Source organism: Procambarus clarkii, chromosome 73, assembly GCF_040958095.1.
Source record: "Procambarus clarkii isolate CNS0578487 chromosome 73, FALCON_Pclarkii_2.0, whole genome shotgun sequence".
Lineage (NCBI taxonomy): Eukaryota > Metazoa > Arthropoda > Malacostraca > Decapoda > Cambaridae > Procambarus > Procambarus clarkii.
This window is the reverse complement of record NC_091222.1, coordinates 22,876,452-22,944,372: the sequence shown is the minus strand read 5'-3', so window position 1 is coordinate 22,944,372 and position 67,921 is coordinate 22,876,452. Positions and strand designations below refer to the sequence as shown.

Genomic DNA, 67,921 nt, shown 5'->3' with positions numbered 1-67,921 from the left:
GGTTGTTTCAGTAGTTTCTGTTGTTATTGTTGTTGGAAGTTTTGCTGTTGTTGTGGGGGTTGTTGGTGTAATTCCTGTTTTTGTGGTTGTGGTTGGTGTAGTTCCTTTCGTTGTGGTAGCTGGAGTAGTTTCTGTTGTTGTGGTGGTTGATGGTGCAGTTCCTGTTGTTGTGGTTGTTGGTACAGTTCCTATTATTGCTGTGGTTGTTGGTGTAGTTCCTGTTGTTGTGATGGTTGTTCGTGTAGTTGCTGTTCTAGTAGCTGGAGTAGTTTCTGTTGTAGTAGTGGTTGTTGGTACAGTTGCTGTTGTGGTTATTGTTGGTGTAGTTCGTGTTGTTGAGATCGCTGGTGTAGTTCCTGTTGTGGTGGTGGTTGGTGGAGTAGTTCCTGTTCTAGTAGTTGTTGGTGTAGTTCCTGTTGTTGTGGTCGCTGATGTATTTGTCGTGTAAGTTGTTGGTGTGGTTCTTGTTGCTGTAGTGGTTGTTGATGTAGTTCCTGTTATGGTGGTGGTTGTTGGTGTAGTTCTGGCTGTTGTGGTGGTTGTTGGTGTTGTTGCTGTTGTTGAGGTAGTTGTTTGTGAAATTCCTGTTGTTGTGGTTGTTGTTGGTGTAGTTCCTGTCGTTGTGGGAGCTGGAGTAGTTTCTGTTGTTGTGGTGGTTGATGATGCAGTTCCTGTTGTTGTGGTTGTTGGTACAGTTCCTATTATTGCTGTGGTTGTTGGTGTAGTTCCTGTTGTTGTGGTGGTTGTTGGTGTAGTGTCTGTTCTAGTAGCTGGAGTAGTTTCTGTTGTAGTAGTGGTTGTTGGTACAGTTCCTGTTGTTGTGGTGATTGTTGGTGTAGTTCGTGTTGATGAGTTCGCTGGTGTAGTTCCTGTTGTGGTAGTGGTTGGTGTAGTTCCTTTTGTAGTATTTGTTGGTGTAGTTCCTGTAATGGTGGTAGTTGTTTGTGTATATTCTGTTGTTGTAGTGGTTGTGGATGTAGTTCCTTTGGTTGTCGTTGTGGTTGTTGGTGTAGTTCCTGTTGTTGTGGTGGTTGATGGTGAAGTTCCTGATGTTGCGGTTGATGTTGGTGCCGTTCCTTTTGTTGTTGTTGTAGTTGTAGTTCCTGTTGTTGTGGTAGTTGTTGGTGTAGTTCCTGTGTTTGTGGTGGTTGTTGGTGTAGTTTCTGTTGTTGTAGTGGTTGTTGGTATAGTTCCTTCTGTTGTCGTAGTGGTTCTTTGTGTAGTTCCTTTTGTTGTGGTGGTTGTTGGTGAAGTTCTTGTTGTTGTGGTTATTGGTGCAGTTCCAGTTGTTGTAGTGGTTGATGGTGCAGTTTCTGTTGTTGTGGTTGTTGTTGGTGTAGTTCCTGTTGATGTGGTTGTTATTGGTGCAGTTCCTGTTGTTGTTGTGGTTGTTGGTGTAGTTTCTGTTGTTGTTATTGGTGCAGTTCCTGTTGTTGTGGTGGTTGTTGGTGTAATTCCTATCGTTGTTGTGGTAATTCCTATCGTTGTTGTTGTAGTTCCTGTTGCTGTGGTGGTTGTTTCAGTAGTTTCTGTTGTTGGTATTGTTGTTGGAAGTTTTGCTGTTGTTGTGGGGGTTGTTGGTGTAATTCCTGTTTTTGTGGTTGTGGTTGGTGTAGTTCCTTTCGTTGTGGTAGCTGGAGTAGTTTCTGTTGTTGTGGTGGTTGATGGTGCAGTTCCTGTTGTTGTGGTTGTTGGTACAGTTCCTATTATTGCTGTGGTTGTTGGTGTAGTTCCTGTTGTTGTGATGGTTGTTGGTGTAGTTGCTGTTCTAGTAGCTGGAGTAGTTTCTGTTGTAGTAGTGGTTGTTGGTACAGTTGCTGTTGTGGTTATTGTTGGTGTAGTTCGTGTTGTTGAGGTCGCTGGTGTAGTTCCTGTTGTGGTGGTGGTTGGTGGAGTAGTTCCTGTTGTAGTAGTTGTTGGTGTAGTTCCTGTTGTTGTGGTCGCTGATGTATTTGTCGTGTAAGTTGTTGGTGTGGTTCTTGTTGCTGTAGTGGTTGTTGATGTAGTTCCTGTTATGGTGGTGGTTGTTGGTGTAGTTCTGGCTGTTGTGGTGGTTGTTGGTGTTGTTGCTGTTGTTGAGGTAGTTGTTTGTGAAATTCCTGTTGTTGTGGTTGTTGTTGGTGTAGTTCCTGTCGTTGTGGGAGCTGGAGTAGTTTCTGTTGTTGTGGTGGTTGATGATGCAGTTCCTGTTGTTGTGGTTGTTGGTACAGTTCCTATTATTGCTGTGGTTGTTGGTGTAGTTCCTGTTGTTGTGGTGGTTGTTGGTGTAGTGTCTGTTCTAGTAGCTGGAGTAGTTTCTGTTGTAGTAGTGGTTGTTGGTACAGTTCCTGTTGTTGTGGTGATTGTTGGTGTAGTTCGTGTTGATGAGTTCGCTGGTGTAGTTCCTGTTGTGGTAGTGGTTGGTGTAGTTCCTTTTGTAGTATTTGTTGGTGTAGTTCCTGTAATGGTGGTAGTTGTTTGTGTATATTCTGTTGTTGTAGTGGTTGTGGATGTAGTTCCTTTGGTTGTCGTTGTGGTTGTTGGTGTAGTTCCTGTTGTTGTGGTGGTTGATGGTGAAGTTCCTGATGTTGCGGTTGATGTTGGTGCCGTTCCTTTTGTTGTTGTTGTAGTTGTAGTTCCTGTTGTTGTGGTAGTTGTTGGTGTAGTTCCTGTGTTTGTGGTGGTTGTTGGTGTAGTTTCTGTTGTTGTAGTGGTTGTTGGTATAGTTCCTTCTGTTGTCGTAGTGGTTCTTTGTGTAGTTCCTTTTGTTGTGGTGGTTGTTGGTGAAGTTCTTGTTGTTGTGGTTATTGGTGCAGTTCCAGTTGTTGTAGTGGTTGATGGTGCAGTTTCTGTTGTTGTGGTTGTTGTTGGTGTAGTTCCTGTTGATGTGGTTGTTATTGGTGCAGTTCCTGTTGTTGTTGTGGTTGTTGGTGTAGTTTCTGTTGTTGTTATTGGTGCAGTTCCTGTTGTTGTGGTGGTTGTTGGTGTAATTCCTATCGTTGTTGTGGTAATTCCTATCGTTGTTGTTGTAGTTCCTGTTGCTGTGGTGGTTGTTTCAGTAGTTTCTGTTGTTGTTATTGTTGTTGGAAGTTTTGCTGTTGTTGTGGGGGTTGTTGGTGTAATTCCTGTTTTTGTGGTTGTGGTTGGTGTAGTTCCTTTCGTTGTGGTAGCTGGAGTAGTTTCTGTTGTTGTGGTGGTTGATGGTGTAGTTCCTGTTGTTGTGGTTGTTGGTACAGTTCCTATTATTGCTGTGGTTGTTGGTGTAGTTCCTGTTGTTGTGATGGTTGTTGGTGTAGTTGCTGTTCTAGTAGCTGGAGTAGTTTCTGTTGTAGTAGTGGTTGTTGGTACAGTTGCTGTTGTGGTTATTGTTGGTGTAGTTCGTGTTGTTGAGGTCGCTGGTGTAGTTCCTGTTGTGGTGGTGGTTGGTGGAGTAGTTCCTGTTGTAGTAGTTGTTGGTGTAGTTCCTGTTGTTGTGGTCGCTGATGTATTTGTCGTGTAAGTTGTTGGTGTGGTTCTTGTTGCTGTAGTGGTTGTTGATGTAGTTCCTGTTATGGTGGTGGTTGTTGGTGTAGTTCTGGCTGTTGTGGTGGTTGTTGGTGTTGTTGCTGTTGTTGAGGTAGTTGTTTGTGAAATTCCTGTTGTTGTGGTTGTTGTTGGTGTAGTTCCTGTCGTTGTGGGAGCTGGAGTAGTTTATGTTGTTGTGGTGGTTGATGATGCAGTTCCTGTTGTTGTGGTTGTTGGTACAGTTCCTATTATTGCTGTGGTTGTTGGTGTAGTTCCTGTTGTTGTGGTGGTTGTTGGTGTAGTGTCTGTTCTAGTAGCTGGAGTAGTTTCTGTTGAAGTAGTTGTTGTTGGTACAGTTCCTGTTGTTGTGGTGATTGTTGGTGTAGTTCGTGTTGATGAGTTCGCTGGTGTAGTTCCTGTTGTGGTAGTGGTTGGTGTAGTTCCTTTTGTAGTAGTTGTTGGTGTAGTTCCTGTAATGGTGGTAGTTGTTTGTGTATATTCTGTTGTTGTAGTGATTGTGGGTGTAGTTCCTTTGGTTGTCGTTGTGGTTGTTGGTGTAGTTCCTGTTGTTGTGGTGGTTGGTGGTGAAGTTCCTGATGTTGCGGTTGATGTTGGTGCCGTTCCTTTTGTTGTTGTTGTAGTTTTAGTTCCTGTTGTTGTGGTAGTTGTTGGTGTAGTTCCTGTGTTTGTGGTGGTTGTTGGTGTAGTTTCTGTTGTTGTAGTGGTTGTTGGTATAGTTCCTTCTGTTGTCGTAGTGGTTGTCTGTGTAGTTCCTTTTGTTGTGGTGGTTGTTGGTGAAGTTCTTGTTGTTGTGGTTATTGGTGCAGTTCCAGTTGTTGTAGTGGTTGATGGTGCAGTTTCTGTTGTTGTGGTTGTTGTTGTTGGTGTAGATCCTGTTGATGTGGTTGTTATTGGTGCAGTTCCTGTTGTTGTTGTGGTTGTTGGTGTAGTTTCTGTTGTTGGTATTGGTGCAGTTCCTGTTGTTGTGGTGGTTGTTGGTGTAATTCCTATCGTTGTTGTGGTAATTCCTATCGTTGTTGTTGTAGTTCCTGTTGCTGTGGTGGTTGTTTCAGTAGTTTCTGTTGCTGTTATTGTTGTTGGAAGTTTTGCTGTTGTTGTGGGGGTTGTTGGTGTAATTCCTGTTTTTGTGGTTGTGGTTGGTGTAGTTCCTTTCATTGTGGTAGCTGGAGTAGTTTCTGTTGTTGTGGTGGTTGATGGTGCAGTTCCTGTTGTTGTGGTTGTTGGTACAGTTCCTATTATTGCTGTGGTTGTTGGTGTAGTTCCTGTTGTTGTGATGGTTGTTCGTGTAGTTGCTGTTCTAGTAGCTGGAGTAGTTTCTGTTGTAGTAGTGGTTGTTGGTACAGTTGCTGTTGTGGTTATTGTTGGTGTAGTTCGTGTTGTTGAGGTCGCTGGTGTAGTTCCTGTTGTGGTGGTTGTTGGTGGAGTAGTTCCTGTTGTAGTAGTTGTTGGTGTAGTTCCTGTTGTTGTGGTCGCTGATGTATTTGTCGTGTAAGTTGTTGGTGTGGTTCTTGTTGCTGTAGTGGTTGTTGATGTAGTTCATGTTATGGTGGTGGTTGTTGGTGTAGTTCTGGCTGTTGTGGTGGTTGTTGGTGTTGTTGCTGTTGTTGAGGTAGTTGTTTGTGAAATTCCTGTTGTTGTGGTTGTTGTTGGTGTAGTTCCTGTCGTTGTGGGAGCTGGAGTAGTTTCTGTTGTTGTGGTGGTTGATGATGCAGTTCCTGTTGTTGTGGTTGTTGGTACAGTTCCTATTATTGCTGTGGTTGTTGGTGTAGTTCCTGTTGTTGTGGTGGTTATTGGTGTAGTGTCTGTTCTAGTAGCTGGAGTAGTTTCTGTTGTAGTAGTGGTTGTTGGTACAGTTCCTGTTGTTGTGGTGATTGTTGGTGTAGTTCGTGTTGATGAGTTCGCTGGTGTAGTTCCTGTTGTGGTAGTGGTTGGTGTAGTTCCTTTTGTAGTAGTTGTTGGTGTAGTTCCTGTAATGGTGGTAGTTGTTTGTGTATATTCTGTTGCTGTAGTGGTTGTGGGTGTAGTTCCTTTGGTTGTTGTTGTGGTTGTTGGTGTAGTTCCTGTTGTTGTGGTAGTTGGTGGTGAAGTTCCTGATGTTGCGGTTGATGTTGGTGCCGTTCCTTTTGTTGTTGTTGTAGTTGTTGTTCCTGTTGTTGTGGTAGTTGTTGGTGTAGTTCCTGTGTTTGTGGTGGTTGTTGGTGTAGTTTCTGTTTTTGTAGTGGTTGTTGGTATAGTTCCTTCTGTTGTCGTAGTGGTTGTTTGTGTAGTTCCTTTTGTTGTGGTGGTTGTTGGTGAAGTTCTTGTTGTTGTGGTTATTGGTGCAGTTCCAGTTGTTGTAGTGGTTGATGGTGCAGTTTCTGTTGTTGTGGTTGTTGTTGGTGTAGTTCCTGTTGATGTGGTTGTTATTGGTGCAGTTCCTGTTGTTGTTGTGGTTGTTGGTGTAGTTTCTGTTGTTGTTATTGGTGCAGTTCCTGTTGTTGTGGTGGTTGTTGGTGTAATTCCTATCGTTGTTGTGGTAATTCCTATCGTTGTTGTTGTAGTTCCTGTTGCTGTGGTGGTTGTTTCAGTAGTTTCTGTTGTTATTGTTGTTGGAAGTTTTGCTGTTGTTGTGGGGGTTGTTGGTGTAATTCCTGTTTTTGTGGTTGTGGTTGGTGTAGTTCCTTTCGTTGTGGTAGCTGGAGTAGTTTCTGTTGTTGTGGTGGTTGATGGTGCAGTTCCTGTTGTTGTGGTTGTTGGTACAGTTCCTATTATTGCTGTGGTTGTTGGTGTAGTTCCTGTTGTTGTGATGGTTGTTCGTGTAGTTGCTGTTCTAGTAGCTGGAGTAGTTTCTGTTGTAGTAGTGGTTGTTGGTACAGTTACTGTTGTGGTTATTGTTGGTGTAGTTCGGGTTGTTGAGGTCGCAGGTGTAGTTCCTGTTGTGGTGGTGGTTGGTGGAGTAGTTCCTGTTGTAGTTGTTGTTGGTGTAGTTCCTGTTGTTGTGGTCGCTGATGTATTTGTCGTGTAAGTTGTTGGTGTGGTTCTTGTTGCTGTAGTGGTTGTTGATGTAGTTCCTGTTATGGTGGTGGTTGTTGGTGTAGTTCTGGCTGTTGTGGTGGTTGTTGGTGTTGTTGCTGTTGTTGAGGTAGTTGTTTGTGAAATTCCTGTTTTTGTGGTTGTTGTTGGTGTAGTTCCTGTCGTTGTGGGAGCTGGAGTAGTTTCTGTTGTTGTGGTGGTTGATGATGCAGTTCCTGTTGTTGTGGTTATTGGTACAGTTCCTATTATTGTTGTGGTTGTTGGTGTAGTTCCTGTTGTTGTGGTGGTTGTTGGTGTAGTGCCTGTTCTAGTAGCTGGAGTAGTTTCTGTTGTAGTAGTGGTTGTTGGTACAGTTCCTGTTGTTGTGGTGATTGTTGGTGTAGTTCGTGTTGATGAGTTCGCTGGTGTAGTTCCTGTTGTGGTAGTGGTTGGTGTAGTTCCTTTTGTAGTAGTTGTTGGTGTAGTTCCTGTAATGGTGGTAGTTGTTTGTGTATATTCTGTTGTTGTAGTGGTTGTGGGTGTAGTTCCTTTGGTTGTCGTTGTGGTTGTTGGTGTAGTTCCTGTTTTTGTGGTGGTTGGTGGTGAAGTTCCTGATGTTGCGGTTGATGTTGGTGCCGTTCCTTTTGTTGTTGTTGTAGTTGTGGCAGTTGTTGGTGTAGTTCCTGTGTTTGTGGTGGTTGTTGGTGTAGTTTCTGTTGTTGTAGTGGTTGTTGGTATAGTTCCTTCTGTTGTCGTAGTGGTTGTTTGTGTAGTTCCTTTTGTTGTGGTGGTTGTTGGTGAAGTTCTTGTTGTTGTGGTTATTGGTGCAGTTCCAGTTGTTGTAGTGGTTGATGGTGCAGTTTCTGTTGTTGTGGTTGTTGTTGGTGTAGTTCCTGTTGATGTGGTTGTTATTGGTGCAGTTCCTGTTGTTGTTGTGGTTGTTGGTGTAGTTTCTGTTGTTGTTATTGGTGCAGTTCCTGTTGTTGTGGTGGTTGTTGGTGTAATTCCTATCGTTGTTGTGGTAATTCCTATCGTTGTTGTTGTAGTTCCTGTTGCTGTGGTGGTTGTTTCAGTAGTTTCTGTTGTTATTGTTGTTGGAAGTTTTGCTGTTGTTGTGGGGGTTGTTGGTGTAATTCCTGTTTTTGTGGTTGTGGTTGGTGTAGTTCCTTTCGTTGTGGTAGCTGGAGTAGTTTCTGTTGTTGTGGTGGTTGATGGTGCAGTTCCTGTTGTTGTGGTTGTTGGTACAGTTCCTATTATTGCTGTGGTTGTTGGTGTAGTTCCTGTTGTTGTGATGGTTGTTGGTGTAGTTGCTGTTCTAGTAGCTGGAGTAGTTTCTGTTGTAGTAGTGGTTGTTGGTACAGTTGCTGTTGTGGTTATTGTTGGTGTAGTTCGTGTTGTTGAGGTCGCTGGTGTAGTTCCTGTTGTGGTGGTGGTTGGTGGAGTAGTTCCTGTTGTAGTAGTTGTTGGTGTAGTTCCTGTTGTTGTGGTCGCTGATGTATTTGTCGTGTAAGTTGTTGGTGTGGTTCTTGTTGCTGTAGTGGTTGTTGATGTAGTTCCTGTTATGGTGGTGGTTGTTGGTGTAGTTCTGGCTGTTGTGGTGGTTGTTGGTGTTGTTGCTGTTGTTGAGGTAGTTGTTTGTGAAATTCCTGTTTTTGTGGTTGTTGTTGGTGTAGTTCCTGTCGTTGTGGGAGCTGGAGTAGTTTCTGTTGTTGTGGTGGTTGATGATGCAGTTCCTGTTGTTGTGGTTGTTGGTACAGTTCCTATTATTGTTGTGGTTGTTGGTGTAGTTCCTGTTGTTGTGGTGGTTGTTGGTGTAGTGTCTGTTCTAGTAGCTGGAGTAGTTTCTGTTGTAGTAGTGGTTGTTGGTACAGTTCCTGTTGTTGTGGTGATTGTTGGTGTAGTTCGTGTTGATGAGTTCGCTGGTGTAGTTCCTGTTGTGGTAGTGGTTGGTGTAGTTCCTTTTGTAGTAGTTGTTGGTGTAGTTCCTGTAATGGTGGTAGTTGTTTGTGTATATTCTGTTGTTGTAGTGGTTGTGGGTGTAGTTCCTTTGGTTGTCGATGTGGTTGTTGGTGTAGTTCCTGTTTTTGTGGTGGTTGGTGGTGAAGTTCCTGATGTTGCGGTTGATGTTGGTGCCGTTCCTTTTGTTGTTGTTGTAGTTGTAGTTCCTGTTGTTGTGGCAGTTGTTGGTGTAGTTCCTGTTGATGTGGTTGTTATTGGTGCAGTTCCTGTTGTTGTTGTGGTTGTTGGTGTAGTTTCTGTTGTTGTTATTGGTGCAGTTCCTGTTGTGGTAGTGGTTGGTGTAGTTCCTTTTGTAGTAGTTGTTGGTGTAGTTCCTGTAATGGTGGTAGTTGTTTGTGTATATTCTGTTGTTGTAGTGGTTGTGGATGTAGTTCCTTTGGTTGTCGTTGTGGTTGTTGGTGTAGTTCCTGTTGTTGTGGTGGTTGATGGTGAAGTTCCTGATGTTGCGGTTGATGTTGGTGCCGTTCCTTTTGTTGTTGTTGTAGTTGTAGTTCCTGTTGTTGTGGTAGTTGTTGGTGTAGTTCCTGTGTTTGTGGTGGTTGTTGGTGTAGTTTCTGTTGTTGTAGTGGTTGTTGGTATAGTTCCTTCTGTTGTCGTAGTGGTTCTTTGTGTAGTTCCTTTTGTTGTGGTGGTTGTTGGTGAAGTTCTTGTTGTTGTGGTTATTGGTGCAGTTCCAGTTGTTGTAGTGGTTGATGGTGCAGTTTCTGTTGTTGTGGTTGTTGTTGGTGTAGTTCCTGTTGATGTGGTTGTTATTGGTGCAGTTCCTGTTGTTGTTGTGGTTGTTGGTGTAGTTTCTGTTGTTGTTATTGGTGCAGTTCCTGTTGTTGTGGTGGTTGTTGGTGTAATTCCTATCGTTGTTGTGGTAATTCCTATCGTTGTTGTTGTAGTTCCTGTTGCTGTGGTGGTTGTTTCAGTAGTTTCTGTTGTTGTTATTGTTGTTGGAAGTTTTGCTGTTGTTGTGGGGGTTGTTGGTGTAATTCCTGTTTTTGTGGTTGTGGTTGGTGTAGTTCCTTTCGTTGTGGTAGCTGGAGTAGTTTCTGTTGTTGTGGTGGTTGATGGTGCAGTTCCTGTTGTTGTGGTTGTTGGTACAGTTCCTATTATTGCTGTGGTTGTTGGTGTAGTTCCTGTTGTTGTGATGGTTGTTGGTGTAGTTGCTGTTCTAGTAGCTGGAGTAGTTTCTGTTGTAGTAGTGGTTGTTGGTACAGTTGCTGTTGTGGTTATTGTTGGTGTAGTTCGTGTTGTTGAGGTCGCTGGTGTAGTTCCTGTTGTGGTGGTGGTTGGTGGAGTAGTTCCTGTTGTAGTAGTTGTTGGTGTAGTTCCTGTTGTTGTGGTCGCTGATGTATTTGTCGTGTAAGTTGTTGGTGTGGTTCTTGTTGCTGTAGTGGTTGTTGATGTAGTTCCTGTTATGGTGGTGGTTGTTGGTGTAGTTCTGGCTGTTGTGGTGGTTGTTGGTGTTGTTGCTGTTGTTGAGGTAGTTGTTTGTGAAATTCCTGTTGTTGTGGTTGTTGTTGGTGTAGTTCCTGTCGTTGTGGGAGCTGGAGTAGTTTCTGTTGTTGTGGTGGTTGATGATGCAGTTCCTGTTGTTGTGGTTGTTGGTACAGTTCCTATTATTGCTGTGGTTGTTGGTGTAGTTCCTGTTGTTGTGGTGGTTGTTGGTGTAGTGTCTGTTCTAGTAGCTGGAGTAGTTTCTGTTGTAGTAGTGGTTGTTGGTACAGTTCCTGTTGTTGTGGTGATTGTTGGTGTAGTTCGTGTTGATGAGTTCGCTGGTGTAGTTCCTGTTGTGGTAGTGGTTGGTGTAGTTCCTTTTGTAGTAGTTGTTGGTGTAGTTCCTGTAATGGTGGTAGTTGTTTGTGTATATTCTGTTGCTGTAGTGGTTGTGGGTGTAGTTCCTTTGGTTGTTGTTGTGGTTGTTGGTGTAGTTCCTGTTGTTGTGGTAGTTGGTGGTGAAGTTCCTGATGTTGCGGTTGATGCTGGTGCCGTTCCTTTTGTTGTTGTTGTAGTTGTTGTTCCTGTTGTTGTGGTAGTTGTTGGTGTAGTTCCTGTGTTTGTGGTGGTTGTTGGTGTAGTTTCTGTTTTTGTAGTGGTTGTTGGTATAGTTCCTTCTGTTGTCGTAGTGGTTGTTTGTGTAGTTCCTTTTGTTGTGGTGGTTGTTGGTGAAGTTCTTGTTGTTGTGGTTATTGGTGCAGTTCCAGTTGTTGTAGTGGTTGATGGTGCAGTTTCTGTTGTTGTGGTTGTTGTTGGTGTAGTTCCTGTTGATGTGGTTGTTATTCGTGCAGTTCCTGTTGTTGTTGTGGTTGTTGGTGTAGTTTCTGTTGTTGTTATTGGTGCAGTTCCTGTTGTTGTGGTGGTTGTTGGTGTAATTCCTATCGTTGTTGTGGTAATTCCTATCGTTGTTGTTGTAGTTCCTGTTGCTGTGGTGGTTGTTTCAGTAGTTTCTGTTGTTGTTATTGTTGTTGGAAGTTTTGCTGTTGTTGTGGGGGTTGTTGGTGTAATTCCTGTTTTTGTGGTTGTGATTGGTGTAGTTCCTTTCGTTGTGGTAGCTGGAGTAGTTTCTGTTGTTGTGGTGGTTGATGGTGCAGTTCCTGTTGTTGTGGTTGTTGGTACAGTTCCTATTATTGCTGTGGTTGTTGGTGTAGTTCCTGTTGTTGTGATGGTTGTTCGTGTAGTTGCTGTTCTAGTAGCTGGAGTAGTTTCTGTTGTAGTAGTGGTTGTTGGTACAGTTACTGTTGTGGTTATTGTTGGTGTAGTTCGGGTTGTTGAGGTCGCAGGTGTAGTTCCTGTTGTGGTGGTGGTTGGTGGAGTAGTTCCTGTTGTAGTTGTTGTTGGTGTAGTTCCTGTTGTTGTGGTCGCTGATGTATTTGTCGTGTAAGTTGTTGGTGTGGTTCTTGTTGCTGTAGTGGTTGTTGATGTAGTTCCTGTTATGGTGGTGGTTGTTGGTGTAGTTCTGGCTGTTGTGGTGGTTGTTGGTGTTGTTGCTGTTGTTGAGGTAGTTGTTTGTGAAATTCCTGTTTTTGTGGTTGTTGTTGGTGTAGTTCCTGTCGTTGTGGGAGCTGGAGTAGTTTCTGTTGTTGTGGTGGTTGATGATGCAGTTCCTGTTGTTGTGGTTATTGGTACAGTTCCTATTATTGTTGTGGTTGTTGGTGTAGTTCCTGTTGTTGTGGTGGTTGTTGGTGTAGTGCCTGTTCTAGTAGCTGGAGTAGTTTCTGTTGTAGTAGTGGTTGTTGGTACAGTTCCTGTTGTTGTGGTGATTGTTGGTGTAGTTCGTGTTGATGAGTTCGCTGGTGTAGTTCCTGTTGTGGTAGTGGTTGGTGTAGTTCCTTTTGTAGTAGTTGTTGGTGTAGTTCCTGTAATGGTGGTAGTTGTTTGTGTATATTCTGTTGTTGTAGTGGTTGTGGGTGTAGTTCCTTTGGTTGTCGTTGTGGTTGTTGGTGTAGTTCCTGTTTTTGTGGTGGTTGGTGGTGAAGTTCCTGATGTTGCGGTTGATGTTGGTGCCGTTCCTTTTGTTGTTGTTGTAGTTGTAGTTCCTGTTGTTGTGGCAGTTGTTGGTGTAGTTCCTGTGTTTGTGGTGGTTGTTGGTGTAGTTTCTGTTGTTGTAGTGGTTGTTGGTATAGTTCCTTCTGTTGTCGTAGTGGTTGTTTGTGTAGTTCCTTTTGTTGTGGTGGTTGTTGGTGAAGTTCTTGTTGTTGTGGTTATTGGTGCAGTTCCAGATGTTGTAGTGGTTGATGGTGCAGTTTCTGTTGTTGTGGTTGTTGTTGGTGTAGTTCCTGTTGATGTGGTTGTTATTGGTGCAGTTCCTGTTGTTGTTGTGGTTGTTGGTGTAGTTTCTGTTGTTGTTATTGGTGCAGTTCCTGTTGCTGTGGTGGTTGTTGGTGTAATTCCTATCGTTGTTGTGGTAATTCCTATCGTTGTTGTTGTAGTTCCTGTTGCTGTGGTGGTTGTTTCAGTAGTTTCTGTTGTTATTGTTGTTGGAAGTTTTGCTGTTGTTGTGGGGGTTGTTGGTGTAATTCCTGTTTTTGTGGTTGTGGTTGGTGTAGTTCCTTTCGTTGTGGTAGCTGGAGTAGTTTCTGTTGTTGTGGTGGTTGATGGTGCAGTTCCTGTTGTTGTGGTTGTTGGTACAGTTCCTATTATTGCTGTGGTTGTTGGTGTAGTTCCTGTTGTTGTGATGGTTGTTCGTGTAGTTGCTGTTCTAGTAGCTGGAGTAGTTTCTGTTGTAGTAGTGGTTGTTGGTACAGTTACTGTTGTGGTTATTGTTGGTGTAGTTCGGGTTGTTGAGGTCGCAGGTGTAGTTCCTGTTGTGGTGGTGGTTGGTGGAGTAGTTCCTGTTGTAGTTGTTGTTGGTGTAGTTCCTGTTGTTGTGGTCGCTGATGTATTTGTCGTGTAAGTTGTTGGTGTGGTTCTTGTTGCTGTAGTGGTTGTTGATGTAGTTCCTGTTATGGTGGTGGTTGTTGGTGTAGTTCTGGCTGTTGTGGTGGTTGTTGGTGTTGTTGCTGTTGTTGAGGTAGTTGTTTGTGAAATTCCTGTTTTTGTGGTTGTTGTTGGTGTAGTTCCTGTCGTTGTGGGAGCTGGAGTAGTTTCTGTTGTTGTGGTGGTTGATGATGCAGTTCCTGTTGTTGTGGTTGTTGGTACAGTTCCTATTATTGTTGTGGTTGTTGGTGTAGTTCCTGTTGTTGTGGTGGTTGTTGGTGTAGTGTCTGTTCTAGTAGCTGGAGTAGTTTCTGTTGTAGTAGTGGTTGTTGGTACAGTTCCTGTTGTTGTGGTGATTGTTGGTGTAGTTCGTGTTGATGAGTTCGCTGGTGTAGTTCCTGTTGTGGTAGTGGTTGGTGTAGTTCCTTTTGTAGTAGTTGTTGGTGTAGTTCCTGTAATGGTGGTAGTTGTTTGTGTATATTCTGTTGTTGTAGTGGTTGTGGGTGTAGTTCCTTTGGTTGTCGATGTGGTTGTTGGTGTAGTTCCTGTTTTTGTGGTGGTTGGTGGTGAAGTTCCTGATGTTGCGGTTGATGTTGGTGCCGTTCCTTTTGTTGTTGTTGTAGTTGTAGTTCCTGTTGTTGTGGCAGTTGTTGGTGTAGTTCCTGTTGATGTGGTTGTTATTGGTGCAGTTCCTGTTGTTGTTGTGGTTGTTGGTGTAGTTTCTGTTGTTGTTATTGGTGCAGTTCCTGTTGTGGTAGTGGTTGGTGTAGTTCCTTTTGTAGTAGTTGTTGGTGTAGTTCCTGTAATGGTGGTAGTTGTTTGTGTATATTCTGTTGTTGTAGTGGTTGTGGATGTAGTTCCTTTGGTTGTCGTTGTGGTTGTTGGTGTAGTTCCTGTTGTTGTGGTGGTTGATGGTGAAGTTCCTGATGTTGCGGTTGATGTTGGTGCCGTTCCTTTTGTTGTTGTTGTAGTTGTAGTTCCTGTTGTTGTGGTAGTTGTTGGTGTAGTTCCTGTGTTTGTGGTGGTTGTTGGTGTAGTTTCTGTTGTTGTAGTGGTTGTTGGTATAGTTCCTTCTGTTGTCGTAGTGGTTCTTTGTGTAGTTCCTTTTGTTGTGGTGGTTGTTGGTGAAGTTCTTGTTGTTGTGGTTATTGGTGCAGTTCCAGTTGTTGTAGTGGTTGATGGTGCAGTTTCTGTTGTTGTGGTTGTTGTTGGTGTAGTTCCTGTTGATGTGGTTGTTATTGGTGCAGTTCCTGTTGTTGTTGTGGTTGTTGGTGTAGTTTCTGTTGTTGTTATTGGTGCAGTTCCTGTTGTTGTGGTGGTTGTTGGTGTAATTCCTATCGTTGTTGTGGTAATTCCTATCGTTGTTGTTGTAGTTCCTGTTGCTGTGGTGGTTGTTTCAGTAGTTTCTGTTGTTGTTATTGTTGTTGGAAGTTTTGCTGTTGTTGTGGGGGTTGTTGGTGTAATTCCTGTTTTTGTGGTTGTGGTTGGTGTAGTTCCTTTCGTTGTGGTAGCTGGAGTAGTTTCTGTTGTTGTGGTGGTTGATGGTGCAGTTCCTGTTGTTGTGGTTGTTGGTACAGTTCCTATTATTGCTGTGGTTGTTGGTGTAGTTCCTGTTGTTGTGATGGTTGTTGGTGTAGTTGCTGTTCTAGTAGCTGGAGTAGTTTCTGTTGTAGTAGTGGTTGTTGGTACAGTTGCTGTTGTGGTTATTGTTGGTGTAGTTCGTGTTGTTGAGGTCGCTGGTGTAGTTCCTGTTGTGGTGGTGGTTGGTGGAGTAGTTCCTGTTGTAGTAGTTGTTGGTGTAGTTCCTGTTGTTGTGGTCGCTGATGTATTTGTCGTGTAAGTTGTTGGTGTGGTTCTTGTTGCTGTAGTGGTTGTTGATGTAGTTCCTGTTATGGTGGTGGTTGTTGGTGTAGTTCTGGCTGTTGTGGTGGTTGTTGGTGTTGTTGCTGTTGTTGAGGTAGTTGTTTGTGAAATTCCTGTTTTTGTGGTTGTTGTTGGTGTAGTTCCTGTCGTTGTGGGAGCTGGAGTAGTTTCTGTTGTTGTGGTGGTTGATGATGCAGTTCCTGTTGTTGTGGTTGTTGGTACAGTTCCTATTATTGTTGTGGTTGTTGGTGTAGTTCCTGTTGTTGTGGTGGTTGTTGGTGTAGTGTCTGTTCTAGTAGCTGGAGTAGTTTCTGTTGTCGTAGTGGTTGTTGGTACAGTTCCTGTTGTTGTGGTGATTGTTGGTGTAGTTCGTGTTGATGAGTTCGCTGGTGTAGTTCCTGTTGTGGTAGTGGTTGGTGTAGTTCCTTTTGTAGTAGTTGTTGGTGTAGTTCCTGTAATGGTGGTAGTTGTTTGTGTATATTCTGTTGTTGTAGTGGTTGTGGGTGTAGTTCCTTTGGTTGTCGATGTGGTTGTTGGTGTAGTTCCTGTTTTTGTGGTGGTTGGTGGTGAAGTTCCTGATGTTGCGGTTGATGTTGGTGCCGTTCCTTTTGTTGTTGTTGTAGTTGTAGTTCCTGTTGTTGTGGCAGTTGTTGGTGTAGTTCCTGTTGATGTGGTTGTTATTGGTGCAGTTCCTGTTGTTGTTGTGGTTGTTGGTGTAGTTTCTGTTGTTGTTATTGGTGCAGTTCCTGTTGTGGTAGTGGTTGGTGTAGTTCCTTTTGTAGTAGTTGTTGGTGTAGTTCCTGTAATGGTGGTAGTTGTTTGTGTATATTCTGTTGTTGTAGTGGTTGTGGATGTAGTTCCTTTGGTTGTCGTTGTGGTTGTTGGTGTAGTTCCTGTTGTTGTGGTGGTTGATGGTGAAGTTCCTGATGTTGCGGTTGATGTTGGTGCCGTTCCTTTTGTTGTTGTTGTAGTTGTAGTTCCTGTTGTTGTGGTAGTTGTTAGTGTAGTTCCTGTGTTTGTGGTGGTTGTTGGTGTAGTTTCTGTTGTTGTAGTGGTTGTTGGTATAGTTCCTTCTGTTGTCGTAGTGGTTCTTTGTGTAGTTCCTTTTGTTGTGGTGGTTGTTGGTGAAGTTCTTGTTGTTGTGGTTATTGGTGCAGTTCCAGTTGTTGTAGTGGTTGATGGTGCAGTTTCTGTTGTTGTGGTTGTTGTTGGTGTAGTTCCTGTTGATGTGGTTGTTATTGGTGCAGTTCCTGTTGTTGTTGTGGTTGTTGGTGTAGTTTCTGTTGTTGTTATTGGTGCAGTTCCTGTTGTTGTGGTGGTTGTTGGTGTAATTCCTATCGTTGTTGTGGTAATTCCTATCGTTGTTGTTGTAGTTCCTGTTGCTGTGGTGGTTGTTTCAGTAGTTTCTGTTGTTGTTATTGTTGTTGGAAGTTTTGCTGTTGTTGTGGGGGTTGTTGGTGTAATTCCTGTTTTTGTGGTTGTGGTTGGTGTAGATCCTTTCGTTGTGGTAGCTGGAGTAGTTTCTGTTGTTGTGGTGGTTGATGGTGCAGTTCCTGTTGTTGTGGTTGTTGGTACAGTTCCTATTATTGCTGTGGTTGTTGGTGTAGTTCCTGTTGTTGTGATGGTTGTTGGTGTAGTTGCTGTTCTAGTAGCTGGAGTAGTTTCTGTTGTAGTAGTGGTTGTTGGTACAGTTGCTGTTGTGGTTATTGTTGGTGTAGTTCGTGTTGTTGAGGTCGCTGGTGTAGTTCCTGTTGTGGTGGTGGTTGGTGGAGTAGTTCCTGTTGTAGTAGTTGTTGGTGTAGTTCCTGTTGTTGTGGTCGCTGATGTATTTGTCGTGTAAGTTGTTGGTGTGGTTCTTGTTGCTGTAGTGGTTGTTGATGTAGTTCCTGTTATGGTGGTGGTTGTTGGTGTAGTTCTGGCTGTTGTGGTGGTTGTTGGTGTTGTTGCTGTTGTTGAGGTAGTTGTTTGTGAAATTCCTGTTGTTGTGGTTGTTGTTGGTGTAGTTCCTGTCGTTGTGGGAGCTGGAGTAGTTTCTGTTGTTGTGGTGGTTGATGATGCAGTTCCTGTTGTTGTGGTTGTTGGTACAGTTCCTATTATTGCTGTGGTTGTTGGTGTAGTTCCTGTTGTTGTGGTGGTTGTTGGTGTAGTGTCTGTTCTAGTAGCTGGAGTAGTTTCTGTTGAAGTAGTGGTTGTTGGTACAGTTCCTGTTGTTGTGGTGATTGTTGGTGTAGTTCGTGTTGATGAGTTCGCTGGTGTAGTTCCTGTTGTGGTAGTGGTTGGTGTAGTTCCTTTTGTAGTAGTTGTTGGTGTAGTTCCTGTAATGGTGGTAGTTGTTTGTGTATATTCTGTTGTTGTAGTGGTTGTGGGTGTAGTTCCTTTGGTTGTCGTTGTGGTTGTTGGTGTAGTTCCTGTTGTTGTGGTGGTTGGTGGTGAAGTTCCTGATGTTGCGGTTGATGTTGGTGCCGTTCCTTTTGTTGTTGTTGTAGTTTTAGTTCCTGTTGTTGTGGTAGTTGTTGGTGTAGTTCCTGTGTTTGTGGTGGTTGTTGGTGTAGTTTCTGTTGTTGTAGTGGTTGTTGGTATAGTTCCTTCTGTTGTCGTAGTGGTTGTCTGTGTAGTTCCTTTTGTTGTGGTGGTTGTTGGTGAAGTTCTTGTTGTTGTGGTTATTGGTGCAGTTCCAGTTGTTGTAGTGGTTGATGGTGCAGTTTCTGTTGTTGTGGTTGTTGTTGTTGGTGTAGATCCTGTTGATGTGGTTGTTATTGGTGCAGTTCCTGTTGTTGTTGTGGTTGTTGGTGTAGTTTCTGTTGTTGGTATTGGTGCAGTTCCTGTTGTTGTGGTGGTTGTTGGTGTAATTCCTATCGTTGTTGTGGTAATTCCTATCGTTGTTGTTGTAGTTCCTGTTGCTGTGGTGGTTGTTTCAGTAGTTTCTGTTGTTGTTATTGTTGTTGGAAGTTTTGCTGTTGTTGTGGGGGTTGTTGGTGTAATTCCTGTTTTTGTGGTTGTGGTTGGTGTAGTTCCTTTCATTGTGGTAGCTGGAGTAGTTTCTGTTGTTGTGGTGGTTGATGGTGCAGTTCCTGTTGTTGTGGTTGTTGGTACAGTTCCTATTATTGCTGTGGTTGTTGGTGTAGTTCCTGTTGTTGTGATGGTTGTTCGTGTAGTTGCTGTTCTAGTAGCTGGAGTAGTTTCTGTTGTAGTAGTGGTTGTTGGTACAGTTGCTGTTGTGGTTATTGTTGGTGTAGTTCGTGTTGTTGAGGTCTCTGGTGTAGTTCCTGTTGTGGTGGTGGTTGGTGGAGTAGTTCCTGTTGTAGTAGTTGTTGGTGTAGTTCCTGTTGTTGTGGTCGCTGATGTATTTGTCGTGTAAGTTGTTGGTGTGGTTCTTGTTGCTGTAGTGGTTGTTGATGTAGTTCCTGTTATGGTGGTGGTTGTTGGTGTAGTTCTGGCTGTTGTGGTGGTTGTTGGTGTTGTTGCTGTTGTTGAGGTAGTTGTTTGTGAAATTCCTGTTGTTGTGGTTGTTGTTAGTGTAGTTCCTGTCGTTGTGGGAGCTGGAGTAGTTTCTGTTGTTGTGGTGGTTGATGATGCAGTTCCTGTTGTTGTGGTTGTTGGTACAGTTCCTATTATTGCTGTGGTTGTTGGTATAGTTCCTGTTGTTGTGGTGGTTGTTGGTGTAGTGTCTGTTCTAGTAGCTGGAGTAGTTTCTGTTGTAGTAGTGGTTGTTGGTACAGTTCCTGTTGTTGTGGTGATTGTTGGTGTAGTTCGTGTTGATGAGTTCGCTGGTGTAGTTCCTGTTGTTGTAGTGGTTGGTGTAGTTCCTTTTGTAGTAGTTGTTGGTGTAGTTCCTGTAATGGTGGTAGTTGTTTGTGTATATTCTGTTGCTGTAGTGGTTGTGGGTGTAGTTCCTTTGGTTGTTGTTGTGGTTGTTGGTGTAGTTCCTGTTGTTGTGGTGGTTGGTGGTGAAGTTCCTGATGTTGCGGTTGATGTTGGTGCCGTTCCTTTTGTTGTTGTTGTAGTTGTTGTTCCTGTTGTTGTGGTAGTTGTTGGTGTAGTTCCTGTGTTTGTGGTGGTTGTTGGTGTAGTTTCTGTTGTTGTAGTGGTTGTTGGTATAGTTCCTTCTGTTGTCGTAGTGGTTGTTTGTGTAGTTCCTTTTGTTGTGGTGGTTGTTGGTGAAGTTCTTGTTGTTGTGGTTATTGGTGCAGTTCCAGTTGTTGTAGTGGTTGATGGTGCAGTTTCTGTTGTTGTGTTTGTTGTTGGTGTAGTGCCTGTTGATGTGGTTGTTATTGGTGCAGTTCCTGTTGTTGTTGTGGTTGTTGGTGTAGTTTCTGTTGTTGTTATTGGTGCAGTTCCTGTTGTTGTGGTGGTTGTTGGTGTAATTCCTATCGTTGTTGTGGTAATTCCTATCGTTGTTGTTGTAGTTCCTGTTGCTGTGGTGGTTGTTTCAGTAGTTTCTGTTGTTGTTATTGTTGTTGGAAGTTTTGCTGTTGTTGTGGGGGTTGTTGGTGTAATTCCTGTTTTTGTGGATGTGGTTGGTGTAGTTCCTTTCGTTGTGGTAGCTGGAGTAGTTTCTGTTGTTGTGGTGGTTGATGGTGCAGTTCCTGTTGTTGTGGTTGTTGGTACAGTTCCTATTATTGCTGTGGTTGTTGGTGTAGTTCCTGTTGTTGTGATGGTTGTTGGTGTAGTTGCTGTTCTAGTAGCTGGAGTAGTTTCTGTTGTAGTAGTGGTTGTTGGTACAGTTGCTGTTGTGGTTATTGTTGGTGTAGTTCGTGTTGTTGAGGTCGCTGGTGTAGTTCCTGTTGTGGTGGTGGTTGGTGGAGTAGTTCCTGTTGTAGTAGTTGTTGGTGTAGTTCCTGTTGTTGTGGTCGCTGATGTATTTGTCGTGCAAGTTGTTGGTGTGGTTCTTGTTGCTGTAGTGGTTGTTGATGTAGTTCCTGTTATGGTGGTGGTTGTTGGTGTAGTTCTGGCTGTTGTGGTGGTTGTTGGTGTTGTTGCTGTTGTTGAGGTAGTTGTTTGTGAAATCCCTGTGTTTGTTGTTGTTGTTGGTGTAGTTCCTGTCGTTGTGGGAGCTGGAGTAGTTTCTGTTGTTGTGGTGGTTGATGATGCAGTTCCTGTTGTTGTGGTTGTTGGTACAGTTCCTATTATTGCTGTGGTTGTTGGTGTAGTTCCTGTTGTTGTGGTGGTTGTTGGTGTAGTGTCTGTTCTAGTAGCTGGAGTAGTTTCTGTTGTAGTAGTGGTTGTTGGTACAGTTCCTGTTGTTGTGGTGATTGTTGGTGTAGTTCGTGTTGATGAGTTCGCTGGTGTAGTTCCTGTTGTGGTAGTGGTTGGTGTAGTTCCTTTTGTAGTAGTTGTTGGTGTAGTTCCTGTAATGGTGGTAGTTGTTTGTGTATATTCTGTTGTTGTAGTGGTTGTGGGTGTAGTTCCTTTGGTTGTCGTTGTGGTTGTTGGTGTAGTTCCTGTTGTTGTGGTGGTTGGTGGTGAAGTTCCTGATGTTGCGGTTGATGTTGGTGCCGTTCCTTTTGTTGTTGTTGTAGTTGTAGTTCCTGTTGTTGTGGTAGTTGTTGGTGTAGTTCCTGTTTTTGTGGTGGTTGTTGGTGTAGTTTCTGTTGTTGTAGTGGTTGTTGGTATAGTTCCTTCTGTTGTCGTAGTGGTTGTTTGTGTAGTTCCTTTTGTTGTGGTGGTTGTTGGTGAAGTTCTTGTTGTTGTGGTTATTGGTGCAGTTCCAGTTGTTGTAGTGGTTGATGGTGCAGTTTCTGTTGTTGTGGTTGTTGTTGGTGTAGTGCCTGTTGATGTGGTTGTTATTGGTGCAGTTCCTGTTGTTGTTGTGGTTGTTGGTGTAGTTTCTGTTGTTGTTATTGGTGCAGTTCCTGTTGTTGTGGTGGTTGTTGGTGTAATTCCTATCGTTGTTGTGGTAATTCCTATCGCTGTTGTTGTAGTTCCTGTTGCTGTGGTGGTTGTTTCAGTAGTTTCTGTTGTTGTTATTGTTGTTGGAAGTTTTGCTGTTGTTGTGGGGGTTGTTGGTGTAATTCCTGTTTTTGTGGTTGTGGTTGGTGTAGTTCCTTTCGTTGTGGTAGCTGGAGTAGTTTCTGTTGTTGTGGTGGTTGATGGTGCAGTTCCTGTTGTTGTGGTTGTTGGTACAGTTCTTATTATTGCTGTGGTTGTTGGTACAGTTCTTATTATTGCTGTGGTTGTTGGTGTAGTTCCTGTTGTTGTGATGGTTGTTGGTGTAGTTGCTGTTCTAGTAGTGGTTGTTGGTACAGTTGCTGTTGTGGTTATTGTTGGTGTAGTTCGTGTTGTTGAGGTCGCTGGTGTAGATCCTGTTGTGGTGGTGGTTGGTGGAGTAGTTCCTTTTGTAGTAGTTGTTGGTGTAGTTCCTGTTGTTGTGGTCGCTGATGTATTTGTCGTGTAAGTTGTTGGTGTGGTTCTTGTTGCTGTAGTGGTTGTTGATGTAGTTCCTGTTATGGTGGTGGTTGTTGGTGTAGTTCTGGCTGTTGATGTGGTTGTTGGTGTTGTTGCTGTTGTTGAGGTAGTTGTTTGTGAAATTCCTGTTGTTGTGGTTGTTGTTGGTGTAGTTCCTGTCGTTGTGGGAGCTGGAGTAGTTTCTGTTGTTGTGGTGGTTGATGATGCAGTTCCTGTTGTTGTGGTTGTTGGTACAGTTCCTATTATTGTTGTGGTTGTTGGTGTAGTTCCTGTTGTTGTGGTGGTTGTTGGTGTAGTGTCTGTTCTAGTAGCTGGAGTAGTTTCTGTTGTAGTAGTGGTTGTTGGTACAGTTCCTGTTGTTGTGGTGATTGTTGGTGTAGTTCGTGTTGATGAGTTCGCTGGTGTAGTTCCTGTTGTGGTAGTGGTTGGTGTAGTTCCTTTTGTAGTAGTTGTTGGTGTAGTTCCTGTAATGGTGGTAGTTGTTTGTGTATATTCTGTTGTTGTAGTGGTTGTGGGTGTAGTTCCTTTGGTTGTCGTTGTGGTTGTTGGTGTAGTTCCTGTTTTTGTGGTGGTTGGTGGTGAAGTTCCTGATGTTGCGGTTGATGTTGGTGCCGTTCCTTTTGTTGTTGTTGTAGTTGTAGTTCCTGTTGTTGTGGCAGCTGTTGGTGTAGTTCCTGTGTTTGTGGTGGTTGTTGGTGTAGTTTCTGTTGTTGTAGTGGTTGTTGGTATAGTTCCTTCTGTTGTCGTAGTGGTTGTTTGTGTAGTTCCTTTTGTTGTGGTGGTTGTTCGTGAAGTTCTTGTTGTTGTGGTTATTGGTGCAGTTCCAGTTGTTGTAGTGGTTGATGGTGCAGTTTCTGTTGTTGTGGTTGTTGTTGGTGTAGTTCCTGTTGATGTGGTTGTTATTGGTGCAGTTCCTGTTGTTGTTGTGGTTGTTGGTGTAGTTTCTGTTGTTGTTATTGGTGCAGTTCCTGTTGTTGTGGTGGTTGTTGGTGTAATTCCTATCGTTGTTGTGGTAATTCCTATCGTTGTTGTTGTAGTTCCTGTTGCTGTGGTGGTTGTTTCAGTAGTTTCTGTTGTTGTTATTGTTGTTGGAAGTTTTGCTGTTGTTGTGGGGGTTGTTGGTGTAATTCCTGTTTTTGTGGTTGTGGTTGGTGTAGTTCCTTTCTTTGTGGTAGCTGGAGTAGTTTCTGTTGTTGTGGTGGTTGATGGTGCAGTTCCTGTTGTTGTGGTTGTTGGTACAGTTCCTATTATTGCTGTAGTTGTTGGTGTAGTTCCTGTTGTTGTGATGGTTGTTGGTGTAGTTGCTGTTCTAGTAGCAGGAGTAGTTACTGTTATAGTAGTGGTTGTTGGTACAGTTGCTGTTGTGGTTATTGTTGGTGTAGTTCGTGTTGTTGAGGTCGCTGGTGTAGTTTCTGTTGTGGTGGTGGTTGGTGGAGTAGTTCCTGTTGTAGTAGTTGTTGGTGTAGTTCCTGTTGTTGTGGTCGCTGATGTATTTGTCGTGTAAGTTGTTGGTGTGGTTCTTGTTGCTGTAGTGGTTGTTGATGTAGTTCCTGTTATGGTGGTGGTTGTTTGTGTAGTTCTGGCTGTTGTGGTGGTTGTTGGTGTTGTTGCTGTTGTTGAGGTAGTTGTTTGTGAAATTCCTGTTGTTGTGGTTGTTGTTGGTGTAGTTCCTGTTGTTGTGGGAGCTGGAGCAGTTTCTGTTGTTGTGGTGGTTGATGATGCAGTTCCTGTTGGTGTGGTTGTTGGTACAGTTCCTATTATTGCTGTGGTTGTTGGTGTAGTTCCTGTTGTTGTGGTGGTTGTTGGTGTAGTTCGTGTTGATGAGTTCGCTGGTGTAGTTAATATTGTGGTAGTGGTTGGTGTAGTTCCTTTTGTAGTAGTTGTTGGTGTAGTTCCTGTAATGGTGGTAGTTGTTTGTGTATATTCTGTTGTTGTAGTGGTTGTGGGTGTAGTTCCTTTGGTTGTCGTTGTGGTTGTTGGTGTAGTTCCTGTTGTTGTGGTGGTTGGTGGTGAAGTTCCTGATGTTGCAGTTGATGTTGGTGCCGTTCCTTTTGTTGTTGTTGTAGTTGTAGTTCCTGTTGTTGTGGTAGTTGTTGGTGTAGTTCCTGTGTTTGTGGTGGTTGTTGGTGTAGTTTCTGTTGTTGTAGTGGTTGTTGGTATAGTTCCTTCTGTTGTCGTAGTGGTTGTTTGTGTAGTTCCTTTTGTTGTGGTGGTTGTTGGTGAAGTTCTTGTTGTTGTGGTTATTGGTGCAGTTCCAGTTGTTGTAGTGGTTGATGGTGCAGTTTCTGTTGTTGTGGTTGTTGTTGGTGTAGTTCCTGTTGATGTGGTTGTTATTGGTGCAGTTCCTGTTGTTGTTGTGGTTGTTGGTGTAGTTTCTGTTGTTGTTATTGGTGCAGTTCCTGTTGTTGTGGTGGTTGTTGGTGTAATTCCTATCGTTGTTGTGGTAATTCCTATCGTTGTTGTTGTAGTTCCTGTTGCTGTGGTGGTTGTTTCAGTAGTTTCTGTTGTTGTTATTGTTGTTGGAAGTTTTGCTGTTGTTGTGGGGGTTGTTGGTGTAATTCCTGTTTTTGTGGTTGTGGTTGGTGTAGTTCCTTTCGTTGTGGTAGCTGGAGTAGTTTCTGTTGTTGTGGTGGTTGATGGTGCAGTTCCTGTTGTTGTGGTTGTTGGTACAGTTCCTATTATTGCTGTGGTTGTTGGTGTAGTTCCTGTTGTTGTGATGGTTGTTCGTGTAGTTGCTGTTCTAGTAGCTGGAGTAGTTTCTGTTGTAGTAGTGGTTGTTGGTACAGTTGCTGTTGTGGTTATTGTTGGTGTAGTTCGTGTTGTTGAGGTCGCTGGTGTAGTTCCTGTTGTGGTGGTGGTTGGTGGAGTAGTTCCTGTTGTAGTAGTTGTTGGTGTAGTTCCTGTTGTTGTGGTCGCTGATGTATTTGTCGTGTAAGTTGTTGGTGTGGTTCTTGTTGCTGTAGTGGTTGTTGATGTAGTTCCTGTTATGGTGGTGGTTGTTGGTGTAGTTCTGGCTGTTGTGGTGGTTGTTGGTGTTGTTGCTGTTGTTGAGGTAGTTGTTTGTGAAATTCCTGTTTTTGTGGTTGTTGTTGGTGTAGTTCCTGTCGTTGTGGGAGCTGGAGTAGTTTCTGTTGTTGTGGTGGTTGATGATGCAGTTCCTGTTGTTGTGGTTGTTGGTACAGTTCCTATTATTGCTGTGGTTGTTGGTGTAGTTCCTGTTGTTGTGGTGGTTGTTGGTGTAGTGTCTGTTCTAGTAGCTGGAGTAGTTTCTGTTGTAGTAGTGGTTGTTGGTACAGTTCCTGTTGTTGTGGTGATTGTTGGTGTAGTTCGTGTTGATGAGTTCGCTGGTGTAGTTCCTGTTGTGGTAGTGGTTGGTGTAGTTCCTTTTGTAGTAGTTGTTGGTGTAGTTCCTGTAATGGTGGTAGTTGTTTGTGTATATTCTGTTGTTGTAGTGGTTGTGGGTGTAGTTCCTTTGGTTGTCGTTGTGGTTGTTGGTGTAGTTCCTGTTGTTGTGGTGGTTGGTGGTGAAGTTCTTGATGTTGCGGTTGATGTTGGTGCCGTTCCTTTTGTTGTAGTTGTAGTTTTAGTTCCTGTTGTTGTAGTAGTTGTTGGTGTAGTTCCTGTGTTTGTGGTGGTTGTTGGTGTAGTTTCTGTTGTTGTAGTGGTTGTTGGTATAGTTCCTTCTGTTGTCGTAGTGGTTGTCTGTGTAGTTCCTTTTGTTGTGGTGGTTGTTGGTGAAGTTCTTGTTGTTGTGGTTATTGGTGCAGTTCCAGTTGTTGTAGTGGTTGATGGTGCAGTTTCTGTTGTTGTGGTTGTTGTTGTTGGTGTAGTTCCTGTTGATGTGGTTGTTATTGGTGCAGTTCCTGTTGTTGTTGTGGTTGTTGGTGTAGTTTCTGTTGTTGTTATTGGTGCAGTTCCTGTTGTTGTGGTGGTTGTTGGTGTAATTCCTATCGTTGTTGTGGTAATTCCTATCGTTGTTGTTGTAGTTCCTGTTGCTGTGGTGGTTGTTTCAGTAGTTTCTGTTGTTGTTATTGTTGTTGGAAGTTTTGCTGTTGTTGTGGGGGTTGTTGGTGTAATTCCTGTTTTTGTGGTTGTGGTTGGTGTAGTTCCTTTCATTGTGGTAGCTGGAGTAGTTCCTGTTGTTGTGGTGGTTGGTGGTGAAGTTCCTGATGTTGCAGTTGATGTTGGTGCCGTTCCTTTTGTTGTTGTTGTAGTTGTAGTTCCTGTTGTTGTGGTAGTTGTTGGTGTAGTTCCTGTGTTTGTGGTGGTTGTTGGTGTAGTTTCTGTTGTTGTAGTGGTTGTTGGTATAGTTCCTTCTGTTGTCGTAGTGGTTGTTTGTGTAGTTCCTTTTGTTGTGGACGTTGTTGGTGAAGTTCTTGTTGTTGTGGTTATTGGTGCAGTTCCAGTTGTTGTAGTGGTTGATGGTGCAGTTTCTGTTGTTGTGGTTGTTGTTGGTGTAGTTCCTGTTGATGTGGTTGTTATTGGTGCAGTTCCTGTTGTTGTTGTGGTTGTTGGTGTAGTTTCTGTTGTTGTTATTGGTGCAGTTCCTGTTGTTGTGGTGGTTGTTGGTGTAATTCCTATCGTTGTTGTGGTAATTCCTATCGTTGTTGTTGTAGTTCCTGTTGCTCTGGTGGTTGTTTCAGTAGTTTCTGTTGTTGTTATTGTTGTTGGAAGTTTTGCTGTTGTTGTGGGGGTTGTTGGTGTAATTCCTGTTTTTGTGGTTGTGGTTGGTGTAGTTCCTTTCGTTGTGGTAGCTGGAGTAGTTTCTGTTGTTGTGGTGGTTGATGGTGCAGTTCCTGTTGTTGTGGTTGTTGGTACAGTTCCTATTATTGCTGTGGTTGTTGGTGTAGTTCCTGTTGTTGTGATGGTTGTTGGTGTAGTTGCTGTTCTAGTAGCTGGAGTAGTTTCTGTTGTAGTAGTGGTTGTTGGTACAGTTGCTGTTGTGGTTATTGTTGGTGTAGTTCGTGTTGTTGAGGTCGCTGGTGTAGTTCCTGTTGTGGTGGTGGTTGGTGGAGTAGTTCCTGTTGTAGTAGTTGTTGGTGTAGTTCCTGTTGTTGTGGTCGCTGATGTATTTGTCGTGTAAGTTGTTGGTGTGGTTCTTGTTGCTGTAGTCGTTGTTGATGTAGTTCCTGTTATGGTGGTGGTTGTTGGTGTAGTTCTGGCTGTTGTGGTGGTTGTTGGTGTTGTTGCTGTTGTTGAGGTAGTTGTTTGTGAAATTCCTGTTTTTGTGGTTGTTGTTGGTGTAGTTCCTGTCGTTGTGGGAGCTGGAGTAGTTTCTGTTGTTGTGGTGGTTGATGATGCAGTTCCTGTTGTTGTGGTTGTTGGTACAGTTCCTATTATTGCTGTGGTTGTTGGTGTAGTTCCTGTTGTTGTGGTGGTTGTTGGTGTAGTGTCTGTTCTAGTAGCTGGAGTAGTTTCTGTTGTAGTAGTGGTTGTTGGTACAGTTCCTGTTGTTGTGGTGATTGTTGGTGTAGTTCGTGTTGATGAGTTCGCTGGTGTAGTTCCTGTTGTGGTAGTGGTTGGTGTAGTTCCTTTTGTAGTAGTTGTTGGTGTAGTTCCTGTAATGGTGGTAGTTGTTTGTGTATATTCTGTTGTTGTAGTGGTTGTGGGTGTAGTTCCTTTGGTTGTCGTTGTGGTTGTTGGTGTAGTTCCTGTTGTTGTGGTGGTTGGTGGTGAAGTTCCTGATGTTGCGGTTGATGTTGGTGCCGTTCCTTTTGTTGTTGTTGTAGTTTTAGTTCCTGTTGTTGTGGTAGTTGTTGGTGTAGTTCCTGTGTTTGTGGTGGTTGTTGGTGTAGTTTCTGTTGTTGTAGTGGTTGTTGGTATAGTTCCTTCTGTTGTCGTAGTGGTTGTCTGTGTAGTTCCTTTTGTTGTGGTGGTTGTTGGTGAAGTTCTTGTTGTTGTGGTTATTGGTGCAGTTCCAGTTGTTGTAGTGGTTGATGGTGCAGTTTCTGTTGTTGTGGTTGTTGTTGTTGGTGTAGTTCCTGTTGATGTGGTTGTTATTGGTGCAGTTCCTGTTGTTGTTGTGGTTGTTGGTGTAGTTTCTGTTGTTGTTATTGGTGCAGTTCCTGTTGTTGTGGTGGTTGTTGGTGTAATTCCTATCGTTGTTGTGGTAATTCCTATCGTTGTTGTTGTAGTTCCTGTTGCTGTGGTGGTTGTTTCAGTAGTTTCCGTTGTTGTTATTGTTGTTGGAAGTTTTGCTGTTGTTGTGGGGGTTGTTGGTGTAATTCCTGTTTTTGTGGTTGTGGTTGGTGTAGTTCCTTTCATTGTGGTAGCTGGAGTAGTTTCTGTTGTTGTGGTGGTTGATGGTGCAGTTCCTGTTGTTGTGGTTGTTGGTACAGTTCCTATTATTGCTGTGGTTGTTGGTGTAGTTCCTGTTGTTGTGATGGTTGTTCGTGTAGTTGCTGTTCTAGTAGCTGGAGTAGTTTCTGTTGTAGTAGTGGTTGTTGGTACAGTTGCTGTTGTGGTTATTGTTGGTGTAGTTCGTGTTGTTGAGGTCGCTGGTGTAGTTCCTGTTGTGGTGGTGGTTGGTGGAGTAGTTCCTGTTGTAGTAGTTGTTGGTGTAGTTCCTGTTGTTGTGGTCGCTGATGTATTTGTCGTGTAAGTTGTTGGTGTGGTTCTTGTTGCTGTAGTGGTTGTTGATGTAGTTCCTGTTATGGTGGTGGTTGTTGGTGTAGTTCTGGCTGTTGTGGTGGTTGTTGGTGTTGTTGCTGTTGTTGAGGTAGTTGTTTGTGAAATTCCTGTTGTTGTGGTTGTTGTTGGTGTAGTTCCTGTCGTTGTGGGAGCTGGAGTAGTTTCTGTTGTTGTGGTGGTTGATGATGCAGTTCCTGTTGTTGTGGTTGTTGGTACAGTTCCTATTATTGCTGTGGTTGTTGGTGTAGTTCCTGTTGTTGTGTTGGTTGTTGGTGTAGTTCCTGTTGTTGTGGTGGTTGTTGGTGTAGTGTCTGTTCTAGTAGCTGGAGTAGTTTCTGTTGTAGTAGTGGTTGTTGGTACAGTTCCTGTTGTTGTGGTGATTGTTGGTGTAGTTCGTGTTGATGAGTTCGCTGGTGTAGTTCCTGTTGTGGTAGTAGTTGGTGTAGTTCCTTTTGTAGTAGTTGTTGGTGTAGTTCCTGTAATGGTGGTAGTTGTTTGTGTATATTCTGTTGTTGTAGTGGTTGTGGGTGTAGTTCCTTTGGTTGTCGTTGTGGTTGTTGGTGTAGTTCCTGTTGTTGTGGTGGTTGGTGGTGAAGTTCCTGATGTTGCGGTTGATGTTGGTGCCGTTCCTTTTGTTGTTGTTGTAGTTGTAGTTCCTGTTGTTGTGTTAGTTGTTGGTGTAGTATTTGTGTTTGTGGTGGTTGTTGGTGTAGTTTCTGTTGTTGTAGTGGTTGTTGGTATAGTTCCTTCTGTTGTCGTAGTGGTTGTTTGTGTAGTTCCTTTTGTTGTGGTTGTTGTTGGTGCAGTTCCAGTTGTTGTAGTGATTGATGGTGCAGTTTCTGTTGTTGTGGTTGTTGTTGGTGTAGTTCCTGTTGATGTGGTTGTTACTGGTGCAGTTCCTGTTGTTGTTGTGGTTGTTGGTGTAGTTTCTGTTGTTGTTATTGGTGCAGTTCCTGTTGTTGTGGTGGTTGTTGGTGTAATTCCTATCGTTGTTGTGGTAATTCCTATCGTTGTTGTTGTAGTTCCTGTTGCTGTGGTGGTTGTTTCAGTAGTTTCTGTTGTTGTTATTGTTGTTGGAAGTTTTGCTGTTGTTGTGGGGGTTGTTGGTGTAATTCCTGTTTTTGTGGTTGTGGTTGGTGTAGTTCCTTTCGTTGTGGTAGCTGGAGTAGTTTCTGTTGTTGTGGTGGTTGATGGTGCAGTTCCTGTTGTTGTGGTTGTTGGTACAGTTCCTATTATTGCTGTGGTTGTTGGTGTAGTTCCTGTTGTTGTGATGGTTGTTGGTGTAGTTGCTGTTCTAGTAGCTGGAGTCGTTTCTGTTGTAGTGGTGGTTGTTGGGACAGTTGCTGTTGTGGTTATTGTTGGTGTAGTTCGTGTTGTTGAGGTCGCTGGTGTAGTTCCTGTTGTGGTGGTGGTTGGTGGAGTAGTTCCTGTTGTAGTAGTTGTTGGTGTAGTTCCTGTTGTTGTGGTCGCTGATGTATTTGTCGTGTAAGTTGTTGGTGTGGTTCTTGTTGCTGTAGTGGTTGTTGATGTAGTTCCTGTTATGGTGGTGGTTGTTGGTGTAGTTCTGGCTGTTGTGGTGGTTGTTGGTGTTGTTGCTGTTGTTGAGGTAGTTGTTTGTGAAATTCCTGTTGTTGTGGTTGTTGTTGGTGTAGTTCCTGTCGTTGTGGGAGCTGGAGTAGTTTCTGTTGTTGTGGTGGTTGATGATGCAGTTCCTGTTGTTGTGGTTGTTGGTACAGTTCCTATTATTGCTGTGGTTGTTGGTGTAGTTCCTGTTGTTGTGGTGGTTGTTGGTGTAGTGTCTGTTCTAGTAGCTGGAGTAGTTTCTGTTGTAGTAGTGGTTGTTGGTACAGTTCCTGTTGTTGTGGTGATTGTTGGTGTAGTTCGTGTTGATGAGTTCGCTGGTGTAGTTCCTGTTGTGGTAGTGGTTGGTGTAGTTCCTTTTGTAGTAGTTGTTGGTGTAGTTCCTGTAATGGTGGTAGTTGTTTGTGTATATTCTGTTGTTGTAGTGGTTGTGGGTGTAGTTCCTTTGGTTGTTGTTGTGGTTGTTGGTGTAGTTCCTGTTGTTGTGGTGGTTGGTGGTGAAGTTCCTGATGTTGCGGTTGATGTTGGTGCCGTTCCTTTTGTTGTTGTTGTAGTATTTGTGTTTGTGGTGGTTGTTGGTGTAGTTTCTGTTGTTGTAGTGGTTGTTGGTATAGTTCCTTCTGTTGTCGTAGTGGTTGTTTGTGTAGTTCCTTTTGTTGTGGTTGTTGTTGGTGCAGTTCCAGTTGTTGTAGTGATTGATGGTGCAGTTTCTGTTGTTGTGGTTGTTGTTGGTGTAGTTCCTGTTGATGTGGTTGTTACTGGTGCAGTTCCTGTTGTTGTTGTGGTTGTTGGTGTAGTTTCTGTTGTTGTTATTGGTGCAGTTCCTGTTGTTGTGGTGGTTGTTGGTGTAATTCCTATCGTTGTTGTGGTAATTCCTATCGTTGTTGTTGTAGTTCCTGTTGCTGTGGTGGTTGTTTCAGTAGTTTCTGTTGTTGTTATTGTTGTTGGAAGTTTTGCTGTTGTTGTGGGGGTTGTTGGTGTAATTCCTGTTTTTGTGGTTGTGGTTGGTGTAGTTCCTTTCGTTGTGGTAGCTGGAGTAGTTTCTATTGTTGTGGTGGTTGATGGTGCAGTTCCTGTTGTTGTGGTTGTTGGTACAGTTCCTATTATTGCTGTGGTTGTTGGTGTAGTTCCTGTTGTTGTGATGGTTGTTGGTGTAGTTGCTGTTCTAGTAGCTGGAGTCGTTTCTGTTGTAGTGGTGGTTGTTGGGACAGTTGCTGTTGTGGTTATTGTTGGTGTAGTTCGTGTTGTTGAGGTCGCTGGTGTAGTTCCTGTTGTGGTGGTGGTTGGTGGAGTAGTTCCTGTTGTAGTAGTTGTTGGTGTAGTTCCTGTTGTTGTGGTCGCTGATGTATTTGTCGTGTAAGTTGTTGGTGTGGTTCTTGTTGCTGTAGTGGTTGTTGATGTAGTTCCTGTTATGGTGGTGGTTGTTGGTGTAGTTCTGGCTGTTGTGGTGGTTGTTGGTGTTGTTGCTGTTGTTGAGGTAGTTGTTTGTGAAATTCCTGTTGTTGTGGTTGTTGTTGGTGTAGTTCCTGTCGTTGTGGGAGCTGGAGTAGTTTCTGTTGTTGTGGTGGTTGATGATGCAGTTCCTGTTGTTGTGGTTGTTGGTACAGTTCCTATTATTGCTGTGGTTGTTGGTGTAGTTCCTGTTGTTGTGGTGGTTGTTGGTGTAGTGTCTGTTCTAGTAGCTGGAGTAGTTTCTGTTGTAGTAGTGGTTGTTGGTACAGTTCCTGTTGTTGTGGTGATTGTTGGTGTAGTTCGTGTTGATGAGTTCGCTGGTGTAGTTCCTGTTGTGGTAGTGGTTGGTGTAGTTCCTTTTGTAGTAGTTGTTGGTGTAGTTCCTGTAATGGTGGTAGTTGTTTGTGTATATTCTGTTGTTGTAGTGGTTGTGGGTGTAGTTCCTTTGGTTGTTGTTGTGGTTGTTGGTGTAGTTCCTGTTGTTGTGGTGGTTGGTGGTGAAGTTCCTGATGTTGCGGTTGATGTTGGTGCCGTTCCTTTTGTTGTTGTTGTAGTTGTTCCTGTTGTTGTGGTAGTTGTTGGTGTAGTTCCTGTTTTTGTGGTGGTTGTTGGTGTAGTTTCTGTTGTTGTAGTGGTTGTTGGTATAGTTCCTTCTGTTGTCGTAGTGGTTGTTTGTGTAGTTCCTTTTGTTGTGGTGGTTGTTCGTGAAGTTCTTGTTGTTGTGGTTATTGGTGCAGTTCCAGTTGTTGTAGTGGTTGATGGTGCAGTTTCTGTTGTTGTGTTTGTTGTTGGTGTAGTGCCTGTTGATGTGGTTGTTATTGGTGCAGTTCCTGTTGTTGTTGTGGTTGTTGGTGTAGTTTCTGTTGTTGTTATTGGTGCAGTTCCTGTTGTTGTGGTGGTTGTTGGTGTAATTCCTATCGTTGTTGTGGTAATTCCTATCGTTGTTGTTGTAGTTCCTGTTGCTGTGGTGGTTGTTTCAGTAGTTTCTGTTGTTGTTATTGTTGTTGGAAGTTTTGCTGTTGTTGTGGGGGTTGTTGGTGTAATTCCTGTTTTTGTGGATGTGGTTGGTGTAGTTCCTTTCGTTGTGGTAGCTGGAGTAGATTCTGTTGTTGTGGTGGTTGATGGTGCAGTTCCTGTTGTTGTGGTTGTTGGTACAGTTCCTATTATTGCTGTGGTTGTTGGTGTAGTTCCTGTTGTTGTGATGGTTGTTGGTGTAGTTGCTGTTCTAGTAGCTGGAGTAGTTTCTGTTGTAGTAGTGGTTGTTGGTACAGTTGCTGTTGTGGTTATTGTTGGTGTAGTTCGTGTTGTTGAGGTCGCTGGTGTAGTTCCTGTTGTGGTGGTGGTTGGTGGAGTAGTTCCTGTTGTAGTAGTTGTTGGTGTAGTTCCTGTTGTTGTGGTCGCTGATGTATTTGTCGTGCAAGTTGTTGGTGTGGTTCTTGTTGCTGTAGTGGTTGTTGATGTAGTTCCTGTTATGGTGGTGGTTGTTGGTGTAGTTCTGGCTGTTGTGGTGGTTGTTGGTGTTGTTGCTGTTGTTGAGGTAGTTGTTTGTGAAATCCCTGTGTTTGTTGTTGTTGTTGGTGTAGTTCCTGTCGTTGTGGGAGCTGGAGTAGTTTCTGTTGTTGTGGTGGTTGATGATGCAGTTCCTGTTGTTGTGGTTGTTGGTACAGTTCCTATTATTGTTGTGGTTGTTGGTGTAGTTCCTGTTGTTGTGGTGGTTGTTGGTGTAGTGTCTGTTCTAGTAGCTGGAGTAGTTTCTGTTGTAGTAGTGGTTGTTGGTACAGTTCCTGTTGTTGTGGTGATTGTTGGTGTAGTTCGTGTTGATGAGTTCGCTGGTGTAGTTCCTATTGTGGTAGTGGTTGGTGTAGTTCCTTTTGTAGTAGTTGTTGGTGTAGTTCCTGTAATGGTGGTAGTTGTTTGTGTATATTCTGTTGTTGTAGTGGTTGTGGGTGTAGTTCCTTTGGTTGTCGTTGTGGTTGTTGGTGTAGTTCCTGTTGTTGTGGTGGTTGGTGGTGAAGTTCCTGATGTTGCAGTTGATGTTGGTGCCGTTCCTTTTGTTGTTGTTGTAGTTGTAGTTCCTGTTGTTGTGGTAGTTGTTGGTGTAGTTCCTGTGTTTGTGGTGGTTGTGGTGTAGTTTCTGTTGTTGTAGTGGTTGTTGGTATAGTTCCTTCTGTTGTCGTAGTGGTTGTTTGTGTAGTTCCTTTTGTTGTGGTGGTTGTTGGTGAAGTTCTTGTTGTTGTGGTTATTGGTGCAGTTCCAGTTGTTGTAGTGGTTGATGGTGCAGTTCTGTTGTTGTGGTTGTTGTTGGTGTAGTTCCTGTTGATGTGGTTGTTATTGGTGCAGTTCCTGTTGTTGTTGTGGTTGTTGGTGTAGTTTCTGTTGTTGTTATTGGTGCAGTTCCTGTTGTTGTGGTGGTTGTTGGTGTAATTCCTATCGTTGTTGTGGTAATTCCTATCGTTGTTGTTGTAGTTCCTGTTGCTGTGGTGGTTGTTTCAGTAGTTTCTGTTGTTGTTATTGTTGTTGGAAGTTTTGCTGTTGTTGTGGGGGTTGTTGGTGTAATTCGTGTTTTTGTGGTTGTTGTTAGGTGTAGTTCCTTTCGTTGTGGTAGCTGGAGCAGTTTCTGTTGTTGTGATGGTTGATGGTGCAGTTCTTGTTGTTGTGGTTGTTGGTACAGTTCCTATTATTGCTGTGGTTGTTGGTGTAGTTCCTGTTGTTGTGATGGTTGTTGGTGTAGTTTCTGTTTGTTATTGGTGCAGTTCCTGTTGTTGTGGTGGTTGTTGGTGTAATTCCTATCGTTGTTGATGTAGTTCCTGTTGCTGTTGTGGTTGTTTCAGTAGTTTCTCTTGTTGTTATTGTTGTTGGAATTTTTGCTGTTGTTGTGGGGGTTGTTGGTGTAATTTGGATTTGTTGTGGTTATTGATTACTTATTGTTGAATGTGTTAGTGTAGTTCCTGTTGTTGTGGTGGTTGATGGTGCAGATCCTGTTGTTGTGGTTGTTGGTGTAGTTCCTATTGTTGCTGTGGTGGCTGGTTTAGTTCCTGTTGTTGTGGTGGTTGCTGTTAGAGTTCCGGTTGTTGCGGAGTTTGTTGGTACAGTTTCTGTTGTTGTGGTAGTTGTTGGTGTAGCTCCTGTCGTTGTGGTGGTTCTGGTGTAGTTCCTGTCGTTATGGTGGCTGGTGTAGTTCCTGTTGTTGTGATAGTTTCTGGTGTAGTTACTGTTGTTGTGGGGTTTGTTGGTGTAGTTCCTGTGATGGTACGTTGTGTGTAGTTCCTTTTGTTGTAGTTGTTGTTGGTGAAGTTCCTGTTGTTGTACTGGTTGTGGGTGAAGTTCCTGTTGTTGTGGTCGCTGATGTATTTGTTGTGGAAGTTTGGTGTGGTTCTTGTTACTGTAGTGGTTGTTGATGTAGTTCCTGTTATGGTGGTGGTTGTTGGTGTAGTTCTAGCTGTTGTGGTGGTTGTTGGTGTAGTTGTTGTTGTTGAGGTGGCTGTTGGTGTAGTTGTTTTTGTTGAGGTGGTTGTTGGTGAAGTTCCTGTTTTTGTGGTTGTTGTTGGTGTAGTTCCTTTCGTTGTGGTAGCTGGAGTAGTTTCTATTGTTGTGGTAGTTGATGGTGCAGTTCCTGTTGTTGTCGTGTTTGGTACAGTTCCTATTATTGCTGTGGTTGTTGGTGTAGTTCCTGTTGTTGTGATGGTTGTTGGTGTAGTTGCTGTTCTAGTAGCTGGAGTAGTTTCTATTGTAGTAGTGGTTGTTTGTGCAGTTGCTGTTGTGGTGGTTATTGTTTGTGTAGTTCGTGTTGTTGAGGTCGCTGGTGTAGTTCCTGTTGTGGTGGTGGTTGGTGGAGTAGTTCCTGTTGTAGTAGTTGTTGGTGTAGTTCCTGTTGTGGTGGTAGTTGTTTGTGTATATTCTGTTGTTGCGGTTGATGTTGGTGCCGTTCCTGTAGTTATTGTAGTTGTAGTTCCTGTTGTTGTGGTAGTTGTTGTAGTTCCTTTAGTTATGGTGGTTGTTGGTGAAGTTCCTGTTGTTAAGGTTATTGGTGAACTACCTTTTGTTGTGGTTGTTGGTGCAGTTCCAGATGCTGTAGAGGTTGATGGTGCACTTCCTGTTGCTGTGGTTGTTGGTGTAGTTCCTGTTGTTGTGGTAGTTGTTTGTGTAGTTCCTGTTGTTGTGGTAGTTGTTGGTGTAGTTCCTGTTGTTGTAGTGGTGGTGGTGTAGTTCCTGTTGTTGTAGTGGTTGGTGGTGTAGTTCTTGTCGTTATGGTAATTGGTGCAGTTCCTGTTGTTGTGGTATTTGTTTGTGCAGTTTCTGTGTTGTGTTGTTGCTGGAGTTGTTCCTGCTGATGTGGTTGTTGTTGGTGCAGTTCCTGTTGTTGTTTTGTTTGACGGTACAGTTCCTATTATTGCTGTGGGTTGGTGTAGTTCCTGTCGTTGTGGTACCTGGAGTAGTTTCTGTTGTTGCGGTGGTTGATGGTGCAGTTCCTGTTGTTATGGTTGTTGGTACAGTTCCAATTATTGCTGTGGTTATTGCTGTAGTTCCTGTTGTTGTGATGGTTGTTGGTGTAGTTGCTGTTCTAGTAGCTGGAGTAGTTTCTGTTGTAGTAGTGGTTGTTGGTATAGTTGCTGTTGTTGTGGTTATTGTTGGTGTAGTTCGTGTTGATGAGATTGCTGGTGTAGTTCCTGTTGTGGTGGTGGTTGGTGGAGTAGTTCCTGTTGTAGTAGTTGTTGGTGGTAGTTCCTATTGTGGTGATAGTTGTTAGTGTATATTCTGTTGTTGTAATGGTTGTGGGTGTAGTTCCTTTTTGTTGTCGTAGTGGTTGTTGTTGTAGTTCCTTTTGTTGTCGTAGTGGTTGTTGGTGTAGTTCCTGTTGTGGTGGTGGTTGGTGGTGAAGTTCCTGATGTGCGGTTGATGTTGGTGCCGTTCCTTTTGTTGTTGTAGTTGTAGTTCCTGTTGTTGTGGTAGTTGTTGGTGTAGTTCCTGTGTTTGTGGTGGTTGTTGGTATAGTTTCTGTTGTTGTAGTGGTTGTTGGTATAGTTTCTTTTGTTGTCGTAGTGGTTGTTGGAGTAGTTCCTTTTGTTGTGGTGGTTGCTGTTGTAGTTCCGGTTGTTGCGTAGTTTGTTTTTGCAGTTTCTGTTGCTGTCGTGGTTGTTTGTGTAGTTCGTGTCGTTGTGGTGGTTGTTGGTGTTGGTCCTGTCGTTGTGGTGGCTGGTGTAGTTCTTGTTGATGTACTGGTTGTTGGTGTAGTTCCTGTTGTGTTGGTGGTTGTTGGTGTAGTTCTGGTTGTTGTGGTGGTTGTTGGTGTTGAGGTTGTTGATGCAGTTCCTGTTGTTGTACTAGTTGTGGGTGATGTTCCTGTTGTTGAGGTCGCTGTTGTAGTTTCTGTTTTTGTGGAAGTTGTTGGTGTTGTTCTTGTTGTTTTAGTGGTTGTTGGTGTAGTTTCTGTTGTTATAGTGGTGTTTGGTTGGTATTGTTATGATGGTGGTTGGTGGTGTAGTTCCTTTTGTGGTGGTGGTTGTTCGTGTAGTTTCTGTTGTTCTGGTCGCTAGTGAAGTTCCTGTTGTTGTAGAGGTTGTTGGTGTAGTTCCTGTTGCTGTGGTGGTTGTGGTGTAGTTCTTGTTGTTGTTATGGTTGTTGGTGTTGTTCCTGTTGTTATGATGTTTGTTGTTTTAGTTCCTGGTTTTATTGTGGTTGTTGGTATCGTTTCTGTTGTGGTTGTTGGTGCAGTTCCTGTTGTGTGTGTGGTTGATGGTGCAGTTCCTGTTGTTGTGATTGTTGTTGGAGTAGGTCCTGTTGTTGTGGTAGGTTTTGGTGTAGCTCCTGTTGTTGTGATAATTGTTGGTGTAGTTCCTGTTGTAGTTGTAATTCTGTTGACGTAGTTTTTATTATTGTGGCAGTTGGTTGAGTCTCTGTTGTTGAAATTCCTTCTGTTGTGACTGTAGAAGTAAATGATGTTATTGTAGTTGAAGAGCTTGAGGTTGTTGTAATCTCAATAGTTGTAGATGTAGACGACCTTTCCAACACGGCTATTTCATTCTCTACATCTTTTATCTCATCTTCTACTTTGTCTTTCTCATTAATAGTTGTCTCCTTTGCCTGTATTGTTACAGTGAGCGCCACTGACACTTCCACCGCGAGCTCCAATGTTGCCCCCACAGTTCCGTCTTTGATACCCACTGTCAGGCTCTGAACAACAGATACCTGAACTCGTAGCTCAATAGTAAGTTCCCCAATCACGAAGGTGTTCCTGATCTCTACAGCTGCGATGACTTGATTCATAATACTGACAAGATAACGAATATCATCGATAGCATTTCGTTTGTGTCTCCTGAGAAGCGGATCGTTTCTAGCAGGTCTGTTTCTCAGGCGTCCACGTCCGGTTGAGGTCGGGGTGCTGGTAGAGGAGACGCCAGCGACGCTGGTGCTCAGAACCTCGACAGCAGAAGAGCATTCAGCTCCTCCAGGGCATCGTCCGCCTCCTGTATTTCCGCGATGGCTTCTTCCAGGGTGTCGTTCAGGGTCGTCAAATGTTCAATTCTTCGTACAGTATTGTAACATTTGGTGTTGTTGTTAATGCAGTTTTTGTTGTGGTGGTTAGTGGTGTAGTTCCTGTTGATGTTGTGGTTGTTGGTGTGGTTCCGTTTGTTGTGGTGGTTGGTGGAGTCCCCGTTGTTGTGGCTGTTGGTGTAGTCCCGTTGTTGAGGCTGTTGGTGTAGTTCCTGTTGTTGTGACTGTTGGTGTAGTTCCTGTTGTTGTGGCTGTTGGAGTAGTTCCTGTTGTTGTGGCTGTTGGAGTAGTTCCTGTTGTTGTGGCTGTTGGAGTAGTTCCTGTTGTTGTGGCTGTTGGAGTAGTTCCTGTTGTTGTGGCTGTTGGAGTAGTTCCTGTTGTTGTGGCTGTTGGAGTAGCTCTTGTTGTTGTGGCTGTTATAGTTCCTGTTGTTGTGGCTGTTGCTGTAGTCCCTGTTGTTGTGGCTGTTGGTGTAGTTCCTGTTGTTGTGGCTGTTGGTGTACTTCCTGTTGTTGTGGCTGTTGTAGTTCCTGTTGTTGTGGCGGTTTGTGTAGTTCCTGTTGGTGTTGCTGTTGATGTAGTTCCTGTTGTTGTGGCTGTTGGTGTAGTTCCTGTTGGTGTTGCTGTTGTAGTTCCTGTTGTTGTGGCTGTTGATGTAGTCCCTGTTGTTGTGGCTGTTGGTGTAGTTCCTGTTGGTGTGGCTGTTGTAGTTCCTGTTGTTGTGGCTGTTGGTGTAGTCTCTGTTGTTGTGGCTGTTGGTGTAGTCCCTGTAGTTGTGGATGTTGTTGTAGCTCCTGTTGTTGTGGCTGTTGGTGTAGTCCCTGTTGTTGTGGCTGTTGGTGTAGTTCCTGTTGTTGTGGATGTTGTTGTAGCTCCTGTTGTTGTGGATGCTGGTTTTGTTTCTGTTGTTGTGGCTGTTCGTGTAGTTCCTGTTGGTGTAGCTGTTGGTGTAGTTCCTGTTGTGGTGGCTGTTGATGCAATTTCTGTTGAGGTGGCTGTTGATGTAGTTCCTGTTGCTGTAGCTGTTGCTGTAGTTCCTGTTGTTGTGGCTGTTGGTGTATTTCCTGTTGTTGTGGCTGTTGGTGTAGTTTCTGTTGTTCTGACTGATGGTGTAGTTCCTGTTGGTGTAGTTCCTGTTGGTGTAGTTCCTGTTGGTGTAGTTCCTGTTGATGTGTCTGTTAGTTTAATTCCTGTTGTTGTGGCTGTTGTAGTTCCTGTTGTTGTGGCTGTTGTAGTTCCTGTTGTTGTGGCTGTTGTAGTTCCTGTTGTTGTGGCTGTTATAGTCCCAGTTGTGGTGGCTGTTGGTGTGGTCCCTGTGGTGTCTGTTGGTGGAGTTCCTGTTGTTGTGGCTGTTGGTGAAGTCTCTGTTGGTGTTGCTATTGATGCAGTTTCTGTTGTGGTGGCTGTTTGTGTAGTCCCCGTTGTTGAGGCTGTTGGTTTAGTTACTGTTGTTGTGGATGTTGGTGTAGTCCCCGTTGTTCTGGCTGTTGGTGTAGTTCCTGTTGTTGTGGCTGTTAGTGTAGTTTCTGTTGTTGTGGCTGTTGGTGTAGTTCCTGTTGTTGTGGCTGTTGGTGTAGTTACTGTTGTTGTGGATGTTGGTGTAGTTCCTGTTGGTGTGGCTGTTGTAGTCCCTGTTGTTGTGGCTGTTGGTGTAGTTCCTGTTGTTGTGGCAGTTGGTGTAGTCCCTGGTGTTGTTGCTGTTGGTGTAGTTTCTGTTATTGTGGCTGTTGTTGTAGCTCCTGTTGTTGTGGATGCTGGTTTAGTTTCTGTTGTTGTGGCTGTTGGTGTAGTCCCTGTTGTTGTGGATGTTGTTGTAGCTCCTGTTGTTGTAGCTGTTGGTGTAGTTCCTGTTGTTGTGGCTGTTGGTGTAGTTCCTGTTGTGGCTGTTGGTGTAGTTCCTGTTGTTGTGGCTGTTGCTGTAGTCCCTGTTGTTGTGGCTGTTGGTGTAGTCCCTGTTGTTGTGGCTGTTGATGTAGTTCCTGTTGTTGTGGCTGTTGGTGTAGTTCCTGTTGTTGTGGCTATTGTAGTTCCTGTTGTTGTGGCGGTTTGTGTAGTTCCTGTTGGTGTTGCTGTTGATGTAGTTCCTGTTGTTGTGGCTGTTGGTGTAGTTCCTGTTGGTGTGGCTGTTGTAGTCCCTGTTGTTGTGGCTGTTGGTGTAGTTCCTGTTGTTGTGGCTGTTGGTGTAGTCCCTGGTGTTGTTGCTGTTGGTGTAGTTCCTGTTGTTGTGGCTGTTGTTGTAGCTCCTGTTGTTGTGGATGCTGGTTTAGTTTCTGTTGTTGTGGCTGTTGGTGTAGTCCCTGTTGTTGTGGATGTTGTTGTAGCTCCTGTTGTTGTGGCTGTTGGTGTAGTCCCTGTAGTTGTGGCTGTTGGTGTAGTTCCTGTTGTTGTGGCTGTTGTTTTAGCTCCTGTTGTTGTGGATGCTGGTTTAGTTTCTGTTGTTGTGGCTGTTCGTGTAGTTCCTGTTGGAGTAGCTGTTGGTGTAGTTCCTGTGGTGGCTGTTGATGCAATTTCTGTTGAGGTGGCTGTTGATGTAGTTCCCGTTGCTGTAGCTGTTACTGTAGTTTCTGTTGTTGTGGCTGTTGGTGTAGTTCCTGTTGTTGTGGCTGTGGTGTAGTTTCTGTTGTTCTGACTGATGGTGTAGTTCCTGTTGGTGTAGTTCCTGTTGATGTGTCTGTTAGTTTAATTCCTGTTGTTGTGGCTGTTGTAGTTCCTGTTGTTGGGCTCTTGTAGTTCCTGTTGTTGTGGCTGTTGTAGTTCCTGTTGTTGTGGCTGTTATAGTCCCAGTTGTGGTGGCTGTTGGTGTGTCCCGTTGTCATGGCTGTTGGTGAAGTCCCTGTGGTGTCTGTTGGTGGAGTCCCTGTTGTTGTGGCTGTTGGTGAAGTCTCTGTTGGTGTTGCTATTGATGCCGTTTCTGTTGTGGTGGCTGTTTGTGTAGTCCCTGTTGTTGTGGCTGTTGTAGTTCCTGTTGTTGTGGCTGTTGCTGTAGTCCCTGTTGTTGTGGCTGTTGGTGTAGTCCCTGTTGTTGTGGCTGTTGGAGTAGTTCCTGTTGTTGTGGCTGTTGGAGTAGTTCCTGTTGTTGTGGCTGTTGGTGTAGTTTCCTGTTCTTGTGGCTGTTGGTGTTAATTTCTGTTGTTGTGGCTGTTGTAGTTCCTGTTGTTGTGGCTGTTGGTGTAGTCCCTGTTGTTGTGGCTGTTGGTTTAGTTACTGTTGTTGTGGATGTTGGTGTTGTTCCTGTTGTTGTGGCTGGTTGGTGTAGTTCCTGTTGTTGTGGCTGTTGGTGTAGTTCCTGTTGTTGTGGCTGTTGGAGTAGTTCCTGTTGTTGTGGCTGTTGGTGTAGTTCCTGTTCTTGTGGCTGTTGGTGTAATTTCTGTTGTTGTGGCTGTTGTAGTTCCTGTTGTTGTGGCTGTTGCTGTAGTCCCTGTTGTTGTGGCTGTTGGTGTAGTCCCTGTTGTTGTGGCTGTTGGTGTAGTTCCTGTTGTTGTGGCTGTTGGTGTAGTCCCTGTTGTTGTGGATGTTGTTGTAGCTCCTGTTGTTGTGGATGTTGGTTTAGTTTCTGTTGTTGTGGCTGTTGGTGTAGTTCCTGTTGGTGTAGCTGTTGGTGTAATTCCTGTTGTTGTGGCTGTTGTAGTTCCTGTTGTTGTGGCTGTTGGTGTAGTTTCTGTTGTTGTGGCTGTTGTAGTTCCTGTTGTTGTGGCGGTTGGTATAGTTCCTGTTGGTGTTGCTGTTGATGTAGTTCCTATTGTTGTGGATGGTGGTGTAGTTTCTGTTGTTCTGGCTGTTGTAGTTCCTGTTGTTGTGGCTGTTGGTGTAGTTCCTGTTGTTGCGGCTGTTGGTGTAGTCCCTGTTGTTGTGGCTGTTGGTGTAGTTCCTGTTGGTGTAGCTGTTGGTGTAGTTCCTGTTGTTGTGGATGTTGTTGTGGCTCCTGTTGTTATGGATGTTGTTGTAGTTCCTGTTGTTGTGGCTGTTGGTGTAGTCCCTGTTGTTGTGGCTGTTGATGTAGTTCCTGTTGCTGTAGCTGTTGGTGTAGTTCCTGTTGTTGTGGCTGTTGGTGTAGTTCCTGTTGTTGTGGCTGTTGTAGTTCCTGTTGTTGTGGCGGTTGGTGTAGTTCCTGTTGGTGTTGCTGTTGATGTAGTTCCTGTTGTTGTGGCTGTTGGTGTAGTTCCTGTTGTTGTGCTGTTGTAGTTCCTGTTGTTGTGGCTGTTGGTGTAGTTCCTGTTGTTGTGGCTGTTGGTGTAGTCCCTGTTGTTGTGGCTGTTGTTGTAGTTCCTGTTGTTGTGGTCGTTGGTGTAGTCCCTGTTGTTGTGGATTTTGTTGTAGCTCTTGTTGTTGTGGATGTTTGTTTAGTTTCTGTTGTTGTGGCTGTTGGTGTAGTTCCTGTTGGTGTAGCTGTTGGTGTAGTTCCTGTTGTGGCGGCTGTTGATGCAATTTCTGTTGAGGTGGCAGTTGATGTAGTTCTTGTTGCTGTAGCTGTTGGTGTAGTTCCTTTTGTTGTGGCTGTTGGTGTAGTTCCTGTTGTTGTGGCTGTTTGTGTAGTTTCTGTTGTTCTGACTGATGGTGTAGTTCCTGTTGGTGTAGTTCCTGTTGATGTGTCTGTTAGTTTAATTCCTGTTGTTGTGGCTGTTGTAGTTCCTGTTGTAGTGGCTGTTGATGCAATTTCAGTTGAGGTGGCTGTTGATGTAGTTCCTGTTGCTGTAGCTGTTGGTGTAGTTCCTGGTGTTGTGTCTGTTGGTGGAGTCCCTGTTGCTGTTGCTATTGATGCAGTTTCTGTTGTGGTGGCTGTTTGTGTAGTCCCTGTTGTTGAGGCTGTTGGTGTAGTTACTGTTGTTGTGGATGTTGGTGTAGTTCCTGTTGTTGTGGCTGTTGGTGTAGTTCCTGTTGGTGTTGCTATTGATGCAGTTTCTGTTGTGGTGGCTGCTGGTGTAGTCCCCGTTGTTCTGGCTGTTGGTGTAGTTGCTGTTGTTGTGGATGTTGGTGTAGTTCCTGTTGTTGTGGCTGTTGTAGTTTCTGTTGTTGTGGCTGTTGGTGTAGTTCCTGTTGTTGTGGCTGTTGTAGTTCCTGTTGTTGTGGCTGTTGCTATAGTCCCTGTTGTTGTGGCTGTTGGTGTAGTCCCTGTTGTTGTGGCTGTTGGTGTAGTTCCTGTTGTTGTGGCTGTTGTAGTTCCTGTTGTTGTGGCTGTTGCTATAGTCCCTGTTGTGGTGGCTGTTGGTGTAGTCCCCGTTGTTCTGGCTGTTGGTGTAGTTGCTGTTGTTGTGGATGTTGGTGTAGTTCCTGTTGTTGTGGCTGTTTGAGTAGTTCCTGTTGTTATGGCTGTTGGTGTAGTTCCTGTGGCTGTTGTAGTTTCCTGTTGTTGTGGTTGTTGCTGTAGTCCCTGTTGTTGTGGCTGTTGTAGTTCCTGTTGTTGTGGCTGTTGGTGTAGGTCCTGTTGTTGTGGCTGTTGTAGTTCCTGTTGTTGTGGCTGTTGGTGTAGTCCCTGTTGTTGTGGATGTTGTTGTAGCTCCTGTTGTTGTGGATGTTGGTTTAGTTTCTGTTGTTGTGGCTGTTGGTGTAGTTCCTGTTGGTGTAGCTGTTGGTGTAATTCCTGTTGTTGTGGCTGTTGTAGTTCCTGTTGTTGTGGCTGTTGGTGTAGTTTCTGTTGTTGTGGCTGTTGTAGTTCCTGTTGATGTGGCGGTTGGTATAGTTCCTGTTGGTGTTGCTGTTGATGTAGTTCCTATTGTTGTGGGATGTTGGTGTAGTTTCTGTTGTTCTGGCTGGTGTAGTTCCTGTTGTTGTGGCTGTTGGTGTAGTTCCTGTTGTTGCGGCTGTTGGTGTAGTCCCTGTTGTTGTGGCTGTTGGTGTAGTTCCTGTTGGTGTAGCTGTTGGTGTAGTTCCTGTTGTTGTGGATGTTGTTGTGGCTCCTGTTGTTGTGGATGTTGGTTTAGTTTCTGTTGTTGTGGCTGTTGGTGTAGTTCCTGTTGGTGTAGCTGTTGGTGTAGTTCCTGTTGTGGTGGCTGTTGAAGCAATTTCTGTTGAGGTGGCTGTTGATGTAGTTCCTGTTGCTGTAGCTGTTGGTGTAGTTCCTGTTGTTGTGGCTGTTGGTGTAGTTCCTGTTGTTGTGGCTGTTGTAGTTCCTGTTGTTGTGGAGGTTGGTGTAGTTCCTGTTGGTGTTGCTGTTGATGTAGTTCCTGTTGTTGTGGCTGTTGGTGTAGTTCCTGTTGCTGTGGCTGTTGTAGTTCCTGTTGTTGTGGCTGTTGTAGTTCCTGTTGTTGTGGCTGTTGGTGTAGTTCCTGTTGTTGTGGCTGTTGGTGTAGTCCCTGTTGTTGTGGCTGTTGTTGTAGTTCCTGTTGTTGTGGCTGTTGGTGTAGTCCTGTTGTTGTGGATGTTGTTGTAGCTCCTGTTGTTGTGGATGTTTGTTTAGTTTCTGTTGTTGTGGCTGTTGGTGTAGTTCCTGTTGGTGTAGCTGTTGGTGTAGTTCCTGTTGTGGCGGCTGTTGATGCAATTTCTGTTGAGGTGGCAGTTGATGTAGTTCTTGTTGCTGTAGCTGTTGGTGTAGTCCCTGTTGTTGTGGCTGTTGGTGTAGTTCCTGTTGTTGTGGCTGGTTGTGTAGTTTCTGTTGTTCTGACTGATGGTGTAGTTCCTGTTGGTGTATTTCCTGTTGATGTGTCTGTTAGTTTAATTCCTGTTGTTGTAGCTGTTGTAGTGGCTGTTGATGCAATTTCTGTTGAGGTGGCTGTTGATGTAGTTCCTGTTTCTGTAGCTGTTGGTGTAGTTCCTGGTGTTGTGTCTGTTGGTGGAGTCCCTGTTGGTGTTGCTATTGATGCAGTTTCTGTTGTGGTGGCTGTTGTGTAGTTCCCGTTGTTGTGGCTGTTGGTGTAGTTCCCGTTGTTCTGGCTGTTGGTGTAGTTGCTGTTGTTGTGGATGTTGGTGTAGTTCCTGTTGTTGTGGCTGTTAGTGTAGTTTTCTGTTGTTGTGGCTGTTGGTGGAGTTCCTGTTGTTGGGGCTGTTGTAGTTCCTGTTGTTGTGGCTGTTGCTGTAGTCCCTGTTGTTGTGGCTGTTGGTGTAGTCCCTGTTGTTGTGGCTGTTGGTGTAGTTCCTGTTGTTGTGGCTGTTGTAGTTCCTGTTGTTGTGGCTGTTGCTGTAGTCCCTGTTGTGGTGGCTGTTGGTGTAGTCCCCGTTGTTCTGGCTGTTGGTGTAGTTGCTGTTGTTGTGGATGTTGGTGTAGTTCCTGTTGTTGTGGCTGTTTGAGTAGTTCCTGTTGTTATGGCTGTTGGTGTAGTTCCTGTTCTTGTGGCTGTTGTAGTTCCTGTTGTTGTGGCTGTTGCTGTAGTCCCTGTTGTTGTGGCTGTTGTAGTTCCAATTGTTGTGGCTGTTGGTGTAGGTCCTGTTGTTGTGGCTGTTGTAGTTCCTGTTGTTGTGGCGGTTGGTGTAGTTCCTGTTGGTGTTGCTGTTGATGTAGTTCCTGTTGTTGTGGCTGTTGGTGTAGTTCCTGTTGTTGTGGCTGTTGTAGTTTCTGTTGTTGTGGCTGTTGTAGTTCCTTTTGTTGTGGCTGTTGGTGTAGTTCCTGTTGTTGTGGCTGTTGGTGTAGTTCCTGTTGTTGTGGCTGTTGGTGTAGTCCCTGTTGTTGTGGCTGTTGGTGTAGTCCCTGTTGTTTGTGGATGTTGTTGTAGCTCCTGTTGTTGTGGATGTTGGTTTAGTTTCTGTTGTTGTGGCTGTTGGTGTAGTTCCTGTTTGTGTAGCTGTTGGTGTAGTTCCTGTTGTGGTGGCTGTTGATGCAATTTCTGTTGAGGTGGCTGTTGATGTAGTTCCTGTTGTTGTGGCTGTTGGTGTAGTTTCCTGTTGTTGTGGCTGTTGGTGTAGTTCCCGTTGTTGTGGCTGTTGGTGTAGTTTCTGTTGTTCTGACTGATGGTGTAGTTCCTGTTGGTGTAGTTCCTGTTGGTGTAGCTCTGTTGATGTGTCTGTTTGAGTAGTTCCTGTTGTTATGGCTGTTGGTGTAGTTCCTGTTCTTGTGGCTGTTGTAGTTCCTGTTGTTGTGGCTGTTGCTGTAGTCCCTGTTGTGTGGCTGTTGTAGTTCCAATTGTTGTGGCTGTTGGTGTAGGTCCTGTTGTTGTGGCTGTTGTAGTTCCTGTTGTTGTGGCGGTTGGTGTAGTTCCTGTTGGTGTTGCTGTTGATGTAGTTCCTGTTGTTGTGGCTGTTGGTGTAGTTCCTGTTGTTGTGGCTGTTGTAGTTTCTGTTGTTGTGGCTGTTGTAGTTCCTTTTGTTGTGGCTGTTGGTGTAGTTCCTGTTGTTGTGGCTGTTGGTGTAGTCCCTGTTGTTGTGGCTGTTGGTGTAGTCCCTGTTGTTGTGGATGTTGTTGTAGCTCCTGTTGTTGTGGATGTTGGTTTAGTTTCTGTTGTTGTGGCTGTTGGTGTAGTTCCTGTTTGTGTAGCTGTTGGTGTAGTTCCTGTTGTGGTGGCTGTTGCTGCAATTTCTGTTGAGGTGGCTGTTGATGTAGTTCCTGTTGTTGTGGCTGTTGGTGTAGTTCCTGTTGTTGTGGCTGTTGGTGTAGTTCCCGTTGTTGTGGCTGTTGGTGTAGTTTCTGTTGTTCTGACTGATGGTGTAGTTCCTGTTGGTGTAGTTCCTGTTGGTGTAGTTCCTGTTGGTGTAGCTCCTGTTGATGTGTCTGTTAGTTTAATTCCTGTTGTTGTGGCTGTTTGTAGTTCCTGTTGTTGTTGCTGTTGTAGTTCCTGTTGTTGTGGCTGTTGTAGTTCCTGTTGTTGTGGCTTTTATAGTCCCTGTTGTTGTGGCTGTTGGTGTAGTTCCTTTTGTTGTGGCTGTTGGTGTAGTTCCTGTTGTTGTGGCTGATGGTGTAGTTCCTGTTGTTTTTGCCATTGATGCAGTGTCTGTTATTGTGGCTGTTGGTGTAGTTCCTATTCCTGTGGCTGTTGGTGTAGTTCCTGTTGTTGTTGTTGTTATTGGAGTCCCCGTTGTTCTGGCTGTTGGTAGAATCCCTGTTGTTGTTGTGGTTGTAGTTCCTGTTGTTGCGGCTGTTGGTGGAATCCCTGTTGAAGTTCCTTCTGTTTTGACTGTAGAAGTAAATGATGTTATTGTAGCTGAAGAGCTTGAGGTTGTTGTAACCTTAATAGTTGAAGACGTTGTCGATCCTTCCAACACGGCTATTTGATCCTGTACATTTTTTATCTCATCTTCTACTTTGTCTTTCTCAGTAATAGTTTGTCTCTTTTGCCTGTATTGCTATATTGAGCGCCACTGACACTTCCACCGCGAGCTCCAGTGTTGCTCCAATACTTCCGTCTTTGATGCCCAGTGTCAGCTTTTGGACAACAGTTACCTGAGTTCGTAGCTCAATAGTAAGTGCCGCAATCCCGTAAGTGTTCCTGATCTCTACCGCTTCGACGACTTGTTCCATAATACTGACAAGATCACGAATATCATCGATAGCATTTCGTTTGTGTCTCCTGAGAAGCGGATCTTTTCTAGCAGGTCTGTTTCTCAGGCGTCCACGTCTGGTTGTGGTCGGGGTGCTGGTAGAGGAGACGCTAGCGATGGTGGTGTTGAGGATCTGGACCAGGAGGTCATACAATTCTTGCAGGGCGTCCTGCGCTTCCTGTATGGCGCTGATCGCATCGGTTAGGACGTTGTTTAGCCTGATTAAGTTTGCTAATATTTCGTACAGTTCGGAAAGTGAAGGGTTGTTGGTTGTCGTGGTTGTGGCAATGGTGGAAGGTGTTGTTCCTGCTGCTGTGGTATTTGGTGGAGTTCCCGTTGTCGTAGCTGTAATATATATATATATATATATACACACACACATATATATATATATATATATATATATATATATATATATATATATATATATAATATATATATATATATATATATATATATATATATATATATATATATATATATATATATATATATATATATATATATATATTATTAAATATGACCGAAAAAAGTAAGATTAATAATTCTAACACGAATTTTCTCAATCTTTCGTACATTACGCTTCACTGTTGGAGGAAAATAAAAAATCACTTCTCCAAAATTCATTTTTATTTCTAGTCTGACGCGACACGGGCGCGTTTCGTAAAACTTATTACATTTCAAAGACTTCACAAATACACAACTGATTAGAACTTACGTATCTCTGAGTTTATATCTACATTTGAGTGAGGTGGGAAGGGTGATGTGGCATTAGAACAAGATGGGATATTAATAGGGTATTAAAAGTATCAACACAAGACAGAACAGAAACAATGGGTATTGAATAGAAGTGTTTGTAGAAAGCCTATTGGTCCATATTTCTTGATGCTTCTATATTGGAGTGGAGTCTTGAGGTGGGTAGAATATAGTTGTGCAATAATTGGCTGTTGATTGCTGGTGTTGACTTCTTGATGTGTAGTGCCTCGCAAACGTCAAGCCGCCTGCTATCGCTGTATCTATCGATGATTTCTGTGTTGTTTACTAGGATTTCTCTGGCGATGGTTTGGTTATGGGAAGAGATTATATGTTCCTTAATGGAGCCCTGTTGCTTATGCATCGTTAAAACGCCTAGAAAGAGATGTTGTTGTCTTGCCTATATACTGTTTTTTTTGGAGCTTACAGTCCCCAAGTGGGCATTTGAAGGCATAGACGACGTTAGTCTCTTTTAAAGCGTTCTGTTTAGACTAACGTCGTCTATGCCTTCAAATGCCCACTTGGGGACTGTAAGCTCCAAAAAACCCAGTATATAGGCAAGACAACAACATCTCTTTCTAGGCGTTTAACGATGCATAAGCAACAGGGCTCCATTAAGGAACATATAATCTCTTCCCATAACCAAACCATCGCCAGAGAAATCCTAGTAAACAACACAGAAATCATCGATAGATACAGCGATAGCAGGCGGCTTGACGTTTGCGAGGCACTACACATCAAGAAGTCAACACCAGCAATCAACAGCCAATTATTGCACAACTATATTCTACCCACCTCAAGACTCCACTCCAATATAGAAGCATCAAGAATATGGACCAATAGGCTTTCTACAAACACTTCTATTCAATACCCATTGTTTCTGTTCTGTCTTGTGTTGATACTTTTAATACCCTATTAATATCCCATCTTGTTCTAATGCCACATCACCCTTCCCACCTCACTCAAATGTAGATATAAACTCAGAGATACGTAAGTTCTAATCAGTTGTGTATTTGTGAAGTCTTTGAAAATGTAATAAGTTTTACGAAACGCGCCCGTGTCGCGTCAGACTAGAAATAAAAATGAATTTTGGAGAAGTGATTTTTTATTTACCTCCAACAGTGAAGCGTAATGTACGAAAGATTGAGAAAATTCGTGTTAGAATTATTAATCTTACTTTTTCGGTCATATTTAATAATATATGTCTACAGGAAAGACTGCTACCAAAATATACTAATATATATATATATATATATATATATATATATATATATATATATATATATATATATATATATATATATATTAAGAATTTGTATATAGATCGATATATTATCCACGTTTTATTGATATTATCATAAACTCCTTCTACACCCTCCCTCACTCACACACCTCCCCTCACTCACACACCACCCTCACTCACACACCACCCCTCACTCACACACCTCCCTCACTCACACACCTCCCTCACTCACACACCTCCCTCACTCACACACCTCCCCTCACTCACACACCTCCCTCACTCACACACCTCCCCTCACTCACACACCTCCCTCACTCACACACCTCCCTCACTCACACACCTCCCTCACTCACACACCTCCCTCACTCACACACCTCCCTCACTCACACACCTCCCTCACCTGTCCTCACTCACACACCTCCCTCACTCACACACCTCCCTCACTCACACACCTCCCTCACCTGTCTCACTCACACACCTCCCTCACTCACACACCTCCCTCACTCACACACCTCCCTCACTCACACATCTCCCTCACCTGTCTTACTCACACACCTCTTTCTCACCAAAAACTTCCCTCACTCACACACCTTCCTTACCTCTCTCACCCACACACTTCCCTCACTCACGCACCTCTCTCACTCTCACACCTCCTCACTCACAGATCACTCACATCCTGTTTCTAATATATGTAAACGATCATCCGGAGGGTATAGACTCATTCCTCTCAATGTTTGCTGATGATGCAAAAATTATGGGAAGAATCAAGACAGATAAAGATAGACAGAGACTACAGGATGATCTGGACAAACTGGAGGAATTGTCTAGAAAATGGCTGCTAAAGTTCAACTCAGGAAAGAGTAAAGTAATGAAATTAGGCGAAGGGAGCAGGAGGCTGAACACAAGGTACCATCTGGGATGTGAAATCCTGCAAGAGTCAAATAGAAAAAAAGATCTGGAGGTTGATATCACACCGAACCTGTCCTCCAGAGGCCGACATCAAAAGGAAGTCATCAGCGGTATATGCTAGGTTGGCCAACATAAGAACTGCCTATAGAAACTTGTGTAAGGAATCGTTCAGAACCCTGTATACCACTTATGTCTGATCAATCGTGGAATATGCAGCTCCAGCCTGGAGTCCATACCTAGTTAAACACAAGCCATAGCTAATGAAGTCAAGACCGAACCAAAGCTACTACAGTCAACATCAAGAGGAAAACAACAGTGAAGGAACAGGCGATGAACCTTAGGACGGGTGAGGACAGGTACACAGAGAATGACAAAGAGGTGTGTGAAGAACTCAACAAAAGGTTCCAGGAGGCCTTTCAGTAGAACAAGGAGAGGTCACGGCGCTAGGAGAGGTGGTAGCAAACCAGGCGACCTTGGAAAGGTTCGAAATTACGCGAGATGAGGTCAAGAAGCACCTATGTGAAGCTGGACGTGAGAAAAAGCTGTTGGGCCGGACGGAATCTCACCATGGGTATTGAAAGAGTGTGCAGGAGCACTTTGTTTGCCACTCTCCATAGTGTATAGTAGGTCACTGGAAACGAGAGACCTCCAGAAATATGGACGACGGCTAATGTAGTTCCAATATACATAAAGGGTGACAGACAAGAGGCACTGAACTATAGGCCAGTCTCCTTAACTTGTATACCATGCAAGGTGATGGAGAAGATTGTGAGAAAAACCTAGTGACACATCTGGAGAGAAGGGACTTCGTGACAACCCATCAACATGGGTTCAGGGAGGGTAAAGCTTGCCTTACAGGCTTAATAAAATTCTACGATCAGGTGACAAAGATTAAGCAAGAAAGAGAAGGATGGGCGGACTGCATTTTTTTGGACTGTCGGAAAGCCTTTGACACAGTACCCCATAGAAGGCTGATGCATAAGCTGGAGAAACAGGCAGGAGTAACTGGTAGGGCGCTCCAGTGGATAAGGGAGTACCTAAGCAATAGGAAGAAGAGAGTTACAGTGAGGAGTGAGACCTCAGATTGGCGTGAAGTCACCAGTGGAGTCCCACAGGGCTCTGTACTCTGACCTATCCTGTTTCTGATATACGTAAATGATCTCATTCCCCTCAATGTTTGCTGACGACGCCAAAATTATGAGAAGGATTAAGACAGAGGAGGACAGCTTGAGGCTTCAAGAAGACCTGGACAAGCTGCAGGAATGGTCGAACAAATGGTTGTTAGAGTTTAACCCAAGCAAATGTAATTTAATGAAGATAGGGGGTAGGAACCAGGAGACCAGATACAAGGTATCATTTGGGAGAAGAAATACTTCAAGAGTCAGAGAGAGAGAGAAAGACCTGGGGGTTGATATCACGCCAGACCTGTCCCCTGAAGCTCATATCAAGAGGATAACATCAGCGGCATATGCCAGGTTGGCTAACATAAGAACGGCCTTTAAAAACTTGTGTAAGGAATCTTTCAGAATCTTTCAATCCTGGAGTATGCAGCTCCAGCATGGAGTCCATATCTAGTCAAGCATAAGACTAAACGGGAAAAGGTTCAAAGGTTTGCCACCAGACTAGTACCCGAGCTGAGATGTATGAGCTACGAGGAGAGACTACGGGAATTAAACCTCACTTCGTTGGAAGACAGAAGAGTTAGGGGGGACATGATCACCACACTCAAGATTCTCAAGGGAATCGACAGGGTAGATAAAGACAGGCTATTTAACACAAGGGGCACACGCACTAGGTGACACAGGTGGAAAATGAGTGCCCAAATGAGCCACGGAGATATTAGAAAGAACTTTTTCAGTGTCAGAGTGGTTAATAAATGGAATGCACTAGGAAGTCATGTGATGGAGGCTGACTCCATACACAGTTTCAAATATAGGTATGATAGAGCCTAGTAGGCTCAGAATCTGTACACCAGCTGATTGACGGTTGAGAGGCAGGACCAAAGAGACAAAGCTCAACCCCCGCAAGCACAACTAGGCGAATACAACTAGGCGAGTACACCCCCCCTCACTCACTCACCTCCTCTTACTCACACACCTTCCCTCACTCACACACACACACACACACCTCCCTCACTCACTCACACATCTTCCTCACTCACACACCTCCCTCACTCACACACACACCTCCCTCACTCACACACCTCCCTCACTCACACATACACCTCCCTCACTCACACACCTCACTCACTCACACACCTCTCACTCACACACCTCCCCTCACACACACACCTCCCTCACTCACATACCTCCCCTCATTCACACACCTCCCTCACTCACACACCTCCCTCACACACCTCCCTCATTCACACACCTCCCTCACACACCTCCCTCACTCACTATTGGTCGCTGGGAGGCAGCAGAAGCAGGTGCTCCCTTTGCAGCCGGAGCTGTCCAGCAGGCCGGTAGGTGCACCTCTTCCTGCTGGTGACGCACCAGCCTCCCTCGCGCCTGCATGAGGGCCTCACGATGCACTTTGGACGGCAGCACCTGCACTGGTAGCCCTGACACCCGCCCTTCACCTCTTGCTGGCTGGAGGAGCACCTCTTGCTGCTACAGGAGCCTCCGGCCCTCTTACACTTGCGTCTAATCTTACAGTCCGCTGCGCAGCACTTGCAGCCTTGTCCACCGCAGCCTTTGGCGATCTCTCGCTCCTGACGGGAAGCACTTTCCCTTGCATTTTACCAGAATACTTCTTGCAACTCTTTTTGACTTTGCAATCTGAGGTGTACACAAGGTTATTACCAGGAGGTACTCTCATATGTCGCTTAATTAATTTATATTTACCTGCAGATGTGTCAAAGAGCTGCAGTTAAATATAACACCAGCAGACACTTTACTGTGTTTACACTTGCAACTACTCTACTGCCTGAATGTTTGAGGATCACTTCTCTATCTCTACTCCACTGCCCATATGCCCCCAAGACCACTACTCGACTACCTGTATGGCTAAAGGTAATATCTCTATCAAATACGAATTTCACTTAATTCGTCTGTATAACCTTTAGATGATCATAAATGAACTTGGCGGGAATAAAAGGCGGAGAACAGCACCTCACACGTTTAAGGAAGAATGTATAGATGTCTGAATACTTTATTTAAAAGAAATTGGCCTATGATAAGTATGAATATCGGAAATCCGACATACATGTTAACATATATAGCTATACCTATAAGTTAAACAATCCTTGTAAATATTTATTGTATGTATGTACCTTACCTAAATAAAATTGTATTGTATTGTATTGTATTGTACTTAAAATTATCTGCTAGATTAAGGACCTGCCGAAACGCTGTGCGTACTAGTGGCTTTGCAAGAATGTATATACTGTACTATCCAATGTATTCTCACAAACCCAATGTACCTTCTTGTATATATATAAATAAATAAATAAATATAACAGTTACCCATTAAGAATCAGAGAATGGGAGTTTCATGACGTCATCAACAACACGTTAATATATTAAACTCTCATTACTTTTGAACTTCAGTCTAGTGTTTAAACTTAATAAAATAGTATTCACTAAGACTGAATATAAATAAATACACCAGAAAATATAGCTTGGTTCCCTTATTACTGCTGTTGTTGTTGTTGATTTAGGGGCGACGACGGTCGTGGGATCGGATGTGCCCCGGCGTACCCGTGATGGGTTAATCGCGAAGCCTGGAAAGGTGGAACGCCAAGCCACATCGCGAAACGAGTGGCACCAAATACTATAAAGTTATATGCTATATGGCAAATAAACGCACAGACGGGCAGATGATCGGGAAGCCCCAGGAGTCCCTCAGGGTGACAAGCACCGGCCCCGCTCCACACAGAGAACACCAGGTAGCAAAACCAAAACTCGGGCCCCCAACTAAAACGCAAAAAATCATCCAGTGTCCCCCCGGCAGAGCAAAAGACGGCCGCCCACCACGCGTCAGGGCACACCAGGAGCCCATCAAGACCCACCAACCCCCGGCACCTCTCGGCCAAGCCGGCCCCCGAACACCGTCACCCCGCCGGGAGAACCAGCCAGAACACGCCAAAAAAAAATCTATCAACAATCCCGTGACCCAAGTCGATATGTGCGCCAGGCGTCGAACCGTTGAATAGGGATGCCAAACGGCAGTAGCAAAGCCCAAACGCGAAAACAAGACGTGATCAGGCGGCTCCCAAGAGGAGGAGGTGTCCAGACGTCCGCTCGGCGTCAAGGTTGAACCAGGACCCCTTTTTACTGTTAAATAGAATAACCAGCAGATATTGTTGGAACGCCACCAGAGGGAGGAGGCGACAGAACTTGTAAACAAAGACACGAAACAGAGAGGGCTCCTCTCGAGCAAGCACAACTCGCCATAGACTCCCAAAATATGAGTCATCCAACCGAGTAACTGCAATTGTGACCCCTACAGCAAAGAGAAGAGCTAAGTACCCGATTTCCCAACATCTTTTATTAGTAGTGATCACTATATAATATTGGATAGGTAGCCGGTTATTAGCATACAAAACACAAACAGAATAAATGTTTTACTCAGCACTACACACACATTATTTCATGTCATACCTGTACTTTATATGTTTAAGGAACCATTACTAATGTCCTTTACTTTGGCAGGTAAATTGGGATTTGGAGTTACTGACAAGATAAGCTGGCCCATATAAAATACAAAGTTTCTTGCTACCCTAGCTGCTACACAGATGCCACAGTGTCAGGTCACCATTACAAGGCCCTGGACCACATGTGCCACACCCTAACATATCCAGCCTAACTAGGCCATAACAACTACAGCTAAGGATATAACAATCTTTTAAGCAATAAAGTAGATAGATTTAATAATACTGTAGATTAGGCCACCATATTTGGTATAATTCATTTTTAGCAAGAGGTGAACAATTGTAATTTATAATATATCCACTCATTGGTGGTATAAGTTATAACTGTCCCTCCAAACTATGCGCAGATAAGTTCTGGCAGGCTGAATCAAATATACAGTCCACTTAGAATCATAATAATTCAATATTGAAGTTAACAAAATATAATAAAAATATAATAAATGCCTACTAGGATTTTCCCACATCAATTGCCAACAATTCTCTCTCTATTTGGAGAGTGACACGTAAGTGTTGTTAAAGAGACCCCTCCAATTTCTTCCCAGATCCGGCATTAAGAGTCATATTAGTTTGCCCTGCTGATTCTCTGAGATGCAGGGAGTCTGTTGATATATGTAGCGACCAGATCGGCCGCCTAATAAGGGATAAATTTAATGTATAAGTTGGTAGGTAAAGGGGGAAGTAGCGCCCTTGAGGCAAACAAAATGGTGCCCCCTTCTAGCAAATCCGCCATTTTGTGGACGACGCCAGCCGGTTGCGGATTGCTGGCTTTGGTCACTTGCCGCGAGCGACCAATCAGAGCCTTCAGTGACGTAACCGAGTGCCTCTGGTGGCGCAAGCGGAGGTGGCATCAGAGTTGATCTGACTGTGAGGGCGAGAGGACGTGCCTCAATCAGCTCTCGAGGATTGGAGACTCTGGGAGTCTCTCTCAGTTGATTATAGCTAGCCATTGCAGCTCACCATTGTTACTGGAGACCCTGGTGCTTCTGGGAAGCAAGAAGAAACGAAGTTTAGTGGGCAAAGAAATGCCAAAACATGAGGAATTGGTCGGCGACGATGCTGGAGGGCCTAGATGGTGCAGCGGGCAGGCATGCCCGCTACACCTACTGAGAGCGTTCGAGAGCGCTACTGGGTCACACCCACTGAGAGCGTTCAAGGGACAGGCTGGATCACGATACACTCTGTCCACTATCATCCCGATTGTTTTCATCCACAGGTACGTTGGTAAACAGTAATTCTACGTCCAACGAGGCTCTTATCCTGTGGCCCGTGTTCCCCGCAGTAAGTCAACAAATTCTTGGAGACTTCAGGCTGAAGGTGCAAACGACAAAAGGAGTCAGCAAGCCGTTGAGGTCGCTTCGCCAGTCTGTACGTGGGGGTGGGTATCTGGCTGATGATTGGCCGAAGTGTATATATATATATATATATATATATATATATATATATATATATTATATATATATATATATATATATATATATATATATATATATATATATATATATATATATATATATATATATATAGATATATATATATATATATATATATGCAATTGGACGATTCACAAAACCTGATCATTTTATGCGGAAAATCCACAGAGAAATATGAAATGAGGGTGAACGTTTCGGCTTTGTTAAAGCCTTTGTCAACACCAGACTGACTAAGGAGAAGGGAGAAGGGGGCAGGATATATAGGCAGACACCTGACCAACCCATCCCTAGGGTTGGTCAGGTGTAATTAACCAAAAACAGGTATAGCGGTCAGAGAATAAGGATGAAATAAGGATGACCGCTTAATCCTCTTTGACCATTCTAAGCTAAGCTATACCTGTTTTTGGTTAATTACACCTGACCAACCCTAGGGATGGGTTGGTCAGGTGTCGGCCTATATATCCTCCCCCTTCTCCCTTCTCCTTAGTCAGTCTGGTGTTGACAAAGGCTTTAACAAAGCCGAAACGTTCACCTCATTTCATATTTCTCTGTGGATTTTCCACATATATATATATATATATATATTATATATATATATATATTAGTATATTTTGGTAGCAGTCTTTCCTGTAGACATATATTATTAAATATGACCGAAAAAGTAAGATTAATAATTCTAACACGAATTTTTCTCAATCTTTCGTACATTACGCTTCACTGTTGGAGGTAAATCAAAAATCACTTCTCCAAAATTCATTTTTATTTCTAGTCTGACGCGACACGGGCGCGTTTCGTAAAACTTATTACATTTTCAAGGACTTCACAAATACACAACTGATTAGAACTTACGTCTCTCTGATATTATATCTACATTTGAGTGAGGTGGGAAGGGTGATGTGGCATTAACACAAGACAGAACAGGAGGGGATATAATAGGGTATTAAAAGTATCAACACAAGACAGAACAGAAACAATGGGTATTGAATAGAAGTGTTTGTAGAAAGCCTATTGGTCCATATTTCTTGATGCTTCTATATTGGAGCAGAGTCTTGAGGTGGGTAGAATATAGTTGTGCAATAATTGGCTGTTGATTGCTGGTGTTGACTTCTGATGTGTAGTGCCTCGCAAACGTCAAGCCGCCTGCTATCGCTGTATCTATCGATGATTTCTGTGTTGTTTACTAGGATTTCTCTGGCGATGGTTTGGTTATGGGAAGAGATTATATGTTCCTTAATGGAGCCCTGTTGCTTAAGCATCGTTAAACGCCTAGAAAGAGATGTTGTTGTCTTGCCTATATACTGGGTTTTTTTGGAGCTTACAGTCCCCAAGTGGGCATTTGAAGGCATAGACGACGTTAGTCTCTTTTAAAGCGTTCTGTTTTGTGTCTGGAGAGTTTCTCATGAGTAGGCTGGCCGTTTTCTGGTTTTATAGTAAATTGTCAGTTGTATCCTCTGATTTTTGTCTGTAGGGATAACGTTTCTATTAACAATATCTTTCAGGACCCTTTCCTCCGTTTTATGAGCTGTGGAAAAGAAGTTCCTGTAAAATAGTCTAATAGGGGGTATAGGTGTTGTGTTAGTTGTCTCTTCAGAGGTTGCATGGCTTTTCACTTTCCTTCTTATGATGTCTTCGATGAAACCATTGGAGAAGCCGTTATTGACTAGGACCTGCCTTACCCTACAGAGTTCTTCGTCGACTTGCTTCCATTCTGAGCTGTGGCTGAGAGCACGGTCGACGTATGCGTTAACAACACTCCTCTTGTACCTGTCGGGGCAGTCGCTGTTGGCATTTAGGCACATTCCTATGTTTGTTTCCTTAGTGTAGACTGCAGTGTGGAAACCTCCGCTCTTTTCCATGACTGTTACATCTAGAAAAGGCAGCTTCCCATCCTTTTCCGTCTCGTAAGTGAAACGCAGCACGGAACTCTGCTCAAATGCCTCCTTCAGCTCCTGCAGATGTCTGACATCAGGTACCTGTGTAAAAATGTCGTCAACATACCTGCAGTATATGGCCGGTTTCAAGCTCATGTCGACTAAGACTTTTTGCTCGATGGTACCCATGTAGAAGTTTGCAAACAGGACACCTAGGGGAGAACCCATGGCGACCCCATCTACTTGCTTATACATGTGCCCATCCGGGCTCAAGAAGGGTGCCTCTTTAGTACAAGCTTGGAGTAGTTTCCTCAGAATACTTTCTGGCATGTCAAGAGGAGTACAGGCTGGATCACGATACACTCTGTCGGCTATCATTCCGATTGTCTCGTCCACAGGTGTCTCGGAATGATAGCCGACAGAGTGTATCGTGATCCAGCCTGTACTCCTCTTGACATGCCAGAAAGTATTCTGAGGAAACTACTCCAAGCTTGTACTAAAGAGGCACCCTTCTTGAGCCCGGATGGGCACATGTATAAGCAAGTAGATGGGGTCGCCATGGGTTCTCCCCTAGGTGTCCTGTTTGCAAACTTCTACATGGGTACCATCGAGCAAAAAGTCCTTAGTCGACATGAGCTTGAAACCGGCCATATACTGCAGGTATGTTGACGACATTTTTACACAGGTACCTGATGTCAGACATCTGCAGGAGCTGAAGGAGGCATTTGAGCAGAGTTCCGTGCTGCGTTTCACTTACGAGACGGAAAAGGATGGGAAGCTGCCTTTTCTAGATGTAACAGTCATGGAAAAGGGCGGAGGTTTCCACACTGCAGTCTACACTAAGGAAACAAACATAGGAATGTGCCTAAATGCCAACAGCGACTGCCCCGACAGGTACAAGAGGAGTGTTGTTAACGCATACGTCGACCGTGCTCTCAGCCACAGCTCAGAATGGAAGCAAGTCGACGAAGAACTCTGTAGGGTAAGGCAGGTCCTAGTCAATAACGGCTTCTCCAATGGTTTCATCGAAGACATCATAAGAAGGAAAGTGAAAAGCCATGCAACCTCTGAAGAGACAACTAACACAACACCTATACCCCCTATTAGACTATTTTACAGGAACTTCTTTTCCACAGCTCATAAAACGGAGGAAAGGGTCCTGAAAGATATTGTTAATAGAAACGTTATCCCTACAGACAAAAATCAGAGGATACAACTGACAATTTACTATAAAACCAGAAAAACGGCCAGCCTACTCATGAGAAACTCTCCAGACACAAAACAGAACGCTTTAAAAGAGACTAACGTCGTCTATGCCTTCAAATGCCCACTTGGGGACTGTAAGCTCCAAAAAACCCAGTATATAGGCAAGACAACAACATCTCTTTCTAGGCGTTTAACGATGCATAAGCAACAGGGCTCCATTAAGGAACATATAATCTCTTCCCATAACCAAACCATCGCCAGAGAAATCCTAGTAAACAACACAGAAATCATCGATAGATACAGCGATAGCAGGCGGCTTGACGTTTGCGAGGCACTACACATCAAGAAGTCAACACCAGCAATCAACAGCCAATTATTGCACAACTATATTCTACCCACCTCAAGACTCCGCTCCAATAAAGAAGCATCAAGAAATATGGACCAATAGGCTTTCTACAAACACTTCTATTCAATACCCATTGTTTCTGTTCTGTCTTGTGTTGATACTTTTAATACCCTATTAATATCCTCTAGTGTTCTGTCTTGTGTTAATGCCACATCACCCTTCCCACCTCACTCAAATGTAGATATAATATCAGAGAGACGTAAGTTCTAATCAGTTGTGTATTTGTGAAGTCTTTGAAAATGTAATAAGTTTTACGAAACGCGCCCGTGTCGCGTCAGACTAGAAATAAAAATGAATTTTGGAGAAGTGATTTTTGATTTACCTCCAACAGTGAAGCATAATGTACGAAAGATTGAGAAAATTCGTGTTAGAATTATTAATCTTACTTTTTCGGTCATATTTAATAATATATATATATATATATATATATATATATATATATATATATATAATATATATATATATATATATATATATATATATATATATATTATATATATATATATATATATATTTTTTTTTTCCTATTACTATCTCCTTCGGTGGTTATAATAGGAGCTGCCTCGTATGGGCCAATAGGCCTGCTGCAGTTCTCGTTACTACTATCCCCTACACCTGACTTTCCTCCTCAGCTCTCTCTTGCCTATTTATTGCCTGTCCCTACCTCCTCATCACAATCGACTTGAGAATGGTCCAGGACGGACCGAAACGTCGTCGTCCCTTCAATTTCTAGTGTGTGGTCTGGTCAACATACTTCAGCCACGTTATTGTGACTCATCGCCTGTATATATATATATATTAGTATATTTTGGTAGCAGTCTTTCCTGTAGACATATATTATTAAATATGACCAAAAAAGTAAGATTAATAATTCTAACACGAATTTTCTCAATCTTTCGTACATTTCTTTTCACTGTTGGAGGTAAATCAAAAATCAATTCTCCAAAATTCATTTTTATTTCTAGTCTGACGCGACACGAGCACGTTTCGTAAAACTTATTACATTTTCAAAGACTTTAGTTTACAAATACACAACTGAATAGAACTTACATATCTCCGATTTTATATCTATATTTGAGTGAGGTGGATGGGGTGAGGTGGCATTAATAGGGTATTAATTTCATCAACACAAGACAGAACAAGAGGTGGCATTAATAGGGTATTAATTTCATCAACACAAGACAGAACACGAAACAATGGGTATTGAATAGAAGTGTTTGTAGAAAGCCTATTGGTCCATATTTCTTGATGCTTCTATATTGGAGCGGAGTCTTGAGGTGGGTAGAATATAGTTGTGCATTAATTGGCTGTTGATTGCTGTTGTTGACTTCTTGATGTGTAGTGCCTCGCAAACGTCAAGCCGCCTGCTATCGCTGTATCTATCGATGATTTCTGTGTTGTTTACTAGGATTTCTCTGGCGATGGTTTGGTTGTGGGAAGAGATTATATGTTCCTTAATGGAGCCCTGTTGCTTATGCATCGTTAAACGCCTAGAAAGAGATGTTGTTGTCTTGCCTATATACTGGGTTTTTTGGAGCTTACAGTCCCCAAGAGGGCATTTGAAGGCATAGACGACGTTAGTCTCTTTTAAAGCGTTCTGTTTTGTGTCTGGAGAGTTTCTCATGAGTAGGCTGGCCGTTTTTCTGGTTTTATAGTAAATCATCAGTTGTATCCTCTGATTTTTGTCTGTAGGGATAACGTTTCTATTAACAATATCTTTCAGGACCCTTTCCTCCGTTTTATGAGCTGTGGAAAAGAAGTTCCTGTAAAATAGTCTAATAGGGGGTATAGGTGTTGTGTTAGTTGTCTCTTCTGAGGTTGCATGGCGTTTCACTTTCCTTCTTATGATGTCTTCGACGAAACCATTGGAGAAGCCGTTGTTGACTAGGACCTGCCTTACCCTACAGAGTTCTTCGTCGACTTGCTTCCATTCTGAGCTGTGGCTGAGAGCACGGTCGACATATGCGTTAACAACACTCCTCTTGTACCTGTCTGGGCAGTCGCTGATGGCATTTAGGCACATTCCTATGTTCGTTTCCTTAGTGTAGACTGCAGTGTGGAAACCTCCGCTCTTTTCCATGACTGTTACATCTAGAAAGGGCAGCTTCCCATCCTTTTCCATCTCGCAAGTGAAACGCAGCACGGAACTCTGCTCAAATGCCTCCTTCAGCTCCTGCAGATGTCTGACATCAGGTACCTGTGTAAAAATGTCGTCAACATACTTGCAGTATATGGCCGGTTTCAAGTTCATGTCGACTAAGACTTTTTGCTCGATGGTATCCATGTAGAAGTTTGCAAACAGGACACCTAGGGGAGAACCCATGGCGACCCCATCTACTTGCTTATACATACAGACCAACATCACCTCAGCACTGAAAGAAGGATTATCAAGAAACTAACAACATTATATGGAGGACCTATGGCAATTCCACGACCAAGAGATGGCTTCCTGAACCTTGCAGGAATTAACCTCACTGAGGACCAAGTCACTCTCCTAAATCTGGGCATAAACTGTCATGTTATGTCCAGACCGAGTGAGATGGCCCGGAAAGTAGAGTTGGAAATTCTGTTGGATGACATATTCGACCTCGAGACACAAAAGAAGGTCACTACCAAAGATACCTTACAAGCAGAACTTATTGCAGAAGGAGGAAAGAATCGAGGCAATTACAGAAGCACCATACTGTCCCCCGAGCTCAAAGCGGCAGCTAAAAGCCTTCGTGAGAACAAGGAGATAGTTGTCAGGAGAGGTGACAAGTCGCCAATATATGTCATTCTTAAAAAGACGAATATCTGGCGAAAATGAACATCATACTCTCTGACCAAACTAAGTTCCAAAGGGTAACGAAGGACACTACAGCCGAATTAAAAGCAAAGGTCAACAAACTGATCGAAACTGTGAACGCCAAGAAATCCGGACTCCACCTGCCAAAGATCATTGGGGAATATAAACCTGGATATGCGTATGGAAATGTCAAGACACACAAGCCTGGAAACCCACTTCGGCCAATCATTAGCCAGATACCCACACCCACGTACAGACTGGCGAAGCGACTCAACGGCCTGCTGACTCCTTATGTTCCTTGCGCCTTCAGCCTGAAGTCTCCAAAGGAATTTGTTGACTTACTGCGGGGCACATGGGCCACAGGGATAAGAGCCTCGTTGGACGTAGAATCGCTGTTTACCAACGTACCTGTGGACGAGACAATCGGGATGATAGCCGACAGAGTGTATCGTGATCCAGCCTGTACTCCTCTTGACATACCAGAAAATATTCTGAGGAAACTACTCCAAGCTTGTACTAAAGAGACACCCTTCTTGAGCCCGGATGGGCACATGTATAAGCAAGTAGATGGGGTCGCCATGGGTTCTCCCCTAGGTGTCCTGTTTGCAAACTTCTACATGGGTACCATCGAGGAAAAAGTCTTAGTCGACATGAACTTGAAACCGGCCATATACTGCAGGTATGTTGACGACATTTTTACACAGGTACATGATGTCAGACATCTGCAGGAGCTGAAGGAGGCATTTGAGCAGAGTTCCGTGCTGCGTTTCACTTACGAGATGGAAAAGGATGGGAAGCTGCCCTTTCTAGATGTAACAGTCATGGAAAAGAGTGGAGGTTTCCACACTGCAGTCTACACTAAGGAAACGAACATAGGAATGTGCCTAAATGCCAACAGCGACTGCCCAGACAGGTACAAGAGGAGTGTTGTTAACGCATATGTCGACCGTGCTCTCAGGCACAGCTCAGAATGGAAGCAAGTCGACGAAGAACTCTGTAGGGTAAGGCAGGTCCTAGTCAACAACGGCTTCTCCAATGGTTTCGTCGAAGACATCATAAGAAGGAAAGTGAAACGCCATGCAACCTCTGAAGAGACAACTAACACAACACCTATACCCCCTATTAGACTATTTTACAGGAACTTCTTTTCCATAGCTCATAAAACGGAGGAAAGGGTCCTGAAAGATATTGTTAATAGAAACTTTATCCCTACAGACAAAAATCAGAGGATACAACTGACGATTTACCATAAAACCAGAAAAACGGCCAGCCTACTCATGAGAAACTCTCCAGAAACAAAACAGAACGCTTTTAAAGAGACTAACGTCATCTATGCCTTCAAATGCCCTCTTGGGGACTGTAAGCTCCAAAAAACCAGTATATAGGCAAGACAACAACATCTCTTTCTAGGCGTTTAACGATGCATAAGCAACAGGGCTCCATTAAGGAACATATAATCTCTTCCCACAACCAAACCATCGCCAGAGAAATCCTAGTAAACAACACAGAAATCATCGATAGATACAGCGATAGCAGGCGGCTTGACGTTTGCGAGGCATTACACATCAAGAAGTCAACACCAGCAATCAACAGCCAATTAATGCACAACTATATTCTACCCACCTCAAGACTCCGCTCCAATATAGAAGCATCAAGAAATATGGACCAATAGGCTTTCTACAAACACTTCTATTCAATACCCATTGTTTCGTGTTCTGTCTTGTGTTGATGAAATTAATACCCTATTAATGCCACCTCTTGTTCTGTCTTGTGTTGATGAAATTAATACCCTATTAATGCCACCTCACCCCATCCACCTCACTCAAATATAGATATAAAATCGGAGATACGTAAGTTCTATTCAGTTGTGTATTCGTAAACTAAAGTCTTTGAAAATGTAATAAGTTTTACGAAAAGCGCTCGTGTCGCGTCAGACTAGAAATAAAAATGAATTTTGGAGAATTGATTTTTGATTTACCTCCAACAGTGAAAAGAAATGTACGAAAGATTGAGAAAATTCGTGTTAGAATTATTAATCTTACTTTTTCGGTCATATTTAGTAATATATATATATATATATATATATATTTTACAGAAAACACACACTTATATAACAATCAGTGTTCGAAGACCTCGTCCAGCTCTTCGGGGGTCGGGTGCGCACCCAAGATACAGCACGCATTTCCCCTCTGAACAGCGACACTGAGGCGCTGGAACATGAAACTGGGTCTCTACCCACCAAACACACACCGAAACTACGACGTTGGTACAACGTTCGAGCAAGTTTTAACACCACCTAACCAGTTATAACAACTAATATAGCAAGTTGTAACAACGTTCTAATACGTCATAAACACGTTAAGCCAAGATGTAACAACTTTATTTCAAGTTGTAACAAGCGAAAAATAGAGACAGTTTCGGTTTGTGTTTCCAGGGTAGTCTTCCCAATGAGTTCCTCACCCAGCTCCTTCAGGAACTTAAGTGCACATTTACCCCAGAGCCGCCCAGAGTCTCAGAAGCATATATATATATATATATATATATATATATATATATATATATATATATATATACAGAGAGAGAGAGAGAGACATATGTCGTACCTAGTAGCCAGAACGCACTTCTCAGCCTACTATGCAATGCCCGATTTGCCTAATAAGCCAAGTTTTCCTGAATTAATATATTTTTTCAAATTTTTTTCTTATGAAATGATAAAGCTACCCATTTCATTATGTATGAGGTCAATTTTTTTTTATTGGAGTTAAAATTAACGTAGATATATGACCGAACCTAACCAACCCTACCTAACCTAACCTAACCTATCTTTATACGTTAGGTTAGGTTAGGTAGCCGAAAAATAGAGGTTAGGTAAGGTTAGGTAGGTTAAGCCGCTTAAGTAGCCAGAACGCACTTCTCAGAAGTGCGTTCTGGCTACTAGGTACGACATATAAATATATATATATATATATATATATATATATATATAATATATATATATATATATTATATGTCATACCTAGTAGCCAGAACGCACTTCTCAGAAGTGCGTTCTGGCTACTAGGTACGACATATAAATATATATATATATATATATTAGTATATTTTGGTAGCAGTCTTTCCTGTAGACATATATTATTAAATATGACCGAAAAAGTAAGATTAATAATTCTAACACGAATTTTCTCAAACTTTCGTACATTATGCTTCACTGTTGGAGGTAAATCAAAAATCACTTCTCCAAAATTCATTTTTATTTCTAGTCTGACGCGACACGGGCGCGTTTCGTAAAACTTATTACATTTTCAAAGACTTCACAAATACACAACTGATTAGAACTTGCGTTTCCCTGATTTTATATCTACATTTGAGTGAGGTGGGAAGGGTGATGTGGCATTACATTTGAGTGAGGTGGGAAGGATGATGTGGCATTAACACAAGACAGAACACTAGAGGATATTAATAGGGTATTAAAAGTATCAACACAAGACAGAACAGAAACAATGGGTATGAATAGAAGTGTTTGTAGAAAGCCTATTGGTCCATATTTCTTGATGCTGCTATATTGGAGCGGAGTCTTGAGGTGGGTAGAATATAGTTGTGCAATAATTGGCTGTTGATTGCTGGTGTTGACTTCTTGATGTGTAGTGCCTCGCAAACGTCAAGCCGCCTGCTATCGCTGTATCTATCGATGATTTCTGTGTTGTTTACTAGGATTTCTCTGGCGATGGTTTGGTTATGGGAAGAGATTATATGTTCCTTAATGGAGCCCTGTTGTTTATGCATCGTTAAACGCCTAGAAAGAGATGTTGTTGTCTTGCCTATATACTGGGTTTTTTGGAGCTTACAGTCCCCAAGTGGGCATTTGAAGGCATAGACGACGTTAGTCTCTTTTAAAGCGTTCTGTTTCGTGTCTGGAGAGTTTCTCATGAGTAGGCTGGCCGTTTTTCTGGTTTTATAGTAAATCGTCAGTTGTATCCTCTGATTTTTGTCTGTAGGGATAACGTTTCTATTAACAATATCTTTCAGGACCCTTTCCTCTGTTTTATGAGCTGTGGAAAAGAAGTTCCTGTAAAATAGTCTAATAGGGGGTATAGGTGTTGTGTTAGTTGTCTCTTCGGAGGTTGCATGGCTTTTCACTTTCCTTCTTATGATGTCTTCGATGAAACCATTGGAGAAGCCGTTATTGACTAGAACCTGCCTTACCCTACAGAGTTCTTCGTCGACTTGCTTCCATTCTGAGCTGTGGCTGAGAGCACGGTCGACGTATGCGTTAACAACACTCCTCTTGTACCTGTCAGGGCAGTCGCTGTTGGCATTTAGGCACATTCCTATGTTTGTTTCCTTTGTGTAGACTGCAGTGTGGAAACCTCCGCCCTTTTCCATGACTGTTACATCTAGAAAAGGCAGCTTCCCATCCTTTTCCGTCTCGTAAGTGAAACGCAGCACGGAACTCTGCTCAAATGCCTCCTTCAGCTCCTGCAGATGTCTGACATCAGGTACCTGTGTAAAAATGTCGTCAACATACCTGCAGTATATGGCCGGTTTCAAGTTCATGTCGACTAAGACTTTTTGCTCGATGGTACCCATGTAGAAGTTTGCAAACAGGACACCTAGGGGAGAACCCATGGCGACCCCATCTACTTGCTTATACATGTGCCCATCCGGGCTCAAGAAGGGTGCCTCTTTAGTACAAGCTTGGAGTAGTTTCCTCAGAATACTTTCTGGCATGTCAAGAGGAGTACAGGCTGGATCACGATACACTCTGTCGGCTATCATTCCGATTGTCTCGTCCACAGGTACGTTGGTAAACAGCGATTCTACGTCCAACGAGGCTCTTATCCCTGTGGCCCGTGGCCCCGCAGCAAGTCCACAAATTCCTTTGGAGACTTCAGGCTGAAGGCGCAAGGAACATAAGGAGTCAGCAGGCCGTTGAGTCGCTTCGCCAATCTGTACGTGGGTGTGGGTATCTGGCTAATGATTGGCCGAAGTGGGTTTCCAGGCTTGTGCGTCTTGACATTTCCATACGCATATCCAGGTTTATATTCCCCAATGATCTTTGGCAGGTGGAGTCCGGATTTCTTGGCGTTCACAGTTTCGATCAGTTTGTTGACCTTTGCTTTTAATTCGGCTGTAGTGTCCTTCGTTACCCTTTGGAACTTAGTTTGGTCAGAGAGTATGATGTTCATTTTCGCCAGATATTCGTCTTTTTTAAGAATGACATATATTGGCGACTTGTCACCTCTCCTGACAACTATCTCCTTGTTCTCACGAAGGCTTTTAGCTGCCGCTCTAAGCTCGGGGGACAGTATGGTGCTTCTGTAGTTGCCTCGATTCTTTCCTCCTTCTGCAATAAGTTCTGCTTGTAAGGTATCTTTGGTAGTGACCTTCTTTTGTGTCTCGAGGTCGAATATGTCGTCCAACAGAATTTCTAACTCCACTTTCCGGGCCATTTCACTCGGTCTGGACATAACATGACAGTTTATGCCCAGATTTAGGAGAGTGACTTGGTCCTCAGTGAGGTTAATTCCTGCAAGGTTCAGGAAGCCATCTCTTGGTCGTGGAATTGCCATAGGTCCTCCATATAATGTTGTTAGTTTCTTGATAATCCTTGTTTCAGTGCTGAGGTGATGTTGGTCTGTGAGGATGTCGAGGTGTTGTTCAATGCGGGTACGGATACTATGGTCGATGTTGCTATTTCTCCACTCGTTTGTAGCATGAAGTAGTTGCGTTTGTTGTCTTTGATTTCATTCTCTGCCTTGTATATCTGATCACGAATCAGATCCTGGCGATATTTTATCGTGAAGGCTTGATTCCTTGCTGCTGGGTCGTGCACTTTAACATTAGTATATTTTGGTAGCAGTCTTTCCTGTAGACATATATTATTAAATATGACCGAAAAAGTAAGATTAATAATTCTAACA

At 43.5% G+C, this 67,921-nt stretch overlaps 1 protein-coding gene across 1 annotated transcript; it reads right to left on the bottom strand.

Moving 5' to 3' along the window:
* Positions 1-36,516: 36,516 nt before the first annotated feature.
* Positions 36,517-55,249, bottom strand: LOC138356662 (mucin-2-like). Its single transcript, XM_069312853.1, has 6 exons — positions 55,082-55,249; positions 52,230-52,513; positions 46,541-46,961; positions 43,035-43,179; positions 39,189-39,863; positions 36,517-37,313 (listed from the first exon to the last, which is right to left on the bottom strand). The coding sequence occupies exons 1-6, from the start codon at positions 55,247-55,249 to the stop codon at positions 36,517-36,519; spliced, it is 2,490 nt and encodes an 829-aa protein (XP_069168954.1).
* Positions 55,250-67,921: the final 12,672 nt, after the last annotated feature.

Bases quoted from the DNA above. Each gene is read 5' to 3' on its own strand.
- LOC138356662 (XM_069312853.1), bottom strand. From the start codon at position 55,249: ATGGCTAGCTATAATCAACTGAGAGAGACTCCCAGAGTCTCCAATCCT. The intron at 46,962-52,229 runs GTGAAGGGCGGG...AAACTTAATCAG, and splicing joins GCTCCTCCAGCCAGCAAGAG to GCTAAACAACGTCCTAACCG. The intron at 37,314-39,188 runs GAACTACACCAA...GCGGAAATACAG, and splicing joins ACCAACAGCCACAACAACAG to GAGGCGGACGATGCCCTGGA.